The following is a 69,441-nucleotide window of genomic DNA, read 5'->3' as shown; positions in this document are numbered from 1 at the left end:
AAGCATGTGAATGATAAATGTAGAGACAATTTATGCTACAAAATGCTGCTAGCACTTTCTAACCTAGCACAGAGGGGAAGCTTGTTTTGTCCTTTTACAAATTATTACATTTGTTCCCACTTTTGGACCTCGCGTATTTAACGCATAACAAAACAGTTCAGCAACCATATGGCCAGTGTCTGGCTGCGCTTTCTGGATCAAAACCCGCGTGGCGTCGGTCCCCCTAAAGCGCGACACTTCGCTCCAGTAAAGACAGCTGAAGGGGGTAAGTAGGATTTACGCCGCTTATGTACCGTTTCCCCAAACGAGGTGCTATTTCCGGTTTTGGTTTGGCTGTGGTCACTGGAACGTGCCGCTACAGTCCTGGTCTCGGTTCGTTTAACGTGACGAAACGTGCGCTATGCGCAAAGCCAGTACGCACACCAAATGGACACAGACCATAAGTCAGTCCCGCGGTTAGATACAACGCGAATTGTACCTAAAACGCTGCTAAACAAATGCAAAATAACCGAAACAGCTTCTCCTGTGATAACCGGAATTAGAAACAACAGACAGGCGGCGCACATGCACCTGTCAATCAGGGCGCATAGCGCGCGTTCCCGAGGCAGTCCAGCTGTCTGGGGGAGTCTTTACATTTTATCAGCACATTTATTAACACGCGGAGCATTCCAGTCATGTGATTCTGAATAACGTCTGAATATTAACTTTTAGCCTATTTATTACATAATAAATCAACAGAAACAACTTGACAGTTCAGAATCTGTCACAGTAGCAAATTGAGTTTGGATACATTGAGCTTACATGACACACGTATTGAGAGGAGAGTCAATATGTAAGTTAAAAAGACCATAAGTAAGAAACACTTTGTGACTGTTTTAAGTTATATTCATGTAGGCTAAGATTTAATTTGCCATGAATAAGGGAACAGTTACTCACCACATATAACCAGAAATATGCCAGCAAGTTGAGACACTGCCGCGTAGTTCATCTTCTGGTTGTGGTGATGAACTAATTAAGAGCTAATGAAGAGTTTGTCCGACACTGTGTTTTGTGTGTCGTTGAACCCGTTTAACGTGTAGATCGCAGCGTTCTTCCAGCAGACCAGAGTTGCGAGTGACTGCTGCGTTTGGAGGCACGGAGACAAACTCCACGCCTGCACGCTTGGGGAGTGGATAACTTTTCTTCTTTTCATTTTTTTTAATGGTTTGAAATCTGATACACTATGGAAGTCCATTTCCGCCACCTTAAATTAAAAAAATATTTTTTCTCATCATTAAATAAATAGCTATATCCTTATTTTTGAGATATTAAATGAATATTTTGAGGTACTGCCTACTACTATTATGAGATACCAACGAGTCACATCTGAATTGGGTCGGCATTTGCATGGGCCTATGAACTGAATTTCCCACCCGTGGCATCAATAAAAGTTATTCAATATCAATATACTATGGAAGCATATACATAATACACATGAGTTCAGTGAAGTATGTGGCACTTTTAATACGGTATTTGTGCTGGGTAGAAGAGAACGATTAACACGCGTATAACGTGTTAGCATTATTGTCTTACAGTTCCCAATGATTTTTGGCTCATCTTTGTGTCGTAGCTTGTCCTCCATAAAGCATCACCTTGTACGTGAAGCTCATTACACGTCTGACAGAAGGTAAACCAACAGGTGACGTGTCTCCCCTCGCGTGCGTAAAGACGCTTCAGATCATTCGCGATTTCCACTGATTCAAGGGTGTTAAGTGTTTTAAATTAAACGTAATGTACCAAAGATTTGTCACCGTACCACTAAGGGGGATCGAATGCATTTCATGCTAAGAATTATGAAAACACTTTACCTATATTTTTAATTCTCTGGCCTGGAGCAAAAACAGATTTGCTAAGGTCACCTCTGACCGGGACTTAGCAGTATTAGTTTCTTCCACTCATTACTGACAACCTTACATCTTACGGACAAACGGACTTATTTTGGACGAAAATTCCTTAATTATGTCTAATTATCTAGTTAGAACAAATTTAAAGTTATAATCACATGCAGTACCGAAATTATACTTCCCTCATGAGCTCAGGATTGCAATTTCTGGTTAACGTCTCATTTATTTTGGCGACTTATCAGGATGTGTAAGTTATACCACATGAAGCATATGTCTGAGCAAAACAGGGGGCATCTTAATGAGGGTAGCGTAATTTTAGCAACTCCCCTCATTAAACCCCCCCCCTCCGCTGGACTTAGAGTATCTCAAAATAATGTAGTGGCATCTTAAAATAATAACATACTTAATAATGAGAAAAAAATAGTTTTTTAGGTTGCAGGAATAGGCTTTCACACGTTACACTATGAATGTTATATACATTTTCTATATGGAAATGCGGTCTAATGAAAAGAAAGAAGTAGTAAAAATGAGAAAAAAAAATCCACATGATACTTTTCACGAATAAATTACAATTTCCATATAAACGTAAAATATTAGCTGTCTTTTTGGTTTATTTAGCCCATCCATTCCATTTAACATTAAAATTCATCAGGTAAATGTTCCTTCCCCTGTTTTTGAGGGGTGTTACTTTATACTACCAGGGGCGCAGATGGCACTGGGGACGGGGGGACATGTCCCCTCCAGATTTATATTGACCCCATCTGAAATCTAGCATCTACAAGCATAAACGTATATATTGTACAGCTTGGTCCCCCTCACTTCAGAATTTCCATCTGCGCCGATGTATACTACCACATATCGTTTCGGACAACCCTGCAAAGAATGTGATGCATCAAGTATGAACGCCTCCGCCGTTCACGGAGGTTCGCGCGAGGTGCGGAGTCGTGCGCTACGGTCACTCGCCAAAGTATAAACCTAGCTTATCCAGACTTAACTGATACACGGCTGAACAGTTCATGTTTCAGTTTAGTTCACGGCCTCAGGGACCAGGAGACAAGAGTGTTGTAAAAAAATTATAAATAAAAAATATACAACTAAATGTTGGGTTTATTATAGGAAATATAAATCACAATACAAATACAGTATACACTAAGGCTTTATAAACCCTCCCCACACCTTTACATAAACCTTTCCCATTCCCTTAATAACCACTCCCACACTGTTCTGTGCTTGTGTGCTTGTCCAGTGAGCAACCAGTCGTGTTGTATACAATCTCATGTAGGCGAGTAGCGTCTCAGGCAAGCGATGCTGGTTCTCATTTCCGAGAGTCATTCGTACTATTTTATTATTTATAACATTACTTTATTGTTAGAATTAATACTTATAATATATTTTTATACATTTTTTTAATTTTGTCATGTAAAAAAATCATATAATATATATTTTTTTCCGCAGACAACCGGCGAAAAAGCGAAGACCCGCAAATTATCTTATAAAAACCCGCGAAAGAGTAAATTCGCGAAGTGGCGCGGGATCACTGTAACATAATACAAAAAATAAGTATGAACTAACCTACAACTGAGTGCAAAATAAATATTAAATTAAGAGCAACATTAAGATAAAAACTGTACATTCAGAAGAAAATATCAACTTAAATGTGCAATCAAAAAGAAAATGTGAGTGGCAGTGCAAACGTGAATCAGGTCCCAACAGTTCTCTGGGTGGCAGCACGAATGTGAATCACAGTGGCAGCACGTTCAGTGAACGAATCGGTGAGTGAACGAGAGCCCTGAGTTTAGTGAACGAATTGGTGAGTGAACGAGAGCCCTGAGTTCAGTGAACGAATCACTGAGCATGCGCAGTTCCCTCGCGTTTGTCCAGATTTGCGGGTGATTCGGTGATTCACAGACCACACAGCAATTCCCCTGCCGGCCTGCACGGTCGCTGCTGAGCTCAACTACTGAACTGAAAAAGGAACGAATCAGCTGAGGAAGTGATTCGATTCAGTTTGTTCACTCAAATGATTCGTTCATTTGAACGAATCGTTCGCGAACGACACAACACTAATGTGTACAACAAACTACAACTCTTAGCTGGGTATTTATACCTTGCACCTATTTGTGGTGGTGAGTTTTTGTCTAAGAACTTCAATAGCTTTTAAATGGTCCATCATAAGTCCACAAAATAATTTGTTTAAACAACAATGTACAAAGCTTTGGTGTGTATTTATACCTTATTTATAAATTTCAGTAGCTTTTGAATGTTTGCATTTTTATTAACCATGTGGTAGCGATGTTGAGCTCATCCTTAGATAGAATCTGGCAACAATCTGTGTTGGGCAGTTGTATCAATGGCAATAGAAAAATTTTTTTTTTTTTTACCAACCACCACCAACAGATAAGATGGATAAATACCAAGAGCTGTAGATTGTTGTTTAGGATGCACTTTATTTAATACGTGTTCGGTGTTCTTATGATGGACGAGTTAAAAGAAATTGAAATTATTGCAAAAAAAAAAAAAAAAACGGTGCATAGTGCTCTGGGGCTTTTACCATCATGTTCATCCATGTTAAGGTTTATGCATAGTGTAGCTGACAGACGAGTTGTTTACTTTTGTGCGGTTGTGTTTAGTGTTGCTATAGAGACGAACGGTTTTTCTTGGGGTCCGGGTTGCTTGTAGACAACTGCTGATTTTACACTCCACTTCGCTGTTTTTCTTTCTTTCTTTTTTGATTTGAAAAGCACATGTGTTTACTTTAAGTTGTCGTCGTGTTGGTGTTATTCTTTATATTCTCAAGTTCATTGTCTAAGATAAAGTAACTACTACTGAAGAGAAGTTCATCTGACTTTCGTCAGACTACGAGATGTTATATTTCCTCTCCTTTAGCGAAAGCAGTTAACGAGGTTTGTTTAATATTTGTTTCTACGTGAATGTTAGTCTGCTAATGCAGGTATATGTAGCGCATTTCTTAAAGACGTGAATTGTATCGAACATGTTACATTTGCTTTAGTTACATTAATGAAGTTAAAGGATAAATGTCATGATCTTTGTCATTTATAGCAAATATCTTTGCAATCCTGTATTTGTAGTTCTCACGATGGGAAATGAGTTTGTTACACCATAAACCATCCGTCTTCACAAAGAACTGTTGCTGCTTGTGGTCATTAAGGGGAGGCACAGTGAGAACTCGACTGCGCGGTGCAGGCAGTGAACACCCAGCGAAAGTCGTATCCTCCGTATGCCATCTCTAGGCTTCATCCACGTCATGCAAGAGCGGCGCGTACTACGGAGTACAAGAAATTAAGTGCTATAAGTTTGTCAAACTGCTGTTAAAAGACGTTAATATTGTGAATAAGGACTTCATTCATTTTATCGTTAAAATCGAATGCTGGTGTACATTCATGCTCGTCTGTTAGAGTGATTGTAAAAATTAAGATAACTAATTGTCACAGTTAAGTGTTGTTTGTTGTTCGGTCGTAAGCATTTCGATTTATCATATTTTATTCAGGAAACTGTTCGTTGCAGTGTTTTATTCAGATTATTCTGTGTTCAAGGTAGTATATTCTACAGTAGCAGTATAATTAAGACAAAGGATTAAATTTAGACTAATGGCAGAATCCCTCAGAAGTGACGGTCAGAATGAGATGGTGGTAGCTGCTCTCAAACCTTCATCTCAGCAGACAGCGCAACAAGAAAATCCCCAAGTAGAGGCAGAAATGCACCCAAAGACCGATGATGCGTCGCATATTGACGAGCAAAGTGAGCCTCGTAGAAGTCAAAGAATCCGAACCTTAACTGCAAAAGGGCAAGAACTGCATCATAAAAGATTCATGGAACTTGAACGTCGTTTTAAGGTACAGTACGAGAAGTGGGGAGTTCTTGTAAAGGATGCCATGCAAACGGTGAGCGGTCCTTGCACAGACAATGTGCTGCAAGACTTAATTTCCCAGGTAAGCAATGCTGCAACAGAGTTGAACCATGTGTATGAAGATCTGCGCAGAATTAAGGTTCCAAATAATGACATGCGCCGTAGAATGGATAAATGTGAAACTGTTACAAGAAAGGTTGCATCAAAAATATTGGATTGGATGGAAAGAAAAGAAGAGGCAGAAGGGGAGCCACTGGATTTGAATGACATTAAGTCAGTCATCTCATCCATTTCTTCAATTGGGTCAAGTTCTATTTCCAGACGGTCAAATTCTACTTGTTCTCAGAGCAGTTCAAATGTTACTTCCATATCTTCATTTTTAAAGCGGCAAGAGGCAGCTGCTGAGGTTGCTGCTAATCAGGCCACCTTACAAGTCTTGCAAGATCAAGAACGCCAATTAGGAGAAATTCAAACCCTTGAAGCTGAAAATAAAAGGATAATAGCTCAACAAACAGCAGATAGTTTAAGACGACGCTTAGAGAGAGAACAGGAAGAAACTAAACTACAAGCCCAGTTAGAGATTGAAAATGCAGCAAGACAGAAAATGTTAGATGAAAAGCGTAAAGAGCTGGAGCGTCTAGAAACAGTCAAACAGTTAAATGCTGCTAAGGCACGAATGCAAGTATACTCACAGAATTATGCTTGTGAAAGGGAATTTGAAGATGTACGATGTAAATGTGAATCAAAGGATTGGAAAGAGGTACCTGGACACGGTAACCACCCTTTCCAATATCATCCTCCACAACAAGTCGTAGTAAGCCCACAGCATGACAGCATTACATCCCTCGCAAGGATGCTGGCCGAATCGATCAGCATGAGTCGTCTGCCAATTCCAGAGCCAGCCATTTTTACTGGTGACCCACTCTGTTACAATGACTGGAAAGTATCCTTTCAGACACTAATAGATCGAAAAAATATTCCCGCCACTGAGAAACTTTATTATCTTCGTAAGTATGTGAGTGGAGCAGCAAAAAGGGCTATTGAGTGTTATTTCCTAGTAGGGACCGAAGCTGCCTATAGTGCTGCCTGGTCTGTCCTAGAAGAGAGGTTCGGAAATCCATTCATCATAGCCAAATCCTTCAGAGACATTCTCAAAGCATGGCCCAAGATAGGCCTAACGGACAGTGTGGCACTCAGGGATTTTGCAGACTTCCTTCGTGGTTGTGAAGCTGCCATGCAGGACATCAAGAGTCTTGAAATTCTCAATGATTGCAGTGAAAACCAGAACATGCTTTCTAAGCTTCCTGATTGGTTAGCATCAATGTGGAATAGGAAAGTGATAGAAATTGAAGAAGAAACAAACATGTTTCCTAGTTTTAGTCAATTTGTTAAATTCCTCACGAGAGAAGCCAACATCTCCTGCAACCCAGTTACTTCCCTTAACGCATTGAAGCACACTTCAAATTTCAGTGAGACTGAGATGTTTAGAGCGTCGAGACCACGGAGCCAAGGGATAAGAGCATTAGCTGCTCACACTGTTGAGAGTTCAGCTGTCACATGCACATTCTGTGAGATGTTAGGTCACAGTATCCATAAGTGTCGTAATTTCAGTGCAAGACCTGTAGCAGAGCGGCATAAATTTGTCTTGGAGAACAAATTGTGTTTTGGGTGTTTAAGGTTAGGTCATCGTTCCAAGAACTGCAATCATAGGAGCATCTGTGAGGTATGCCAGAAGGGACACCCAACTTGCTTGCACAAAGACCGTGCTAGAGATGATAGGAAGTACACAAGGCCAAGCAATGGAGAACTTGAAGGAGCACAACTATCACAAGAGAGGACACCAAGCACATCTCCACATGCTTTGTCCAATAGAGTCATAGTAGACAACGGCCTTACAAATACTTCCACAATAATTCCTGTATGGGTATCAGCCACAAGTGAACCACATCAAGAAATTCTAGTGTACGCACTTTTGGACACTCAGAGCGATTCAACATTCATTCTGGAAGAGACAGCAGAAGCTCTCAGTGTTAGGAAAGAACCAGTCCAGTTAAGGCTCTCCACGATGACTTCAAAGAGTATGGTTGTAGCTTGCCACAAGTTGATGGGTCTACAAGTTAGAGGTTTCTATTCAGATAAAAGTATTCTGCTGCCAGTGACTTACTCACGAGAATTCATCCCTGCGAGTAGAGAGCATATTCCGACACCAGAGACTGCACGAGCATGGCCTCATCTTGAGCATATTGCCGGAGAAATTGCTCCACAACAGAGCTGTGAGATCGGGCTCTTGATTGGTTACAATTGTTCTCAAGCTCTCCTCCCGCGTGAAGTTGTGTATGGTGAAGAGAACCAACCCTTTGCGCAGAGAACAGACTTGGGATGGAGCATCATTGGATGTAGCAACCTTCACATTGACTATGGAGACGCAATTGGAGTAAGTCATCAAGTTATGGTGATGCCAGTGATCCCAAGCCTTCAGTCCTCTTCAGAGTTGAAGGGCGAGATTCACTTTGTCTGCAGAACACAGGTTAGAGAGATGGTTGCTCCACCAGACATAATTAAGGCACTTGAGTCTGACTTTTGTGAAACAGTTGCAGAAGATAAACAGATCTCCCAAGAAGACCTACAGTTTCTAACACAACTGAAAGAAGAGATATGTATTAAGGATGATGGACACTATGAGATGCCTCTACCGTTTAAGGAAGCAAGGCCCAGTCTACCTAACAATAGGATATGCGCTGTACACCGTTTAAAATGCTTGGAGAAGAAACTTAGAAGAAGCAAGCAATACTACCTGGACTATACAAATTTTATGAATGACATCATAGCCAATGGTGATGCAGAACAGGTTCCAGAAGACGACATTAATAAGCAACCAGTGTGGTACATCCCACATCACGGGGTTTACCACCCAAGAAAACCTGGGAAGATACGCGTCGTCTTTGACTGTTCTGCGAAGTTTCAGGGTACGTGTCTGAACGAGCATCTCCTGACTGGTCCTGAGCTAACGAACACCTTGGTGGGCGTACTCTGCCGTTTTAGAAAGGGTCAGATAGCAGTGATATGTGACATAGAGCGCATGCTCCACCAATTCCATGTGAAGGCAAAGGATAAGGATTACCTGCGATTTCTATGGTGGGAGAATGGAGAGTTAGATTCTCAACCTTTAGTTTACAGGATGAGAGTTCATTTATTTGGTGCTGCCTCTTCACCCGGCTGTGCCAACTACGGTCTCAAGCATATTGCTGCTGTGGGACGAGGATGTTTCAGTGATCTCTCAGTCAGATTCATTGAAAGGAACTTCTATGTAGATGATGGATTATTGAGTGTGTCATCCTCAGAAGCCGCCATTCAAATTGTGAAAGAAGTCAGAGAAATTTGTAAGACAGGCGGACTTCGACTGCACAAGTTCATCTCTAATAGCAATGAAGTCTTGGCAACGATTCCCAAGGAAGAGCATGCTGAAAGGGTTGAGGATCCATATATGATGTTAGATAAAACACATGTAGAAGGAGTGCTTGGTGTGTCATGGTGTGTTACATCGGATGAATTTCAGTTTAGAGTGACACTGAAGCAGAACCCACTGACAAGAAGGGGAGTCTTGTCAACAGTAGCTTCAATATATGATCCACTTGGGTTTATAGCACCTTTAATCCTGACAGGAAAGCAAGTCTTACAGCATATGTGTGTTGGAAAAGTTAGTTGGGATGATCCACTCCCTGTTGATCTCCAGCCTAAATTGGAGGCCTGGCTCCACGATCTTCAAAATCTGTCAGAGGTGAAAATCCAAAGATGTTACATGCCATCAGACTTCAAGGATGTTCAGCGCTATGAGCTACATCATTTTGCTGACGCCAGTCTTTCTGGCTATGGAGCATGTTCATATCTGAGAGGAATCAATGCAACAGGGGAGATTTACTGCTCCCTAGTTATGGGGAAGTCTAGAGTTGCCCCCATGAAATTTATGACCATCCCAAGACTTGAACTTTCAGCTGCGGTTGTCGCTGTGCGAATAAGCGATATGCTTAAGAAGGAGTTGGAGATAAATGCACTACAAGAATATTTCTGGACAGATTCGAAGGTTGTACTTGGTTACATAAACAATGATGCCAAGAGATTCCATCTTTTTGTGGCAAATCGAATCCAACGCATCAGACAAAGCACAAAGCCTGAACAGTGGAGGTATGTGTCCTCAGAACAGAATCCGGCAGATCATGCCTCCAGGGGGCTTACAGGAGAACAGCTTCTAAATTCCAACTGGTTCACAGGACCGGAATTTCTTTGGAACAGAGAACTTCCTAGAGAAGAAGTTATGGTGGGAGAGTCTGTGGACAGTGACCCAGAACTACGGAAGGTAACTATTCACGACACTCAAGCGACAGAAGAAAGATCCTTACAAGATCGGCTCTGTAAATTCTCTGACTGGACAAGAGCAGTGAAAGCAGTTGCCAGGCTTAAGCGATGGATCAAGGAAATTAAACACTTACAATCTAGGTCTGGAGAAGCCACCAGCTTGGCTGAGAGAAGTGAAGCAGAGCTCACTATTATTAAGATGTCTCAAGAGAAGGCCCTTTTCAAGGAAATTCAGCATATCAAGAATCAGAGCATGCCGAATGTTCGGGATATGACTAAGTTGCACAGACTGAACCCATTTCTTGATGAGCAAGGCATTCTCAGAGTGGGAGGTCGCTTATCACATGCTACTCTTCATCCACATGTACGACATCCAGCAATCCTTCCAAAGGATAGCCATACTTCAATGTTGCTCATCAAGCATTATCACGAGAAAGTACATCACCAAGGACGGGGAATGACCATGAATGAGCTGAGGTCTAATGGCGTGTGGATCCTGGCATGCAGTGGTGCAGTTTCTTCTTACATCTACAAGTGTACTAAATGCAGGAAATTTAGAAGATGTGCTGAGGAACAAAGAATGGCTGACCTTCCAGAAGAGCGTACAGAGGCAACTCCTCCCTTTGTATATTGTGGGATGGACTGCTTTGGACCATTTCATGTGAAAGATGGGAGAAGAGAGTTAAAGCGCTATGGCCTGCTGTTTACCTGCATGTGTTCTAGAGCAGTACACATTGAGATGCTCGAGGATCTATCCACCGATTCTTTCATTAATGCCTTACGCTCATTCATTGCTATAAGAGGTGCTGTTCGTCAAATTCGGTGTGATCAAGGTACCAATTTTATGGGTGCAAGAAATGAGTTCATTGAAGCTGCAAGGGGAATGAACCAAGAGCAAGTGAAAGCACTAGGTTGTGAGTTTCTCATGAACACACCATCTTCAAGCCATATGGGAGGTATTTGGGAAAGGCAAATACGCACAGTAAGAAGTATACTGATGTCTGTTCTCGATCATTCAGCAGGGCGACTTGATAGTGCCTCTTTACGCACCTTCCTATATGAAGTAATGGCTATCATAAACAGTAGACCACTCACTACTGAACATCTGAACAACCCACACGGTCCAGAGCCTCTCACACCGAACCATATCTTGACAATGAAGTCCAAGATCATTTTACCCCCACCGGGAAGGTTCATTAAAGAAGATCTTTACCTTCACAAGAGGTGGCGCAGGGTGCAATACTTGGCCAATGACTTCTGGTTTCGTTGGAAGAAGGAATACCTTCTTAATCTTCAAGCTAGGCAGAAATGGAACAAGGATCGGAGGAATGCAGAGGTCAACGACATCGTTATTCTGCAAGATGACTCTGCTCCACGGAATCAGTGGAAGTTAGCAAGAGTACTGGAAGTATACCTAGGACGTGACGGGAAAGTGAGGAAGGTGAAACCAGTGGCGGCCCCTGACAAATATCTCAGGGGGGGCAATTGTTGTGATGACATCCAAGGTGACCATTTCAGTGGGTAAATAAAAAACTGACTTAACCAATTAAAATATAATCATAAATATATATTTCTCTTTACATTATAGACTGTACAGTATTTTTGCACCGATATATCTTGTAAATATCATCTTGGTTAAAGCTGTACAATGAACAATTAACTGTAGTCAACAAAAATTGTCATCTCTCAGTTTGCCCTCACAAACAATTTTAAACATGGAGAGGCCAGATTTACCATTAATTAAATAAACTGAATCTTTCCCACTCAATTTCTGTATTCTCAGACAGCATTTTATTTTGGGTGTTGCATTTTAAAATTTAAATGGGCAAAAACATTAAGGCTGATGTGCAGTTAAGCACTAAATATTAAACAATCAGTTCAATCACTAATTACATTACTCACTTGTACTGAAGTACAAGTACACAGCCCGCTAACCATGTTTTCCGTTCATACCAGTTAAGGGAAAAACCCCGGTTATATGTTTTTCCTCCCTTTGTAGACACTTGCTTTATGCTTAAATTTGGCCTCGGTGGCCCTAATTCCTTAGTTGCTAATTTGTTGTCATTGTTACGACGAGAGAATGGCACTTCTTTTAATGACACGATCGAGTTTTTCTGTGTTGAAGGAACGCTGTCCATGTTGAGCAGATTGCGAGCTGCCGTAATTTCCCTACGTTACGTCTGACGTAAGCACGTAGGGGCAAGCCCTCCCGGAACCCATAGACATTGCATTGCAGCACCTACACTTTGAAAAAAAAACTTTTAACATGAGAGTCTATGAGAGCAGTCGGGGCGATTTTCAGTTAGTCTCAAATCGCCCCAAAAAAGGCGGGACTACAGGGAATGCACCTCATCGCTGATTGGACAATGGCATTCAGAGGCAAGAGACGCTGTCCAGTACAGACATAGCTAGTGAAATGCCGTGATAGAATGAGAGAAAAAAAAACCTCCTTTTCATCCTGGTGGTGCGTCGCCCAATCGCCCTAATGAACAAACCGCCCCTGGGTGAAACTACTTGTTGGTGACTCAAATCTGGATAAATATGGCAAACGCACTGCCAAGCCTATCTTCTTAGAGAGACCCATTCATAAAACAGTGATCTTGCTAGAAGCTACTGATAGGATTTAGATAGTGGTTATTCTCTACCACATCTAGTTTGTTAGTAGAGAACATTTGTCAGCTCTTGATTGAAAATCATAAGTGATTTGGTGGGAGTGTAGCTGACAGACGAGTTGTTTACTTTTGTGCGGTTGTGTTTAGTGTTGCTATAGAGACGAACGGTTTTTCTTGGGGTCCGGGTTGCTTGTAGACAACTGCTGATTTTACACTCCACTTCGCTGTTTTTCTTTCTTTCTTTTTTGATTTGAAAAGCACATGTGTTTACTTTAAGTTGTCGTCGTGTTGGTGTTATTCTTTATATTCTCAAGTTCATTGTCTAAGATAAAGTAACTACTACTGAAGAGAAGTTCATCTGACTTTCGTCAGACTACGAGATGTTATATTTCCTCTCCTTTAGCGAAAGCAGTTAACGAGGTTTGTTTAATATTTGTTTCTACGTGAATGTTAGTCTGCTAATGCAGGTATATGTAGCGCATTTCTTAAAGACGTGAATTGTATCGAACATGTTACATTTGCTTTAGTTACATTAATGAAGTTAAAGGATAAATGTCATGATCTTTGTCATTTATAGCAAATATCTTTGCAATCCTGTATTTGTAGTTCTCACGATGGGAAATGAGTTTGTTACACCATAAACCATCCGTCTTCACAAAGAACTGTTGCTGCTTGTGGTCATTAAGGGGAGGCACACATAGAAACAGTGTAAATTGCGAATATCATCTGTAGCGTCTTTATGCGAGTTTGTGTGTGTGTGTGTGTGTGTGTGGGGGGGGGGGTCAGACTCTGCACAACACCAGCATCATCTAACAGGTCTTGAGATCTCAAGCACCAGTATCATTTAATAGGGTCCTGAGGGCCACAACAGGAAAACAATATGATGACTCACTTGCTACTGGCACCTATGACTTTTCAGTAGCATAAACATCTGTGTGCTAGCTGAACGTAGCACCTTAACGTCAGTCAGACGCAGCTGCTGTATGCTCTCCAAGCTCCTACAAATTGGACTCCATGCATTTTGTCAAATACATCAAGACCTAGTGACATTACCATGGGTGATGTGTGTTGACACAGCTGGACCCAGTTATATTTTGGAGGTACACACACCTATGGCATTTTTACATTTACATTTGTACGTGGTGTTAGTGTACATTACAGTCACACTCACCACCACTTCCAACTACATGAACACAAAACACAGGACAGAACATTTATAGTCAGGCTCAGGTAATGTAATCAGTCCTGACACTTTCATTTACAAGCAAACCTAAAGAAATAAGCACTAAACACCAACCACCCAGTTCATTGGTACAAAAGTTAATTGTGCCAGTAATGGATGTTCCCAAAACGCAATCATATCTGAAGGCAGATGGGTTTGTTTCGTTGGATGAGGATTCGGTAGGATCAGGTCAAAGGTCTACAAACGACCCGTTCACCCATCAGGTTCTTCTACTGCTGTCGAACTTCAAGTCCACAGGAACTCGGCTGAGCTTCAAAAATACTCAAAACACTTAGTAGTGAAAGGTGTTTTAATTCTGTAATTGGATTCATTTTACATGGTCTTCCGTTTAGTCCATCAGCCATACACACACACACAAAAAAAAAACCACGCAAACACTTGGAAAATGTACAACTGTCATGACACCAATACAGAACTCTTGGCATAGCCAACATGGGTGGTCGTGCCATCTCGGAGGATGGAGATACAGTGTTGCCTTCACATGGCGAACAGGATGAGGAAGGCAACCATCAGGCAGAAGAGCCCCATAGCCTCGGACAGGGCGAAGCCCAGGATGGCGTAGGAGAACAGCTGCTGCTTCAGCGATGGGTTCCTACAGGACGAGGAAGCACAGGGTCATGTGACAAGGGCTCAGGACGCTCTGAAGACCCGTCTCGCCTTCTCCACCAACCACACAAAACTGGACAACCCAGAATCACGAGAACGGCAGCAATGATGCAGTGATGAGACAGCAACAACAATACTGCTACAGCTGATGGATCATAGCTAGATTTGATCTTATTACCACCTAGTGATGCCTCACAAAGATCAAACATCGCTTGGAATGCATTTGATTCGCGTTTTTGAAGTGATGGAACAAAGCTAGTACTGACAGTCACAGGTCTTTAGCCGCTAATGCTAACCCAGAGCACAGTACTTTGAGAAGTCCTGCTGAGTCTCATTTAATAAGGCTGTACGACACCTTATTGGGACAGAGTTGCAATTTGGCGTTTTCAAACCCATAGCTTAAAACTAAAATTACTATATTACTAAGGCTGTAAATTATTCCAGGTTAAACTTACCATTTAGCTCAAAGGTGAGGTACATCTAACAGTTTGGTCAGATCACCACAAACTGCTTCAGAGTTTGTTTAGACCAAGATCACCTACTCACCAAGGATTTGGTGTGGTCAATCACCAAACCATATTGGACTGGCACTTAGGGTCTGACTACAGTGCTAAATTAGTTAACACCCGAGTCAACCCATCAATCGATCAACTACGAGGTTTAGTGTCTGAGTGGAGCAAACGCTACTTTGTGTGACCATCCTCCAGAACTGCACCACTGCTCTAGTCTAAAGGATATGAAAGACTTGTGAATCACAAGTTTAAGTAAAAGAGGGTTATTAGCACCTCCCCAAAAGCAAGCTGACCAGTCAAGCCATGGTTGGTGCACAAGACGTAGTTTTGCAGTAGAACGTTTGGTCCCAACCCAGGAAACAAGTACAGGAATCTACTTAACCTCAGACCTATTGCATGTGTTGTGCCCAAACCTGCTCTAAACAGCAGCCAATAAAACAGCTAGCTACATTAGCACTGCAGCTCTAGTGCAAACAATGAAACAAGCGCCGCATACATCCAGGATGATCTCAGGTCCCATAATGCTTCACTGCCATGAGCTAATGAAGGCCCCCCCCCCAATCTCAGAATCAGGCTTCATAGCCCAAACTCTGCTTCGAAGCCAAGCAGTGATATCGGTTACAGATGATTAACTCACCAACAAAGCTTCTTTCATCAGCCACTGCAGCCACATTTAAGACACTTTAAAAGTTAAATTAAGGTGTTAATATTGAGCAACTGAACCACTGCTTTCATAAAAGCCAGTACTAGGTGGGTTTGTGGGTGAAAACATGCACAAATAAGTCATTTGTTTGGCTCAGACAGCCATGTTCAAGTGGAGAAAACCTCTCCAAGTACCAAACTCAACTGCAAGAAACCAAGATGAGTGCATGTACCATCAGCTGATGAAGTTATAACTGATCCCAAAGGTTTCATTTGACCTGCCTTAAAAATAAACAAAAACAAAAAACAGGCGAAAGGCAAATGTCAGCAGAAACAGCAAGTTATGCTTCAGGTGGGTTATAGTCATTGTATGGTGCCTTGCCCTGCTGTGGGGTTACTGGGCCTCGGTTCACCGTACCTTGCGTATCCAATGATCAGACTCCCGAACACCGTTCCGATTCCGGCCCCTGATCCGGCCACGCCCACGGTGGCAGCTCCGGCGCCGATGAACTTGGCAGCCGTGTCGATGTCACAGCTCACTGCGCTCGTCTGGAACCCTCTCAGTGCAACCTGGGATACGGCGCTCTGTGGCCGGAGGACTGGGCTAGCCTGCAGCAAGAGATTTGTGCAAATTAACAAGCAACATCCACTACGCCCAAAACTTCGACTGCAATTCTGCAGTTCACGTGAGGCTTTTGGTCATAAAACAATATAAAAATAAAAATCAATGCCAGTGATGCAAGTGAAATTTAACCTTGCCTGTATGGTTAGTCGACAACGAGGTGTGTTGGGTATAAAAATTAGAGTCTGCTATTGGAAGGTACAGTATACAAAAGTTTGACCGCAATGAAGCCTATATATATATATATATATATAAAATCAAGTCTGTAATCACCTCTGATTTGACGTCTAGCCTGGACATCACGGAGGAAGAGAGGGGTCTGTAAAGCGCCCTGGTCCCAGAGCGAACCTAACCAGAGGGCAAAAGGGTAGTTAGTACAAGAAAACATGTATTAACGGACAACCTTGAGTTGTGGGACAGTTTGTGGGACATAGGTGGGTTGTCTTACTGCAAACTCTTACTGCAGGCGGTTAACTGGGTGGGTGGTACAGAGTTGTAGAGCTGGCAGTTAGCTAACGTACATGTTTATGGTTTAAAACAACCCGTTTGTACGTGCAGGGCTTGTTCACGTGATGAATTAAATCAAGTGAACCGTCTTTACAGACATCCAGCCTGGAGCACCGAGCAGCTACGGGTCTGACCGAGCCTGCGAGACACGTAGGCGAAGGGCGAGTCCTAACGGGACTGCCGGGGCCTGGACGGGCCTCCGCACAAACGCCCCCCCCGCGTCTCGCGCCGGTTACGTTGGAGGTTAAACGGTCTCGTGCAGCAGACTCGTGCACCATAACGGCGTCCACGCGCGTTACCGGCCCGGTAAAATGACCTTGAGTCGGGAACGGCAGTTCAACACGTTAGCATTAGCAACCCAGCTAGCGTCATGCAAGATATGTCCCCAACCCTGCAATACACACACACACACGCGCGCATACATACATACACACTTATGCACAACACACACACACACACCAGTGCGGGCGCAGACACGATCTTGGCGCAGACGAACATCTCGGACCAGCGGACAGATTTAAACTTCAACTCGGACCGTCTGCGGAGAGAGACAACGGTTAAGGTCAGGGGGGAATTTCTCATATAAACCCTCAGTCTCTTGCAGAGAGATGCCCGCCACACATGCAGTAAAGTCGCCAGAACTTTAAAAGGCCGAACGGATGAGTCTCAGCGCGCTTAAAGGATGAAGATGACACTAGATTCGTACATTTCAGCGCCGCCAAATCCGCTCGGCTCTCCTTCACTCACCCGGCTGCAGAGGTCGTACCGCTGAGGGGCTACTGCGCTTGCTCGCCGCGCAATTTAACGAAGATCCCGGATGCTGGTGTTGCGTCACCGAAGGTCATTCCATCGAAACTTTATTGAAATGATGCCTCGGACAACAGTAAAACCTGCATCAGTAATTTCTGTTATTCACAGCATGACAGATGCATGACGTGTAAGACTAAAGGAGCATCGTAGCCCAAGATTAAACGACTTTTGTTTGTGCATTGTGACAATAATTATATAATTGTGGATATTCTAACAATTATATTAACCCTCATCCTAGATCTTACTTAGATTCTAAACATTCTTCTACCAAGTGTCTTATTTATAAGGGCAATACACGATTAACGCCTCCATTTGGGAGACCCAGTCTAAGGAGTATATACGGGATTGTTTGAAAACAACAAAGCAGTGTGAGTCATCCCATGTGAGATCCATGTAAAGTTCAACTAAAAACATATTTTGATTTTATTCAGTACAGCTCATCACAAATCTGTTCCGTTATGACTCCCAAAGGTCTGTTGCCCTTACAAATACATTCTACAATGCTAGTGGCTAACGGTGAGCTAGTTCTATATATATATATATATATATATATATATATATATATATATATATATATATATATATATATATATATATATACACTACAATGAGTATAACCCATGAGCCACTGTTATATACTACTTAAATGGTGTTATGTTCTAAAATCTGCTTCTAGTCTTCTTATACTGCCTGTGAATCATTATTAGTTGCTGAATTTTACCTGTTGTTGTACAGTACATGCAAATCAATGTTGAAAAAATTGAGCTAATTACAGATACAAGCTTGCAAGGCCAACGCGCTGACCTCTTGTCCCGCCCAGTTAGAATTACATGACAGGGTATTGGTCAACACTGCAATCGCTTCCACAGCTGCACCAATCAAAGCCGACCTACTGCACTGGAACGGCAAGCACGTGCCCCACTCCCTTGAACACCAAATTTAAAGCGATCACACCGTCTAAACGTATCACAAGAGGAACACCATAATTAACCAACCATTAGCACCTCCCCACCACCATTAATCATGTTTCTTTATATGAAAACATACCTAGAAACGAGCACACATGGTTTACAAAATAATTTTTATTAGATGTGCCATGCAGATACACACGTCTCCTAGTGTAAACACAGCTATCATGCACAGACACCTAACAGGTCTGATGTGCACCTGAATGGGACTACACCATCGCACCGCAGTAAATAAACAGAGTCGTACCAACTGACTGAACACTGAACCAGGGAGTGAACACTTCTCATAGGAACTGACCACACGATTTACGATTACCAGTATCATTTACTCTCATCAGATATCATGGTCAGTTTGACAGAATAACTCCTCTAAGATTACCTGCTAGAAGCATCATAACAAATTTTCAATAAAACATAATAAAAAGTAATAATGTGTTCATGCAGCATAGACATCTCCATGTGAACTATGAAGCCAAGCGGCCCCTCAGTTAGAAACTGTGCAAACTTCCCCTGGTTTACTGCCCGGGAATGGGCCTCAACTCAACTCAAGTCCAACTCATCAGAAAGGCACCAGAAAGCTGACTCAAATGACATGAATGGGCTGCAGGCCAAAAAACTCAACAACACAATCAACAGGAATAAAACGCTTTGATAAAATAGTGCAACTGACCAAGCCTTAAGCTGCTAGTGAACAACATGTCATACTTTACAAAAACAGTGTTGCCATGAGACAAATAAAATCAAATACACATCATATGCTTAAAATGCACTGGACAGTAAACATGACGACATCGGGTTGTGGAAGCGGCAGTACGCTCCTGCCGTTAGTGTAGGCTGGGACACACAGTTCATACCGACTAGCATTGAACATCCATTTCCACTCTACCTTAACCTGAGCCTTCCAGAGTCTGGACCAGGACCCAGGGTGGCCTGTATAAAAACGGCCACCCCCACTTACATATTTGTAACACTGTGACTTGGACTGCACTCCTGACTATTATAACACATACAGTATAACTGCGATCAGCTGGCTGAACTTCAGTGTAATGAACAACCCTGTCCAGTAGATGGCAGAGCTAAAATCAAGGCGTGTAATTGTTCTATTTTCAACTCCAAAAATAAAACTTGGCAAAAACAACCTAGTGCAAATAAAATCCAGCATAACACACATTAGGCAGTAAGTTACCAGCTGCTTAGAAATTGCTAAAGACTTGAAATAAAGCAGACTGAGCAGCAAGGAAACTAAAACTTAGTTTGAATCCTCTCTTTCCTGCTGTTCCTGCTCATCGACCCCTTCTTGACTCTCTGGCTTAGACTCCTGTGAGGGGGAGGGGCTACATGGGGGGCAGGGCACGTCTGCGTCGTCCTCGTGTGTGGGCGGGGCTTCATCTGAGGCCGACTCCTGCACATCTGCGGATGCTGTGCATTCCAAATCATCTGTAATGACAAATCACTGAAGTCACTAAAGAGATCCATTAATTACAAAAACAAACACACATAACTAACACGCTAAATTACATGTCAGTGCAAATAAAGAGTTCATTGGTCAAAGGGTTCATGCACCACTCCATCAGAAACCACAATTCACACCCTATGTAATGATGAAGGAAAGAAAATACATGATCGAATGTCATGGCAACAAACACCCAATACAACAGCTACTATATGTTTGGTAAATTATATTTATAAGAGCAGAATTATATATAACATTAGCATCAGACTGTACATGGAAAACCCATGTGCTATATGTGCAATCATATGTATGCAGCAGTTACACAGAGACACACATGCGCACACATGCGCGCGCGCACACACAAACACTCACACTCAGGTGGATACACACACACTCAGGTGGGCACACACACACAGGCTTATATCAACAGTGCCGTCTGAGGCTTCACGTGCGTCAGCTGAATGATGACTAATACCCTTATAGCAGTCAGCATGGTTGTGGCAAGAGTGGCCTTTGTAAAGAGTGTGTGTGTGTGTGTGTGTGTGTGTGTGTGTGTGTGTGTGTGTGAGAGTGAGAGAGAGAGAGAGAGCGTGCAAGCAAGTAAAAGTGTGGCAGATATGTGCGAGTCAATCAGAGGCCATAACATGCAGGTTTAAGAGGGACAGGATGTAGGCTAGAGGACCTGTGGACTTTGTCCTGAAACCATGGACTTTGCTCCAGGGTGCAACACCCAGAGATGAACGGCTCGGATGGTTCGACACTAAACCCTCTAGAACACATACATATACACAAACAAAATGGTCAACTTCAAATACATTCTCTCTCAAGCACACGGTGAACTTGAAATGAACTCAGTTGAGCGGTCTCGGCCGGACACCTGATGGTCGCGATGTTGGTGATGTAAGAACGTGAAGTGTGACGTGGTTACCATTGTGGGTGTCGCTCTGCCCTGGAGGATCCACGGCCGCAGAAGATTGTGGGTCAGGAGAGTCTGAGCGGAGTCTGCGCTCAAAGCTGAACTCAGGGAGTCGTGGTGCCTGGGGCCTTGTTCTCCGTGCAGGGTTCATGAAGTAGCAATACACACAGCGGAAGGCTGAAGAGAGAGAGAGAGAGAGAGAGAGACACACACAGACACTCAATAGACTATATCTATATACACCTTTCAGACTATGAACTGTTCAGCTGTATGAACTGTGCATTAATATCTTACCCAAATACTCAAACTCCTCCTTCAAGGCCATGCCATTATGAGAACAACACTGCTGACAAATCAGAGCGTATCTGAGACAGAGAGAGAGTGAGTGTTAAAAGCTGTAATACTGGTAAGACTACTCATTCTATCTACTACTCATTCTACAGAAGGACTGCGTGTTATGAACGGTTACGGCGTGTTATGTCTAGACGGATGTGTGTAAAAACATCCCTCTGTGTCAGCACCTGTTTTGAGGTCCATCTCCCACTAGGTACTCGATGACCCGGTCCAGCGCACCACGCTCTCGTGGCAGTACGGGCCGGGCCAAAGGCGGGCCCGGGGGGTACATACCTGCAGGGCGGAATTGTAATCATCATCATCACTTCATAATGCATCGTCACACATTAAAGTCTCATCTGCTGAACGTCATCGTTGGGCTCAGGGTCATGGGGTACTGGAGATGCTGAATCTCTGAACACATTTTGCCCACTCGAGACCCAGGCAAACGCACGGCTGTGGGCACGACTGTGGGCACGGCTGTGGGCACGGCTGTGGGCACGACTGCTTTACGCTGCGGTGGCACACGCATTATAGAACAGTGCTAAGCTCTGACCCCCCCCAGACTATTAAAGCTCTGGCTGCATGTGTGTGCTGGAGAGAATCCATATAGCAATGGAGCCGTCCCACAGAGAGAGATTACAGGAAACAGAAGTAAGATCTACATGTATATGACACACGCACACGCGTCTCACCTGGTCCTAGTACTGGCGAATAAGGACTCAGGCTCCTCCTCACGGAGGGCGGGGTTTCCATGCTGATGGTTCCTGCCGGGCTGGAGGCAGAAGCAGCGAGACCTTTCTCTGGAGGGCCCCCGGGAGCTGCGCGGAGGGGCGTGGCTCCAGGGGTCATGGGGCGGGGCATGGGCCCTGGAGTAGCCATGGCAACGTGACGCTGTCTAACATCTTTGGATAACACAGATGAGACATTTAGAATCTTTGCTCAATCACGTACACAGATTAACGTGCGTAGTAATACACACCTTGACCAGGTCTGGGAGTCATTTGAGGTCGGACTGGAGTAGCTTCTGGTTCCTATTAAAATAAACGTTGCATTATTTTTTATGCATTATTCATGACCATCAGCTAATTAGACACAATGCATTTATTGCAGTTAAGGGATCTGGTAATATTAGCCAGTGCCCTCATACAAAACAGTGACACACCGCTTTCTTCTTTGATTCAGGGTCAAATCTCTCCAGAATCAACTTGGCATTTTTGTACGTCTCTGTTTCCATCACTTCTTCAAGCTGTAAAGACAAAATCACATTAAATTTAATAAAAACTATTTATTTAGTGAGAACACACATCACAGGTATTGCATTTTCATTCTGACTAGTGTCTTGTTATTATACTGAACTGTAGGTATGAAACTCACCATGCAATATGCTACGTTGGGACGCACAATAAGACTCATTATATTTCATTATGTCATTATACTCAAGCACACACACTAAATATATGCACACAAAAACACACACTTACTATTTTTCTTTTTTCTGCTTTCAAGTCCTCTAATTTTTCATCTGAAAAAAAGAGTAAACATGCATTGGCAAATAATCTGTTCAAATGTGCAAACAAATGAATTCGACATTTCAGGTCAGCTTCACCCAACAGATCATTCAGCCAATGACTCGGTGTAACCAAATGAGCACCTGGAGTGCCAGAAAGCTTTTCAGGCATAAGTGACAATCACACTGCCCCCTGGAGGCCGTGTGATCCCACCACGCAGTGGGAACAAGGCGCAGGTCAAATCTGACCTCTGGTGATAAAGGTGTATCACTTTTTAAAGGAGAAAAAAGCCATTTCAACCATTAAAAAAGTAGCACACTATATGACAATGATATTGCTTTCAATATAAAGTGCTCAAATGAAGAGCTAAATGGTTTGACACTGTGTGTCACGTGGGGGTAGCTATGCTTAAAATAGATTTAGCACAGCATCTCTGAAACATTCAGGGCACATCCAGTTACATAACGTAAAGAAGAATCATTGAGAAATGTTAACTTCACTTCATACAGTAAAGGAACGCTCGTTTACTGTAAACAGACCATTTAAAATAAATAGATATATAAATTAAAATGTTTCTGCTTTGGTCATTTATCTAATAGTGCTTCTGTAGCTCAGGAAGCCCCGTAGTTTCTCGGCCCTGTGGGCACTCTGTGGGCTGGGGGAGGAGCCACTGATTTCACATCCTCAATCAGCTGCTGATCAAGGCCCATCAGAAACACACGCCTCCTCTGTGGCAGTCTCCTAGACACAGCAGGGAAGCCCCACCCACCAGAATCCCCCACATCGAGCCTCACACACTCACTGTTTCTCTCCGTGCGCTTGGAGAAGAGGAAGATTAGCAGCTTGCGTGCAAACCACACTCTGTGAAGACAGAGAGAGAACATAAAACACACCATGACCAAACCAGGAACAGGTGACGTGTCTAACACACATACTTGTAGACTTGTAATATGAAATAAGAGTTCAGGCTGTGAAAGTCTGAAAACTATTGTAAATGTGTCCGATGAGCTAAGCAGACTGTAAACGGTGCCGTTCTGAGGCCATTCAGGCCAGGACGCAGAGGCGTGTGGTGCGTGGGAGGCTCACAGCGCGGGGAAGAGGAGCAGGGGCAGGGCGGTGACCAGACGGGCGGCCCACTGCTCGGGCAGGTACAGGTAGTACACAAACACGCAGGTGAACAGGTAGAGGGCGCCGGAGTAGAAGAGCAGCCGTCCAACCCATAACTTCTGCAGGCGCTGGTTCTTCGCACGGAACTCTTCAAGGTCCTTTATATCCTACAAAAACACCACCACACGCAAGCCATAACGTTAGCTGACAGGCATCGTAACAGGGTGGCTCTGACCCAGAACACGCTCGTGACTCAACTCTCTGAAACAATAAAGTTTGTCTAGCGAAAACCTCAACCTGCCAATCAACCGGTCAGCAGAGGGGGGAAGATGACAGAGAAAGTGTGGAAAAGAGAGACACACACACACACACACACTGGGATTGCTGCTAGAAGCCTTTACTACACAAGACACGCAAAAGCAGAGCTGTAAACATTGGTGTTCTAGATCTTACCTTATCCAGATCCTCCAGCAGCTCCACTGTGGTAGGCTTTGCCTGTAAGTGCAAGATTTGTTTAAAAAAATGTGAACTGAAAGCAATTTACCACCCAGGAAGATTTAGGCACAGATCTAAATCTTCTAAATGTTGACATCTGTTATTAATAGAAAGGTTCGGTAATAAATACACACCTTCCACCGGGAGATAACAGCTCCCATTGTTTCTGCGAGCCCCCTCTTCTACACCTGCACAACAGTAAACGGTGGAGGTGGTCTGTGACTGCTTCTGCGTCTAGACACCACCAGCGTGTCTGAATCAGACCAGAGACCGTGTGTGTATATATATACTACATACTATATATACGGTCTCTGAGATCAGACCCCGTCAACCCTCCACAGCGCCATCTTACAGAAGACACATTAGACTACAGGAGTGTTCATCAGACCACCAACAACATCGCTTAAGTCGCACAGTGAACGACTATCCTAATACCGACCTGATACAAAATGTACAAAATACACACACACAAACGTTATATGAGAGTGGGAAGGCGTTTCTTCAGGTCCCAGCAGCTCGCTGGATAAACCCGCTTGATGAAGATGACACACTACCTACTATCTTTATAGTCACTAGCTAGCGTGCTAACAAGTAACCTAGATATCACCTAACGCAAGAATACTCCTGTACCCTTCACTACAGTACAGTGAACAGATCTGGGATTATGGCTGCACAACTGTGTCAAAAGTACATGCAAGCGAAAAGAAAAGAACAACATTAACTTATTACCTAGTACGACCACCGCAATTGTAGCTAAGTAGTGTCACTGTGAAGTATGCAAGTATGCATCCGGGTTCTACTTACAGTACAGTACGGTCGTCAAAATAAAAGTCTGACCTAAACCCTATCTGCGAAAGCTCTATGTTACACTACCACAGAAGCTCTTAAATATTCTGACGAATACAGTAAACGACGTCAATCCGATCCCCTATTAGTTGTCTCTTTTTGTGTTGGTGGGCCCGAAAATGAACATTAATTCATGTTAATTTAGTTAATGCAAATTGTTGTGCTGTTGATGATGATGTCGATAATTATTATATTGATAATGATTATTATTGTTGTTGTTATTGTAGTAAAAGTAGGAATATTATTATTATTATTATTATTATTAGTAGTAGTAGTAGTAGTAATAGTAATAGTAGTAGTAGTGGTAGTGGAAGTAATCGTAATAATGGTAGTAGTACAGGACCTGGACATGTTCATGTTTCATTTATTTCTTAATTGGTTAGTCGCTGGAAGAGGGTAAAGATGTTTAATCTAATGGTAAATATAGTAAATAATAAACTAGGTATAAAAATGTACATTTATTATTTTAAATAAACACAGTCATCAAAATATCCAAATGAACTGAACAAGCAGTCGTCTGAAATAAAATACAGTTAATAAATATTGATGTATTTTGTTATTTATTTCTATTTCTTACTTGGAGAAACGATAAAAAACGAATTTGTTAAAGGTTTTTTTTATCCTTGAGCTTCAGTGTGCGAGAAACTGATATTCTTCTTATATAAATGGAATTCTATACAGTGCCAAAAATCATACATTATATGCCTTGCAATTCAACGCTTTCAATGAGCATTTCGTGCTTTGTAACGTATCTTTTTGTCTCCTTATAGTCCCTCTCGTTGGGTGTGAATTTTGGTGGTCGGTTGGCCTCACCATTGTGCAACAGAAAATCTGCGCTGTTTCTAAGGTATCCAAGCTCCCGCCTGATTTACAGCCAAGGTAGTAAAATTGTTTTACGAGGCTCGCGCGTCCGTCATTGGATGCCACAGATCAGACGCGAGGGGCTCGTGGCAATTTTGGCCCCCTTTTCTCTCTTTCCCACGCGCTTATGCGTTGGATACTTGGGTATTCGAGGCGTTCTTATGGTTTTGCAGCAAAACTGATCCTTTTAAAAAATAGATTTTTTTAAATAACTGTTTTAAAAGGCCAAGAATCTCACCCGTCACATGGTAAGTATAATATTTTGTCCACTATTCTCAAGACATTCGATTAAAAAACATAATCTATTATATTTTATCTTAATGTTTTAAAAAATAAAATATTTTTTTTCTCAGTTGAAAAGTTGCTTACTTTTATATAACTGATAAAACTTAAACGTGTAAAATGTCCCTTTCAGGTGAAAATAGCTGGATTTGCATCCTTTGTGACAATTTCATTCGCAGACAGCATTCTTTTCCGACTAATCTATCATCCACGAAAATGTCTGCTAATGGTGTTATAATTATTTCGAATCTATGTTTAGGGTTATAGGATCACTTTAATAGTTGTATTCGTGTACTTGCTAGAGGCGAGTATGTGCTTGAACAGAAAACGTGAACGTGAGCGTCTTCTCGAAATTTATTACTTTACTGCATTGCGGTGAGGAAAAGAGAAGAAGACAACGAGAGGAGGAGAAAGAGAATTATTTTATAACACATTTTAGTCGTGTATTTTTACAGTAGTTGGATTTAACGTCAAATTAACATTTACAGTATGACATGGCAAAACTATATGATACCTATATAGCAATATAATCTTAATTACAGCATTTCTGATAGCTCACGTGAGATGCTTACATTATTTTACCTCTCAGATCAGCTTTTTGAAATAGCCTAGCAATTTGCAATATAGGGACGCATTATTTTCATCGGGATTTTTAGCATTATATACATTTTTTCTATTATATATATTTTCTTTTAAAACAATAATTGATATTTTACATCTTAAAATTAATATAATGATCCATGGAAAACACAACGAATTCTGAAGTCACTATCGAACCTGTAGACTGCATTACACATATTTTTTTTAATCCTTCGGGTTTTTATAAGGTTAAAGTTCCATCTAAGCTCGGTTCCGTCGTCTATATATACCCTGTAGAACCGAATGTGTGTTTGGACGTCATAGTCACAGATTCGGTTTTAGGGGGGTATATGGGCGATGCAAAAGCAACGCCTCTGAGCTTTTAACATGTCTGATATTTGATCATTAAAATAAAATTACAAGCAATTTCTTCCATATATTTTTCAATTTGATCACCACTTCAAATAAAATACAGGTAAGTTGTAGAATAGAATAGAATAGAATAGAATAGAATAGAATAGAATAGAATAGCTAAAATAAAGAAGTCCATATTGACATAATTGACATTTTAATCAGGCAGTTTAATTTAATTTCTCCCCTATTAATTTAGATTGTGTTTTGTATGAATTCCATGCGAATTGTTTTTTTTTTTTCTTCTTGTCTTTCAGGTTGAGCTCCGTATAAATGTTTTTCCTCCTTTATACAGATTAGACACGCTTGGGTGAGACGATCAGATTGCAGCTCATTATAGCCTCAAGACTGTCGTCAAAATTGAGAGTGTCATTTTTTAATGGAAAATGTTCGTTTAATTATGGTCAGTAGCTTGCTGAAATTAATAATTATCTTTAAGATAATTGTAATTCACTATATTTGTTCATTTAACTTCTGTTGTATCTCGTCAAGTTACAATAAATAAAGATGCGAATACCAAACGAGCAATTTGTAATCCGTCAATACATTTTCAGCATATAAAAACAGTTCTTAGACCCTATATCATACTGACATCATACAAACATCAAGTGATAATCTATTGCATACTTTTTGCCTTTGGCTTTAATCAACTGAACCAATCATTAAACCCTACAGAAATGATTTATATAATTATATCTGATTCAGGGTTTCGTCGTAGCTTAGCCTATGTAGGAAAAAAATATTAGCAACAAGGAAAATTATTGCAACGTCGAACGTGGACGAATAGCCCATAGTCCACTAAAAAGACAGTTTAAAATGAACGATTTTAAAACGGAACAAAGTGAACGACGGTATATAAAATATCTCTCAGGATAAAATGAAGAATGCTGTTTCGCATTTTTTAAAAATTGGTACAGAGACGTTAAATAAGAATTCCAGACCGATTGCACAAGCATATAGTTCAATATAGTATTGCAATATCTCCTTTACAGTCACATTTTCATCAAACGCTCGTATAAAACGCATTAACGTATGCATCTGCATGAATGTAAAAACAATGCTGCGTCCAAAACAAAACTGAATGTCATCAGTATTGTATAGGATTGTCATCATTCAACTATTATTACCACAGGCAAAGGTTTAATATATAAAAAAATATTTAACATATTTTACTATATGGAGCACGACATATGGTACTTCGGACCTTTGACGTTACGACGGAAGGAAGTGGCTGCGTGTGATTGGACAACAGGCAGGAAACGTAAATACGTCACGCCACCTAGCTCTTAGCTACCTTGTCCTTGTGTAACAAACTGATGCGTTTTCCTACCAAAGGTCTCCGTTCGTGATAACCTCGTTGACGCGTGTCGCTGCGCCTCGGTGAACGCCGGCATGTCCCTCGCTGCGGAGGCGTTTGTATCTCAGATTGCAGGTCGGTGTCTTCGTCTAGATTTGCGTTCGCCGCGGCAGCGACGTTAAAGACAAACAGAAGAACGCGGATCAACGCTAGCCGCGCTAGTTTAGCCGCGCTAGCTTAGCCGCGCTAGTTTAGCCGCGCTAGCTTAGCCGCGCTAGCCTAGCCGCGGTAGCTTAGCCGCGCTATTTTAGCCTTGCTAGCCTAGCCGCGTTAGCCTAGCCGCGCATTTGAGTGTAGTGTAGAATGTTTCTCTGCTGTTTTGTTTAGCACACGACTAAAGTGTTAACCGGCACGATTGAATTTGCGCCGAGGGTGTGGCTGAATGTTGAATGAAAATACAACCGCACAGAACTAATTTTGCATAATATACAGTGTGTGACCTGACCTCTGTCCCACAGCTGCGGAGCCATGGCCCGAGAACGCTGTGCTGTATCAGCCTTTGCGAGGTAGGACGTGCAACAACATTAGCCCCAGATCCAGAGTCTCGCCTGTAACAGGTTATTAAAGCCCAACGTTTTGTCTCCCACCCCGCAGAGGATCAAATCCTGCTGTCCGACTGTGCATCCTCCTTGGCAGTTCAGGTAAATGGAAAACATGGACCCCCTCTCACATTTTAAGCCCCCATGCACCAGTTCTCTTTCTCCCACTGTGGTCGTTCCCAGTGGGTCCAGTACTGGTGTGTTCCTCTGTTCCTCAGGCGTACCTAAGGATGTGTGGCCTCCCGGTGCGAGTGTGTTGTCGTGCCAACGCTGAGTACATGTCACCATCCGGTAATGCTGTGTTCACTATTTTGTGTGCTCATATTTTAGAGGCTGACCGCTTCCATTAGAATACTCTGATGAAATAGAATATCTATTGATCTATTTATCTATTGATCTTCTAATGAGTCTGTACTCAGGATCGATTAACTGATGTCAGAAAACAGACGTTTCACTTTCTTCTGTTCCACTTGCAGGAAAGGTTCCGTTCATCCATGTTGGTAACCAGGTTGTTTCAGAACTAGGTCCTATTGTGCAGTTCACGAAAGCAAAGGCAAGCCCAAGCCATAGACCCTTCTGTCTTTCTCTGCACGTTTCTCATGCCTGATGCCAACACGCTTTGAGGTAATGAATGTCTCTCCCCTCCACTGTAGGGACACTCTTTGAGTGATGGCCTGGACGATGTCCAGAGAGCAGAGATGAAAGCTTACATGGAGCTGGTCAACAACATGCTGCTCACGGCAGAGGTAGAGTTCACAGTACACGCCTCCTCACATATGCCCCACCCCCACGATGCAGGCTGTGGCAGACACAGGTTTGTGGGTGCTGATTATCACTCCTGTAGAAACACCTTACCCTTACTACACTTCATATTATCCACTGTAAGCTGTTTGTGTGTCTTTCTTTCTAGTTGTATATTCAGTGGTGTGATGATACCACATCTTCAGAGGTCGGTCAAACACACAGTCATGCTCTGATAACATGATCTTATTACATATAACATGGCCTCCATTACACAAACCATCCAAAGCAGAATTGTGTTCACGTTTGATTAGATCACAAGGCAGCGTTACAGTAGTCCGTATTCTTGGCCCCTCAATCACATTCTGGCCTATCAGAAGCAGTGGGAGGTTCGACGTAAAATGAACGCCATTGGCTGGGCAGGAAAAAGTCTTGAACAGGTTGGTCTGTGTGTTAGACCGGAAGTCTTTTTATCTTAAATAAATGTGGCTTATATGCGTGTTATGCAGCTCAGAGCTGGCTGTGTGTGTGTGACGTGTGTGTGTGTGTGTGTGTTCTCAGGTGTACGAGGATGTTAGTCAGTGTTGTCAGGCTCTTTCACAGCGTCTTGGAACACAGCCATACTTCTTCAATAAGCAGTAAGCAATGTACACATTCACAGCTACTCTTATGTGTATTATAATGCTTTATGAATTCTAAAGCATGCCTTGTTGAAACGAATGCAGGCCGACCGAGCTGGATGCGCTAGTCTTTGGTCACCTGTTCACGATCCTGACCACACGCCTGACCACTGACCAGCTTAGCGAGAGGATAAAGTCCTTCAGCAACCTGCTCTCCTTCTGTCGACGAATCGAACAGGCGTATTTTGAGGAGCAGGACAGAGACAGCCAATCAGCAGCCTCACCATACTCAAAAGGCCCGTCCCTTTTTTGAAGCCACACCTAACTTCCCTTTCTCTGCTGTTCTGAAGTGAAGCGATTGTGAATTGATCCTGTGGCATCAAATACACGTTGGTACCCACAGAGGAAGACAATAGGTGGACAAGTCACTCTGTGATGAACCTTCATCAACACTGAGTATTCCATCCGCTCCCAATCAGTTTGCCAGAAGCAATGTCATGTATACCTGCTGGAAGAATACATTATACAGACAGACTGAACTGTAGGTATAATAGGTGTAATATTTCATGATTTTTTTTTTTGCCATTGTAGCTTGTTGATTTGTGGTTTATTGTGTACACAGAAAAAACTGAGTTATTCTACAGGGAATAATAAAATCAGAATTACAAACTGCTTACACATGGTGTGTCTATTGCGTCTGAGTATGCTTGTGCATTACTTCAAATGTAAATGCTAGGGGGTGGGGGGTTGAATTGTTTTCTAGAAATTACCATCACAGTCTGCATTTCAGCCTTCGCTGAACCAAATTATTGATTTTATAATGATTCTACATTTGTTGTCAACAAATGAAATGAACCTCAATGTATTAACTTTCAAGAGTACTACCTTTAAGACACCTGTCAATACCTGATGCTTTATTTATGGTTAATTAACAGATTAGGTGCTGTTCTGGACTTTAATAAACTTTCATATTAAATTACAGACAATTGCAAATCTACATCCTATGATTAGCTTTAATTTGCCTAGAAAAGGGGCCTATTTGAAATGGTTTTAGTAATTGCAGTGATACTGAGGAAATAGTGATTAAGGTATTGAATGTCCACTAGAGGGCTTACTTACGTTCAGTGTTAAGTGACGTGTGAAACCTGCTTTTATGTCTACAGATTACTTTCCCCTTTTTAGATGTGAAACACCTCAAGGTATTGGCTTTTGCTCATTTACTCACGCCTAGAGTGAAAATAATATTCTCCACAAGACCACACCGTTAGTGCTGAAAACAACAACCAATGATACCATGACCTTGTTTGAATTTTATTTGGAAGGGTGCTATGGTTTGGTGATGTATAAACCATCTGGCATAAGAGTTATGAGAAGCAGTAATATGTTGATATTATGGCATATATTCCTATGGACATGTGACACGTCAGTGTCAAGCCACAAAGTCTTTTTAATGACAATGAAGTTAAAGATAAAGACCTTCGTCAGACCACCTGCCTGACGTAAAGAAAAGCCACATAGACATCAGTCACAGCTCAAACATTCTCAGTCTTTATTTTGATAAGAGGAGATGCAAGATTATCAGGCCATACAGCCAGAATGAAGCTCAGATTAAGGTTGTTGCATGATGAATCCTGCAAACACATGTTCCTAAATGTCCTGTCCAGTAAAGAGGAAAACATATCACCTTTGCTTCATGCATAGTTACACAACGTTCATACGAGCTTCAGGGAGGCACGTGTTGATGTAATACACATTCTTTCTGTGTGTATTTAACTGGGCGTGTACGTGTCATTCTGTGTTCTATCCACCCGTGCACACACACAGCAGGATGGTTGATCCAGCCTGTTCACAAGGCGTGAAATTGAGACACAGGCACTAAGTGGACTGGGTTTTTTTTTTTTGAGCCGATAACATGTGCGTTCAGTGTGACACAGGTGACCATCATGTCTGTGGTGAGTTTGTGGCTACAGCAGCAGACTCCAGCATCTTTGTTGTACTGTGATCTGTAAGTCTGGCTGTTATCTTGAACGATTATGTGGGTGTGTTTATGCTTGTTTGCCTATGTGTAAGATTACTCTCCCATTACTGTTATGCTGTTATTGATCTTCATATAGAAATGTTTGGGCTGTCAAAGGTTCTCGCATTACCGTAATGCTGTTGCATACATTTTGGTAAGTTTATATTCAGTGTTCCTGACCATAAACTGGTTCTCCCTTTTGTGAAGTGTGCCAGTGTCTCTACGTACATTTGTTCCTATGTTGGGTGTGTAGAATCGAAGTGTTGTGCCATGGCAGGTTTTCATGTTAAGGGCGTGTGGCAGCCTGTGTTTTCCTCTGATGGTTCACGTGTGGCAGCCTGTGTTTTCCTCTGGTGGTTCACGTGTGGGAGCCTGTGTTTTCCTCTGGTGGTTCACGTGTGGGAGCCTGTGTTCTCCTCTGGTGGTTCACGTGTGGGAGCCTGTGTTCTCCTCTGGTGGTTCACGTGTGGGAGCCTGTGTTCTCCTCTGGTGGTTCACGTGTGGGAGCCTGTGTTCTCCTCTGGTGGTTCACGTGTGGGAGCCTGTGTTCTCCTCTGGTGGTTCACGTGTGGGAGCCTGTGTTCTCCTCTGGTGGTTCACGTGTGGGAGCCTGTGTTCTCCTCTGGTGGTTCACGTGTGGGAGCCTGTGTTCTCCTCTGGTGGTTCACGTGTGGGAGCCTGTGTTTTCCTCTGGTGGTTCACGTGTGGGAGCCTGTGTTTTCCTCTGGTGGTTCACGTGTGGGAGCCTGTGTTCTCCTCTGGTGGTTCATGTGTGGGAGCCTGTGTTTTCCTCTGGTGGTTCATGTGTGGGAGCCTGTGTTCTCCTCTGGTGGTTCACGTGTGGGAGCCTGTGTTCTCCTCTGGTGGTTCACATGTGGGAGTCTGTGTTTTCCTCTGGTAGTTCACGTTTGTTTTGCGTGGCAACAAGTAGACATATCCATCACTGCTGTGCTGTAGTGTGTACTCCTTGGGGCTATAAGGATTCCCACACTCATCCCTCAGCTGGGAGAACACCTCACAGTATAGCTTCCTGAGCTTCTGCTTGGTGTCACGCAGAGCTTTGACGTGGTTCTCTCTTTCTCTCTTCCTCGATTTGCTCTGCTCTCTGAGAGCCTCCACCTCGGCCTCTAGATCCACCATTTTATCTTGCTTTCTTTTTCGACAGCTCTGGGCGGCCATTTTGTTTTTGCCCCGTCTGCGAATGTCCCTTATAAGGCTGAGCTGAGCCTGACTGAGCTCGTTAGCGCCAACAGCCTCGTTAAAGGCGTCCACCGACAGGCCAACAATGTCGTCCATGCTGAGCGGGAGTTGCAGGGCTTGGGCGTTCTGCTCATCTTGAAAGGTGCGTCGGTTACGGTGACCACGGCGAGCTGGCAGGCATGTCTGGGCGTCCATTTTGGCTCTGGGCGATGGGTCGGTGCCGACCGGATGCTGAGAGGGGTCAGAGAATGGTGCCGGGTGTGAGGGGTTTGGAGTTAGTTGTTGTGGGATGGCCTCTGTTCCACATGGCTGAGAATGTGACTGCACTTCCTCTGCATCTGAGAGGAGGGACCAATCAAACAGCTCTGTGTGATATGACTGGATGCACCTTCTGTCCTCCGATTGGCTGGTGTTAAATGTGTCATCTCCATTTAGGGAAGTGTCTAGGTTTACATGTTCTATAGAGTTTTTAAGGTGGAATGTGGTTGTGCCATCCACAAGACATGAAAGGTTGTGTGAGGAGTCTTTTTGTGTAAATTCATCTCGACAGGGCATGTGTGCAGGTGTTGCCGTCCTCGTACGGTCTGGGCAAACTTCTCTCTGTGTATGGAAGTTGAAGATCTCTTCACAAGCTGTTAAATTGATGTGATTTAGGTTATCCGGTGGACTGGAGCATATATTTGTGTCTAGAAAGGACTGTGCGAGTTCCTCTGAACCAGAAAACGTTTGCTTGAATTGAGACGTGTCAGGCAGTGACTGTGTTAATGGTGGGGCTAACTCATTAAGGTCGGCTATTAAGGTGTGTCTGTGCATCTGCATGATCTCAGCAGAGCCAGCGTGTGGGGGCTCGAGTGCCATGGCGCCAGAAACAGGACCTGTTTCGGTGTTCCTGTGTGGTTCAGGCGCCAAGTAGTTGTTATTCTCCCTAGGTTCCACTAGGGGTGCACATGGGCTTTCAGGAATGTGGGCCGCTAAGACATCCAGATAATACTGAACATGAAAGGAACAAAATGCTGTATTAATATAAAATTACAATCACAAATTCACCAAAACGAACTAAAAACGAATACCTAGTAGATATTATAACTATTATATACTGTTGAGCTTGCTTTGCAAACTGATGCTTAACCCTAACCCTAACCCTAACCCTATTACAATTATTATTGTAGTCTACTAAACTGCAGAATATTTTCTAAAACTAAATAAAGGGCTTCTTTCCAACAGTATAAAAATGCACACAAAACAACAGCAACATCTTTATAATCAAAAACAACATCCAATCCAACACTGTTTTGATTAGAGCTTTACTAACAAGTGTGCGGGTATACCTGTAAATCAGGCAGGGGCTGGCTGGACGCCTTCTCTTTCATAGCAGCTGGCTTCTTGGCAAAAAGCAATGCAGACAGCAGAGGGTTCTGGGTAAGGGGAGATCCCTGTGAACACGGTGTAGAAAGACAACTGAAGGAAGTGTGTGTGTAGAGGAACACTGCCCACTCAAATCTTTGTTTTCTGTGTGTGTGTGTGTGTGTGTGTGTGTGTGTGTGTTCATGTGTCAATATTGTGCACCTTGCCACAGAATGAGGATTCAGCCATGAATCCCATATATGTGTTGGAGTTTTCAGCTCTCTGAAATGTAAAAAGGTGATTAAGCTCTGTGTGCGTGTGTGGTGTGTGTGTGTATGCGTGTGTGCGTGTGGTGTGTTTGTGCGTGTGGTGTGTGGTGTGTGTGTGGTTGATGGCGTGTGAGCAGAGCTTGGAAAGCATTTCAGAAAATGTAAGGTATCATATCACTTTATCCAGAATTCTTTTTGGCAAACATTTTATAAATCATTTTGTGAACAACTTCTTAATTTTTATTTGAAATGTCACGGACCTCTGTTCTTTACTCGTTTTTACAACAAGAATTACAACAAAACAAATATTAAAGTTTAGTCCCTTTTAGGACATTTTCAGCTTATTTGATCTTATCTTATTAATGTTCACAATGTCCAACTAAATCCACTCCAGAGAGTTACAGGGCTTCAAATCACTACAAATATATGCAATATAAAAAATAATAATGTAATTATAGTGAAGTATGTTTACTGCTAAGCTAAATTCAGGTGATACTCAACACAGTTAATGAGGTCTGTAAACCCCCAGATCCGAGTGGGTTCTGATCTTATGTTATTTTCCCTCCGAGAAAGACGTGACACAGAAGAGGAGTGAGAGCTGTATAGAGATGGGTATAGCAATGCGTGCACACACACACACACACACACACACACACACACACACACTAGGTGCATACGAAGTACCTGAGAGGTTTGCGATACACAGTCAGGCACGACCTCCCTGGTCTCCTGCTCCCATTTCCCGAGCGTTAGCAGGACTCCAAGCCCCTCCCCCTCTCTTCCAAGCCCCTCCCCCTCTCTTCTCCAGCTCTCCTCTTCCTGCTCCCTCATTTGCTGCGTCTCCCCAGCCCACTCGTGAAAGGAGACACGGATCTCCTCCCACTCTACGCCCTGGCCAATGTCCTGCTGCCTCAAGCTGTCAATCAAACGGATTTCCTAGAAGAGGAGAGAAAGAGAGCGAGGGATCTGTCATGCACTGCTTTTGTGTTTGAGGCTACATGACGACACATGCCACCCTACCGTTGGCATCAGGACTAAATCCTCCGCACACACCCTCACTCACCACAGGACGTACGGAGACGAGGGCACCGTGCTGTGGGTGTTTGCTCCAGCATATTCACTCATTCTCTTGTTTTTCACTCGGCTGAGACTCACAGTTAACTAAATGAAGTATGTGGCCTTCACTGCAGAAACCCCTCACGGGTTCTTATTCCATCAGGTTGTGTAATTAAGCAGCGACTGGCGCCCTGATGATTACTGTGCTCATGGCAGTGTGACGCTTCCCTTCTCTACCATGGTTTTATTGCCCAGGTCAATGTGGTCAAGAGTGATAATGGAAATAGGGGAAAAGCCACAAACTACAGAGCACCAAACTACATACATAAAGTATTAAATGAATAAACAGTTACAGTTTTGAGTTTATCAAAGCAAATTGTCTTTATGTTGGAAAAGAGAATAAGTATTAAGTGTACTGTTGTACAATCAAACCCACACCTGCAGTAATATTCAGTGTTGGAATATTCAAATGGACAATTTATGCTATAGAATGCAGACTTTTAGAACTATTTTTATATGCTGTAAATAAAAGACTAATGTGTACCTTTTATTTTAACGTGCATTTTGTTCATTTATTTTCATATATTGGTTGCAATACAGAACGTCTCCCAGCAGCTGTGGCTAAAAAACACGGATCGTGGTATATCACTACCTCACTACTTCTTCAGGTATAGCACTACCTCACTACTTCTTCAGGTATAGCACTACCTCACTACTTCTTCAGGTATAGCACTACCTCACTACTTCTTCAGGTATAGCACTACCTCACTACTTCTTCAGGTATAGCACTACCTCACTACTTCTTCAGGTATAGCACTACCTCACTACTTCTTCAGGTATAGCACTACCTCACTACTTCTTCAGGTATAGCACTACCTCACTACTTCTTCAGGTATAGCACTACCTCACTACTTCTTCAGGTATAGCACTACCTCACTACTTCTTCAGGTATAGCACTACCTCACTACTTCTTCAGGTATAGCACTACCTCACTACTTCTTCAGGTATAGCACTACCTCACTACTTCTTCAGGTATAGCACTACCTCACTACTTCTTCAGGTATAGCACTACCTCACTACTTCTTCAGGTATAGCACTACCTCACTACTTCTTCAGGTATAGCACTACCTCACTACTTCTTCAGGTATAGCACTACCTCACTACTTCTTCAGGTATAGCACTACCTCACTACTTCTTCAGGTATAGCACTACCTCACTACTTCTTCAGGTATAGCACTACCTCACTACTTCTTCAGGTATAGCACTACCTCACTACTTCTTCAGGTATAGCACTACCTCACTACTTCTTCAGGTATAGCACTACCTCACTACTTCTTCAGGTATAGCACTACCTCACTACTTCTTCAGGTATAGCACTACCTCACTACTTCTTCAGGTATAGCACTACCTCACTACTTCTTCAGGTATAGCACTACCTCACTACTTCTTCAGGTATAGCACTACCTCACTACTTCTTCAGGTATAGCACTACCTCACTACTTCTTCAGGTATAGCACTACCTCACTACTTCTTTAGGTATAGCACTACCTCACTACTTCTTTAGGTATAGCACTACCTCACTACTTCTTTAGGTATAGCACTACCTCACTACTTCTTTAGGTATAGCACTACCTCACTACTTCTTTAGGTATAGCACTACCTCACTACTTCTTTAGGTATAGCACTACCTCACTACTTCTTTAGGTATAGCACTACCTCACTACTTCTTTAGGTATAGCACTACCTCACTACTTCTTCAGGTATAGCACTACCTCACTACTTCTTCAGGCATAGCACTACCTCACTACTTCTTTAGGTATAGCACTACCTCACTACTTCTTTAGGTATAGCACTACCTCACTACTTCTTTAGGTATAGCACTACCTCACTACTTCTTTAGGTATAGCACTACCTCACTACTTCTTTAGGTATAGCACTACCTCACTACTACTTTAGGTATAGCACTACCTCACTACTACTTCAGGTATAGCACTACCTCACTACTACTTCAGGTATAGCACTACCTCACTACTACTTCAGGTATAGCACTACCTCACTACTACTTCAGGTATAGCACTACCTCACTACTACTTCAGGTATAGCACTACCTCACTACTACTTCAGGTATAGCACTACCTCACTACTTCTTCAGGTATAGCACTACCTCACTACTACTTCAGGTATAGCACTACCTCACTACTACTTCAGGTATAGCACTACCTCACTACTTCTTCAGGTATAGCACTACCTCACTACTTCTTCAGGTATAGCACTACCTCACTACTACTTCAGGTATAGCACTACCTCACTACTACTTCAGGTATAGCACTACCTCACTACTACTTCAGGTATAGCACTACCTCACTACTTCTTCAGGTATAGCACTACCTCACTACTTCAGGTATATCACTACCTCACTACTTCAGGTATAGCACTACCTCACTACTTCAGGTATCACTACTTCAGGAAATGAACAGGACAAAACTGTAGGCAACACTAGGTCGACAGGGCCCCAAACAATGGACGACATATTATTAAAAACATTTTTCAGTTTAGGTCATTGTGGAAAACTGAAAGGTACTGATACGTAACTAAGAAGTAGGTTAGAATTGGTTGTTAATGGAGCCAATTACTTGCAACTCTATACATATTACATAAACACACAAACAAACAATCACGTATTTATTTTCACTTTATAAGTAGCAAATGTAAGCTTGACTATTTCTAAAGCACTAAGCTTGTGTCCACTGCTATTACACAAATACGAGTGCATATCACTTCCAAATGCACTAGCTACGATAATCGGCTGCATTCACAAGACCCTCAGCGGTCACTCGCAGACCAACATGTCACCTGTAGCCGGTGTGGTGTTAGTGTCTCACCTGTTCACGTGGCAGTAGTGCCCACGCACCTTCGCTCGCTTTCATTGCGTAATTGTGAAACATCAACTGTTGGTGTTAATACTCCGGCGGGGTCCCGGCGTGCGCCCTCAGGTTCAACACCAAACCATCCAACACCAAGCCAGTCCACGAGCCGCACTGGGAGGTTCTGAAGGTGAAATACACGCAATGCGCTTTAGCCCCGCCCCGTTAGGAAGAACCAATGAAATGTTGTTACAAGGCGAGGAGCGCCACCCGTCGCAATGTGGCATCATCCATTAGTGTCTTTCCCCTTGCCCCGTTTGTATTTACTTATTTGGCTCATCAGGTTAAGGGAAAATTGGGAAACGCTGAAAATAAACATTCACAGTACATTATTATTTATTAATAACGTGTTTGAAACTGTGTTACATACGGTATCCTGTAAGGAAGACGCCTTAATTTCAAGTACAAACAAACATTTGCTTTAATGACGACTTATACACCGGTGTGTGAAGAACGTACCTCATTCTGCTTTGTAGAAAATGCTACCGCAAGGCAAACAACTGTGAAAGGTTTCTGAGCGCGTTCACGAGAAGCCTACACGTTCACGTTTGGCAGCTCCACGTCGACATTCCTTTAGTTTCGGCCCCGTACCGGGGGTCCTGCGGTACTGCAAACCCAAAACGGGGTACAGACGAGGAAGTAAGAGGACGTGTGCGATAATCTACCATGAGACTCGATATCACTTCAGATTCGCTCTAAATTTACAGTCGTGTGTGGCTGTCCTGTTTACGTTTGTGGGGGAGATGCACTAAACTAAGTTTGAAGCTTCTAAGAAGTGGAGACTCCGCTATGTCTACATGTGTGTTCTATCAGGTTGGTGCTGGGCTGATTTAATGCAAACGAAATGTTTCTTAAATATACAAGCTCTTAAAATAAAAAAACGACTTTGTGGTAGGCTTGGAACAAAGCCTGGATAATGTAGTTTCTCTCTGCACGTTCACCTGGTGGACTACATTATTTTACCTTTTTTAAGATGAACAACTTCTCACAGTGTTGTAGACATACGGTGAACATATCGTTAAAAATATTTTAAGGCTTAACTTTAGAAGGCCTATACATGCACATGTTTCTCAAGAAAGTTATCTGATACGAAACATAGATTATGTCCAATTGTACAAAACACTTTCAAAGTGTAATTTATAGAGTTATTTAAAGAATAATTTATCTAGTCGACCTTATTGATGGTAATGTGGAACATGTCTGAAACATTCAAGCTAGAAGACTAAACATTGTGTTATTTCCTAGGGACTAGATGAACCAGTTGTGAGCGTGTTTCAACCAATCAAATTACAAATTACTGATTGAACTCTACCTGCCATATACATATGCAACATTAAAATATAATGTGACATACACATGCACACACACGAAAGGCTCTGCAGGCAAAGTTCTGTGGTCCACTCTGACCGTGTGAGTGTGTGGTCAGTGCATTACAGAACTTTGCTTTTAGGGTTGCAGCCATCAGAGAGCACACACCCATAAAGTCGGCGCCAGTGCTGGTTTTGCACACTTTGCTGTGTTGCTCCAGCTAACTTTGCTGACTACTGGTAATGACAGCTTATTTGCTGACATACAAATACCATGGAGATCGCCTGGACGATATTACAAAACTGGAAAACCTGCAGCAGAAATGAAGGTGCAGTTTTTCATCACATTTGACTACATTTGGACAAGTTAATGGTGTTATAATGAATAAATTAACAAAAAAGTGACCCATTGGTTATACATAGTGCTTGTGTATTTGAGAGTACACTAAAATACTACCAATATGTGGCACTAATAGAATTAATGAGGCATAATATATTAATGTGTGATATCAATATGACAGTATGATTGTTACGTTGGCATTAATCTGTTAAGTGGAGAGGAGAGGAATTTATATAGGATTGTTAGTATTAAAACAACTGAAGGGTTGTTAGTGAGGAGTATTAAACTAACTGAAGGGTCTTTGGGGACTAGTGTTAAACCAACTGAAGGGTGTTAGTGAGGAGTATTAAAACAACGGTTCCCACATTTATACAAAGCAGTCCTATCTGTCGCTACATATGGGCACTGAGATCAGTTTTTGTGAAACAAGTGCCCCCTAGTGGCCACAGTGTTACATAACATTATTAGAAATATATCGATGGCATGTTACAACTAAAGGAATGCTAAGGCATACAGATATAGATATCACACCTTTGGTGTAGTTTCGACTTTTCAGTGAACACGTCTCTTGTTTGCCCAGTTTCTGAAAGATCTTCTGTTGTAGTTAATTATGATTGTTGTGACAGTAGTATTCAAAAACATGCTAGAACATATGTACATCACACTTGACTAAACTGCAATGGATTTCCATCTGATTTGTATTTTGGACTGTAACGATGTTTTTATAACATAACATCCCGGGTTCTTTTTTGTGACTTTAAATAAAAGTTTTAAAAAACATTCCAAAATTTATGATTTCACCATCAAACTCTTTCACAAACGGATGTTAAAAGTAATTGGATTTAATATCCTGCTGGCTTTGGTCATATTGATCTTTTTGGTGTTTTTTAAATAGTTAAGCTTAATACGAGAAACAGGGGACGAGATCCCGAACTAGTATGCGTACAACCACTTAGTTTAATACAAACCTAATGAATTCAGCAAGAACGTAGCAGGAAATCTCACGTCATGTGTGACGTCACTAGTGCAGGCTGCGCTCGTGTCTCCACACCGAAAGCGATAAAATCGCTCTCCGTCGCCGAGTCGCCAGCATCGCGTCGCGTGGGGGCGTGTCCAACATCAGCTTGCATGCAGCACGTGACAGATATGCAAATCACGTTTTTAAAGCAGGACGCAGTATTTATTTTAATCTATTGATTACAGGACACACGATTATAAATGAGTGCGTGTATAAAACATAGTGTGTGTATAAAACACATATAGTATATAAACCTAAAATGTTTATGTATTTTTTTTACTTTTTACCCCAGACCCGAAGATCAAACAGGAATTTAAAAAATCATAACCAATAATAGGGTATACGCTAATTTATTGCAAATGTTTTTTAACAAATCAACAGTATTCCCTCCAAAAATAAACATTTTGTACTGTAAATAAACAGGGACACATCGTAAAGTGCGGGACATCCAGAGACATTGGAGGAGAGACTCTCCTCCATTTTTGCAATCGGAACAAATAATCAGTAGGAACCAAAGTCAGAGGTGCGGTTTCGGAGGAGGGTGCAAACATATTTTCTGATTGGTAGTCGCCGCCGCGCGTCACTGCTCATTTGCATAAAGTTGAGCCAAGCTCAACTTGTTCGCGTCGCTCGAATCGCTCACTTCGCGTCGCGCCGCGTCGCGCCGCTGGGTGTCGCTCACTCTCATTGAAAATGAATGACTTCCGGTCGCCGTGTCGCTCTCGTCGCTAACAATTTACACTCGCCACATATATATGATGTACAAATGATGCAATACGTGCAATAAAGGAAAAAAAATCATTAAAGTGCCGTTCCAGAATAACAAGTGAGAAGTATTTTAAACTTTGATTTAAAAATGTCTAAAGTCATGGCTCTTCTAGTGTTTTTATTCAGCTACTTTTGTGCAAGAATGGCATATACTTCTGTTTAAAGAGCTTCTCCGTGCAGTTTACGCCTTCTTTTGGCAGATCTGTTAAGATGATTTGCTGCAGTAAAAATTGATTGACAGCTAACTCTGGCTGATAATTGGCTTAATAAAAATTGATTGACAACGAAAGTCTAGTATCTGATTGGCTGCAGTCGAAAATGATTGACACATGCTCCGTCCTTTACCCACGCCCACCGGGGCTCCGGCCTGCAGCATGAGCTACGTGTCCTGTAATGGGTCTGATAGCTCCCCCTTTTGGTGTAAAACGAGAAGTGTGTATATGTCCTGCCCTTCTCCGTGTAGCTGCACTTTGGAGTTTGTGTCCGGACACGAATAGTTCAGGTATATTCTGAAGCGTAACTTACAAGATCGTGGCTCTTAGGTATCCTCTCATCAATTATATAATCATAGTATTTAGTTTCGTCTAGTCCATATGTAATCAGTTTGTTACTAATAGCTAATGACACTGTCTATCCAAATCATGTTTGTCAGCGGCAAAGATCAACAACAGGCCCAGAATTTGTCTAATTAAAATCAGATGACACAACCACATGCGTCATGTGTAATGACGTGAGTGAACGTCTTACAGAAGAGACTGTCCAAAAAAAACCCTGTAGAAACGGTCACGAAACGCGATGTAGTCTTCTAAGATCCTCTGGGTGGCGACATAACCCCGCAGGCAAGCAGCCCGATGGTTCAGATGTTCTACAAGGGCTCAAACGTATAAGTACTGCCATAGCCGAAAGTGTTGGCACCACTGAATTTATTTCCTGAAAAGTATTCTTATTACTTGTTTCGTTATACACATACATTTCTCTTCTATCTGTTCTCCATGCTTAGTATGGCACACAATGCAGCCTGAGTCAACTTCGACCCCTTTCGTCTGGTTTCAGGTGTGATTATATTGTCCACACCATGTTACTTTCTACAGGTGAGTTGTAACGAGCATCACATGCTTCAAACAGTTATTTACCCACAATTTTGAAAAGGTGCCAATAATTATGTCTGGTCCATTTTTGGAGTCATGTGAAATTATGTAATATTTGCCTCATCCTCTGCTGTTTTCTGTTGCACCAATACACAGAAAGGAAATAAAAATGTATAACAAAGCACGTCATTGCAATGTTCTTGGAGAAATGCTTCATGGAAGGTTTTCAATAGTGCCAACACTTCTGGCCAATACTGTAGATATTAACCTCTCTAGATGATCAACTAGAAAAAACTATTCGGTTATTTTAAATCATGAATTCGACAAAGGCTTAACCGCTACTGGTCATATTACCCATTCTGATTCAATGTGACCTTCAGTTACTCAATAACACAAAATATGGTATAAATTTTCCTCCCTAAATTAGTGTATGCACTTATAATACACTTATTTAATATATTCATCTGAAACAAGAGTACCGATTAGAGTGCCTTTTGAGCATCTTAACAGATCGACTGTGATGTGTACTGAAAAAGGACTTGGGTTTGCAAAAGTCAATACATTACAATATTACTTTATCCTTAATTATTTATAATAGTGTGCATTCTATGATGACCAGTACAAACATCCCAGGACATTCTCAATACATGCTCCCTTGTGCATTCTGGATCTCCCAAAAGTAACACTAAAGTAAAAACTTCTGACAGGTCACTGAAGGCAAATGGGTTGGTACAGATTCACAAGTCTTTAGGGCATCTGTAACAGAAGCAGGGGATGAAATACAAAAAGAAAAACACTTCCGTTTTCCACTTTTTATTCACAGTTCAGTTTCCTCCACTACTGTAATGAGGTTAATATGCACAGACACTTTCAGCTCAATGTAGCCCACATATCTACAGACAGGTACAGTCAAATAACTTAACATTCAACTGCCGTGAAACCAGGGATTCGTGTCCACCCTTGCAATGGGAATATCTGGCACCACAGCAGAAACATTCAGTCTGACAGTGCTGACAGCTCAGTGGTAGAAAAACTGAAAGTCCTCCTGGCTAAAATAGGCAGGCATCAAAACAAGCCATGGCCCACGATTTGGGTTACTTATTGAACCGTGAAATAGTTTGAGTAGGTATTGTTAAAAGACAGAAAATGTGAAACTACCAACATTTAATTTAGATATCTTCCCATCCTCTACAGAGTATTATGACGTGGCCGACTTCAAATACGCAATAAGGTCTGCACGCTCAGCCTTCTTCTTAATACCAGCAAAGATCATTTTTGTGCCAGGAATGTATTTCTTGGGGTTCTCCAAGTACTCCATCAGGGTGTCCTCATTCCAAATGACACCTGTGCAGAGAACCATGTTTAGAAAGCTCAAACAATGCAATAGAGCCTGTTTAGTCATACAATTGTATCAAAATGTGGGATGTAAAAAAATGAATCAGATAAGGTAAACCAAGAGTTCCTTGGAATCCCTTCAGGAGAATTTTCATTGTTAAAGTTATCCAGTTTATGAGGAATTCCTGCTCGTAACCCGTGACCCCACAATGTGACCTCTGTGAATGCATTACCTTTGCTCTTGTTAGCGTCGGTGTAGGAGAAACCCTCCGCCTGCCCCGTCTTGCGCCCAAACAGACCCCAAAGATTGGGGCCAACTTTGTGCTTGCCGCCGTTCTCGACAGTATGACACTGGGCACATTTCTGGACAAAGACTTTCTTTCCCTTTTCGATGTCACCCATATTGCCTAAAATACACCATCTTGGGGTTAACTCTTGAAAAAGTCATCACAGAATATGTTGAAAACCGCCCTTTTGAGCGGCTACTACAGATGGTCACGCTGCCTAAACCATTTTAGGTGATTTTGTACTCAGGATAAACGAAGGTCATTTAGTATAATATTAGGGTGTATCATTCGTATCGCCACATCTATCTTAATTTGGTAAGTAGTCATCTATGGGTTCAACAGTACCCACCTAACTGGAAACTAAAACTAAATCGTAGCTAGGTTTGCGTGGCTACTAAAATGCCGGTAGTAAATGAATGCGAGACAGCTAAGAGCACCAGCTAGCGAGGAGAAGCTGTTAGTCTGCGACACCGGGTCCGTTGTCTGCCGAATATGGGACATGAATACAGCACAAAACCAGACCCACCGCTGAACGAAGTCGAGTACCGAACAGATCCTGATAACACTTCACCCGTTCGAGATCTCACAACCCCGCCTGCTATAGCACACTAGCCGGCTAGCCAGCAAGGTCGGGCTGTGATCTTCGACACGGAGACACGCAGCGAGCCCACTAACCGGAGACCGAGGAGACACCGACCCTTCACCGGGAGACGCGCGATTAAACTCTCGTTCAGGAAGTGTAAACTAAACTCCCGAGGGTCTCGGCAGTGAACCACTGCGTTCAATGCGGTGGCTAGCCGAACAGCTAGCCGGGTAGCTAGTAGCTGTGCTGCAGATCTAGACCAGCCATGTCCTCTCAATCATCAAAATCACATTTAGCCATAATGCGCTAGCTGGCTAGCTGCTAGCTGCCGTTAGCACAGAGTAACGCCGATGGGCGCGCGAGCTAGCTAGCCAGCTAGGTTAGCTAGCTGCTAACGGTTGAAACATTTCAGTATTAAGACACACATGAGTACAACAAATACTTAATATGTAACTGTACAGTACATTTCTTAACACAATATGGCATATTTGTGTTAAGATAACCGTGTTGAGGAGGCAGCGTACCTTTCCTATAAGAACACGCCGGCTAGTCTTGACAGGTCGTCCTCTCTACACCACAGACCGACTGTGCGCGAGCGCCGAGGAAGGTCACTACGTTTTAGAGGCGGTTGGAAATGACGTCATCGTCACGCGCTGATTTCACGCAACGCGACCGTACGAAGCACACGTGTAGTACAGACTGTTCTATGGGAAAAGCGAGGGCTGGCACGATCTTTGCACGTTTGAACGCTCATGATCCGTATATAGACGTACACGTCGAGATAACAATGTTACAATAAATATACACTAGTCGGCCAAAAAATATATACTATTTAATTAACGTACGCAAATTTACCTGTAGATCGTTCATAAATTGCACTTAAACCTCAAAAAAACTAAAATTATATTCAAACTACTCTCTGTGGTATGCGTACGACCTTTAGGACATTCACGACGAGTGAAATGAAACGCGTTCACTTGTCAGGATAAAGGCCTCGTATGGCGACCTCCCAGAATAGAGTCTTGATAGTGAATCCTCTCACCACAAACGGAAAACGTGGCGAACGTGAGATTTCACGTCCACGTACCGAAGGAAAGTAGTCAATTTAGTGGCTACATTGCACTACTCGTCAGGCAGGACATATACACACTTCTCGTTTTACACCACAAGGGGGAGCTATCAGACCCATTACAGGACACGTAGCTCATACCAGAGACCGTATATATATGGTCTCTGGTTCATACGTAACCCCTGTGCTATAAGTAGTCAGTGCCTCTTCATGAACTAGTCTATTTATACATTTATACATGCAGGCATTTCATCCCTGCATAGCTTCAAGAAAAGTCTCAAAACCTTCCTGTTTAGATCTGCTTTTAGTTAAGAAATTCTAACTCTGTTCTAATTATTTTAATAGTTTTCCAGATTATTATCTTATTTACTTTACTTTTTTACATTCTTTTATTTAGTTACATTTTATGTTATTTACATTTTTTGCTTAGATTATTATTATTGTTTTATAATTTGCCATAATTTTATGTTTGTTTCCTTTTTATCTTTAATTTCTTTTAACATTTTCTTTTTGTCTTATCTTTGCTTCCTTTTAATGTTTATTTTTATTTATTCTGTAAAGCACTTTGAGTTGGATGTATGTATGAAAGGTGCTATACAAATAAAGATTATTATTATTATTATTATTATATTTATACTAATGCACTGTCTCTGATAATGTGGTTGTTTTTTGCACATGAGACATAATAATTACAGAGACCTAACATATTTGTAAAGGCCCTATCTGTGTACCTATCTGTGTTCAAGTTCAAGTCTTATTAAGGTAATTACATTATTAATTACATTAAGGTAATAACAGTGTGTTAATCCCTAAATCTGTGTAAACATCTGTGTGTGAAAGAACACCAGTAAAGCACATTAAGCTTTCCTAGTAGCACTAAAATAATCAGTTTGACAAAATAACTCCCATTTTATGTTTCCCATTTTATGTTCGGTTTAATAATACATTTTATTTTATTATTTCTCTTTGTAAAACATTCTGTGAATATTGTATTGAAAGTGCTAAATAAATAAATTGTATAAATAAAGTTTGTTATTATTATTATTTTGTGTGCGTGTGTGTGTGTTCATTAGTGCCTCATTATTTGAATAGAAACAGAACAGCGTCGTTCGGCTACTTTGGGTCATATGACCAGATAATTTTTCCTAGGCGTCTGGCAGCTTTCTGGATCATAAATATTATTTAAAGTTTTGCATTCCTTGCAATCAAATGGCTGTTGGTGTTATGGTCTGTGTTGGAGGGTAAGTAAACATTAGAGCTTCAGACAGTGTTGTAAAATATAAGACGCAAACATTTAATTCAATACATTCAGTACAGGAAGTCACCTAAAAGCGTGGTAGCTTTTAGTATTAGGAAGTGACATCCAGTCATGCTGTATGTTAGATCAGGTTACGTCCACACACAGCAACTGGATGTTTAGACCAGTATACCGTGTGCTGTAAGTGATTTATAATAAATCAAAAGCCCAGATAGATTTCCCAACTCATGAAATGCCTTTCATTCTCTCTCTCTCTCTCACTCACACACACACACACACACACACACACACACACACACACACACACACACACACACACACACACACACACACACACACACACACACACACACACACACACACACACACACACACACACACACTATATTAAAGAAAATGTAAGTAATTTACTCTACATATGGGGGTGAGAGATCACAAAAAGACTGTGAAGCTGTCTGTTCTCATTTGACCTCTGTGGTGGGCTATTTTATAAAGTCTTCCATCTTGTTTTCTGTTTCGCCGTGAATTTTCTGTGCATTGAACAGCGAAGGTCAACGTCTCTGTTATCAAAGTTGCAGACGCAATGTAGCGCTTAATAATGCATTGTGGGTAATGAAGTGTCAAAATAAAACAAAATGAACAAAATAAAAACTGATAGGATTTAGTGGCGATGATATGGAAATTAATTCAAAATAAAATAAATATACAGATCTCGAGGAAAGTGGCAGTGCATATCAGCAACAAACAAATGAAAGTGCCCTTTCTCTCACACTGTGATTTTATCTTACTCAATCTTCTCTATTGCATTGCCTGCTGTTTGAGGTCGTTTAGTTTCCTGTATGAGGTCGGAAATTATGTGACGGCAGACTGCGACACCTGCTGTCTACCTTTTGAATTACATTTCTAAACTCTTCGGTCAGTGGATAAGCTCTATTTATGCAAAAAAAAAAGCCCTCTACTGGCAAATTGCAAAACTCAAGGTTGGTATGAAGGGCCGTATTTTTTGTTTGTTTCTTTTTTTTTAATGCTTTTCACTTCAGTTTTATGGCATACTGTGCGCACAGAGTCCACTGAACTCCGAGAGACATCTGACTATGACAGGCTTACATCCAAAGTTTACTGCTACATCAGAGTTTACTTATACAATCCATGTCTACAAATGAAGATTTCGACAGTTATGAAAGCAAAGCCTCTGCATATTTGTATGCCAGTGGAGAACTAAGACAGAGACATTTATAGGATCCTGTTGGATGCTTACAGTAACTTACCTCACACATACCCCGGAACATTCACACACCCAACAGTGAGATATAAACCAACAAAGGCAAAAACAACAGTCTCACACAAAACCACATGCACGCACAAACAAGCTTTGTTCCCTTTGACAGACAACACTGAAAATCAGCATCACTTCTAACACTTGGTCTTGGGTTTCATAGTTTCTGCAACTACTAGCTTGTATAATTGGTGAAAATAAAACGTTTAACTCCTTAAAAGTGTACACAAGTTGAACTATTAACTAATAATTGCAGCATACTACACAAAGTTTCCACAGAAAAAGACAAGTGGAAGTGTGTGTGTGTGTGTGTGTGTGTGTGTGTGTTATCTGGTAAAGAGATAAGGATGATGCACTATGGCAGTGGTTCTCAAACTTTTTCTATCATTCCCCACCTCAGAAGAAGGGGAAATTTCATGCCCCACCTGTCCCATATCACCCAAACAAATTTGTTGACGGGGGGGGGGGGGGGGGGGGGGGGTGGCAGGCCAACGTAATTTATTGACCGAACGTAATTTTAAATTCATTAAAGGGCCGAATCTAACCCTGGTTCACGCTGTTCCGCAGACATTTTAAACATCCGGGGCTTATGCAAAACGAACAGGCATTAAAACGACAGGCTTAAAAAGGTTCATTTCTTTCAATTGTTTGGGCCCCACCTGCAATACCCATGCTCCCCACTAGTGGGGCGCGCCCCACACTTTGAGAAACGCTGCACTATGGGAAGAGGCAGAAGAGGCAGTGTGTTGCTCTGAGTGTTCTGCTGAGACACTGGCTCCTGGATCTTATGTGGATGCGACATGGACATGTATCACCTACCTACGTTGGTGAAAACCAGAACATCATGGCAAAGGAAAGATCAAGGTGTCCCTCCGGCTTGTAAATTCCCAGATTCTCGACCTAATCAAGCATCTGTGGAATGTCAGAGCCATGGAGCTTCTACAGGACTAAAAAGATCCACTGCTAGGAGACCTTCAGACACTCTGTGGAGTCCTCCACATGTCAGAGCTGCTTTGGTGCTGCACAATATTAGGCAGATAGTTTTAATGTTTGGCTGATTGGTATACAGATAGAAAGCTTGTGTACTTTACTCTAGAACAGGAGTGGCCAACCCGCGGCTCGCGAGCCGCATGCGGCTCTTTGCCTGGTTTCATGCGGCTCCCCAGCCGGTCCGCTCTCACCTGCACTAACGGGGCGACACACTGCTACATTTTCGTGGTGCGCGGTTTGTTTACAAGCCTAGCGAGCCGCTAATACTTTTAAAACCGGCGTAGTGGAAAACACGCATTTGACTGTCTTCACAGCTAATAATTTACACTCGCCAACCCCCGCTCAACAATCCATGTATGATGTGGCTCTTTGCCGTAACACAGTAAGAAAAGTGGCTCTTGGTCTATGACGGGTTGGCCACCCCTGCTCTAGAATATCGCCACATATTTTATGAAAGTGCATATATATAATTAATATGACCTCTCTCACCTCTCTCATCGCCTCTCACTCTCTCTTTTCATATTTATTATTTTTCCATTATTTCTATATTGAGGGAACAGCAAACACATCTTGAAGAATACTAAGCTATCAAACTACTGAGCTATTTTTTTGTTTTTTATTTTAAAATGTTTGCCTTTTTCATTTTGATCTTTCTCTCCACCATGATCTTCTATCATACCAGCATCTGTTTGTTTCCATCAGTGGTGCTGTGCAGTGCAGTGGAGCGTTTGATGTCGGCCACCGATGGCAGGGCAGAGTGGCTACACGTGCTGCTTTATTCTCACTCTGTGTGGTTCTGTTTGTCTCTCTTAGCATTCAAATTGCTTCCTTTCCTGTTGCATGCAAGACTCCATATTGGTTCAGAAGAAAAATAAATTCTATGTCAGTAGAAAAAATGCATCTCATAAGGTGGATTTAGTGTGCAAGATTTTAAGTTAATATTGGGATGATTAGATATAAAGTAGATATCAACAATAGCTAGTTCCTGGGGCCCTTAAGTAATACAGATAGACTGCAAAAGTCCAGTAACCTGTAATGAAGCCTCGTACAGGTTTATCCACTCTGTGCTCCAGTTACTGCCCTGTCTGCCTTCGTGCAGGTGTGATGTCGCTACATATCAGGTTCAGCTGAGCTCAAAGCTGGGGGTGTGAATTTCAGGTACTGAATTTTATTAAATATCGTAAAACGTACAAACAGGATGTCAGTTATTGTCATTAGATCTAAGTCCTACATCACATAGCTAGGCAGAGTAATATAGAGTCCATCGCAGCAGTTCTAATGCATAATTACATATAAACCACCCCGGCAGAGTGCCTCCCACAACAGCAGAGCAGAAGCAGCAGTTGCCCCTTTCGTGACGTCTGCCCCGGGAGAGGGGCACCATGGCGCGGGTTCAGGGGGAGAACGAGGTGGTGTCGGTGTCCAGGCCGGCGGAGGACTTCCGCTTGCCACGCATGTAGATGATGTGTTTTTGGCTTATGCATCCCAGGTCCTTCATCAGTTTCAGCAGGTCGTGGCGAAACTTGACGCCCACGAAGGCGTACAGGAAGGGGTTGACACAGCAGCGTAAGAAGGCCACGCTGCGGCTCATGTCCATGGCGTACAGGAGGCCGTTGTCGTAATCGCAGTTGGTGCTGGCCGACGTGCTGAGGCCCATCACCACGTTGTACGGCAGCTGGCTGGCCACGAACACCACCACCACGGCGAAGATGACCTTGAGGGCCTTGTTCCTCTCGAAGCTCCTGGCCTGCACAAGTGTCTTGATGATGCAGCTGTAGCAGAAGACCATGACGATCGCGGGCAGCATGAACCCCAGCACCATCTGGCTCACCTGCACGGAGACGCGGAGATGCTCCTGCCCGCTGCCGTACGGCACGCACGTCTGGTTGCTGTTGACGTTGGAGTAGATGATCTCGGGCAGCGAGAACAACATGGCCATCACCCAGGCGACCAGGGAGGACGCCCGTCCGTAGTGGACGGCGTTGGAGCGGCAGCGGTGAGCCGACACGGCTTTCGTGATGGAGAAGTACCTGTCCACGCTGATGCAGGTGAGCAGCAGCATCCCGCTGAAGAAGCTGATCTTGTAGATGGCGTGCATGGCCTTGCACAGGGGCAGACCCAGCTGCCAGGTGGAGATGAAACTGGACACCCAGAAGGGCAGCGAGAGGGCAAAGAGCAGGTCGGCCACGGCCAGGTTCAGGAGGAAGATGTCCGTCATCGTCTTAATCCGGTTGAAATACATGTAGGTGAGGATGACGAGGAAGTTCCCCACCAGGGCCAGGAAGCAGATGACGCTGTAGGCCACAGGTAGGAACCAGGAGCGGAAGTTTCGGTTGGAGAGTTTGTCACATCGGACAGCAAACATATCGTAATCGACCGACGAGGCCGAGGAGTAGTCAGATGACTCGTACTCTGACGTCACATTGGACCAGCTTGTCTGCAAAAAAGGTAAACAACAAATTTGCTCAAAAACCAACAGACAAAACAAACAAAAAACCAGCCAAAACATTTTAAATGCTATTAAATTGGCCATCTCTAAAATACAGTCCACAGTGCAGAGCTATTTATGGATGACCTTTACAAGAGGAGATGGGAGGAGGTGTGAGACCTCTGACCTCTGACCTCCTCCCCCAGAACCACTGCTGACCATTAAGCTCTATTTGTCTGTCCTTTACTCTGGTGATGTCAAGTGGAAAATGTAAGTCAAAAACACCCCCGGCGATACTTAATAGATCACACCAAGAGTAATTTCACTACGAGAAATGTAGGCATTGCGGAGCCTTTAAAAAGTAATATTTTCATTTTTTGGATTCACTGTGAGGCACAATCTTCTGTGCCTACTTACTTGAGGTCACTCAGGATTTCCATTGGTTGGTCAAACACAAAAATGACAGTATGAAGGGGTTAGAAAGTTCCTTTGAACTTGGGTTGATATGCAATAAATGGAAAACGCAGATGTGGAAAAATGGTCATTATATCCACGTGTTTGAGGCTAAGCTAGATTTAGCGTGGTTAAGTATCAACCTAATTTTCACTTTAAAGCTTAAATTTGAGAAGAAGTGAGATTTGAATGTGTCGAGACATGTCATGACATCATGCGTTAGCGAGTGAGAGTGGCTTCTGCATGCTGGTGTGGACTACCTTACCTTAAAGTGGAAGGATATCAACAGCACAGGACCAAAGACTATCAACGACAGAAAACTTGATTTAGAAAATGGATTAATAACTAAGGTCAGCTCTGGAAGATCAAATGTTTAGCATACAAGAAAAGAAAAAAAAAACAGACATAGACTCATACACCTTATTGCACAAATTATGTATTACAGTGTCTCACCCAACACACCAGCTGAGACAGGTTTGTCACTTCAATTGGCTCGTTTAGCTTTTAAGTGTTACTTACAAGTGTTACTCACCTATGAATGAGCTCATGTTTTTGAATGAGTCCGCATGCGATGTTTGCCACTCGACTGGTTAGAACGTAGTGATCACAAATGCTTTCTGCTTCTCCCTTTGCTCAGCTTGGAACCACATCTCCTGTCTTTGAAGCCACGCACAGAGGAAAGGGTTTTCACCTCAGCTTGTCCTGTTTCGAGAAAAACAACGCATCTAAATCTTTCTGTACAGGGTTTAAGTGGCTGTTTTTCATCTTTTGTTCGGCTTTTTCCACATACTCTGGACATCTCTTTTACCGCTTGATTTACTACTGAATTGAACCAATGATTTATAATGATCAAAATAATATGAATAGGATGTTGTTCTTTAAAAATATAAGTTGCTATGATTACAGAAAGAAAGAATGCCTTGCTATATGTCTGTCATAGTCAGACAAGAGATCAGACAAGAGATCAGATAGCTCATCAGCAACATATCTGATGCTTGTGTTCACGGTAATAGCATGTCAGACTGAACAAGACGATGTCCAATCAGCAGAACTCTGCCCCAGATTCTGGGTTTTAGGAGCAACACTGAGGGTCTCATTCTCCAGTCCAGCAGGGCTGAATTTGGATATTCTTGTCACTCAACAACGATTCTGCTTCCTGTAAAAAAAACAAACAACCCCCACCTTTAACAACCTCAAACCAGAACAAACAACACAAAAAGAATTGTATTTTCAGGATTTCTCAGAATCAAGGGTTTTTTTTGTTCTAGTGTAAACATTGTCATTATGTAAAGTGCAACCAAGCGAAGCCACTCACACGACCTCCAGTCTCTGAGCAGGGACATTCCTGAGGCCAAATATCATCAATAATCATATGTCGTACATTTTGGAAGTATGTTTGTTCACACTGTAAGTGTAATAACAGATTTATTAATGAATAACTTTAATAATGAACAAACTAATAAACTAGTATAATAAACAATCAATGTACAATTTACCAAAAATGCTAAGCTTTTGGATATTCAGAGTGTAATGCACTATAAGGTCTATCTGGGTTAATTTGAGAAGCAAAAAAAAAGTTTGCTTACTGCCTCACTAGTAAAGCATCACACCTACCTCAATATCTCACAAGACAGAAAAGCTGTCACACAGTTCATACACCAATTCCCGTGGTTGCCCCCCCCCCCCAACTATCAAAGGCCGATGACTTATAATCAGCTTTTGAGGAATGTTTATGTGTTAGCCTTGGGTGACAAAACTGCACTTTGTAACACAGCTGCTATTCGTGTGCTCCTGACATCAAAGCCCAGGGTGTTGGAAAGCAAGCAACCCCTGACCATAGTGCACTGGCTCACGCTGGCCCTCCCCCACGCCCCCTCTCCTCTCTCTACCTCAGATCAGGTCGTGCGCAGGTATACAGCAACCCCGCTGCATTTGTGGTTTGTGTGTAGGTTCCGCTGCTACCAGGAAAGGGGCCGTGGCAGGAAGAAGCAGCCTGACCGCGATCCAGGTGAGTCATGTGACCAGAGAGCCAGCGTAGAGCGCACTTTTTAGCAACAGTGAAATCTCTCCATCCTGCGAGCATGGGCTTACAGATTTTTTCAGATCCCCCCCCCTCCCCTCCCCAAAAGAGAAGATACAGCACAGTGTCAAGCAGGTCTCTGGTATTAAATAATCTCACTGTTTTTGAGACAGTAATGACTGTGCTGGTTAAGGCATTTAACCAGAGAGATCAAAAGACAGGAGTATACTGAAACAAGCTTCCTCTGTAATCTGTTAACTGAACACACACACATTCACACACACACACACACACACACACGCACACACGCACACACACACACACACACACACACACACACACACACACGCTCGCACACACGCATGCACACACGCACGCGAGCGCAACAAAAAATTATTTTCTTTCTGAATGCATAATTCCATTATTCAGTTGTACTTGGTCGTAGTAACAGCAACAATGGAGCCTCTGTCATTTTTAGTTCTACCAGCACAACGAGGAACCGAAGACAGGGTTTTTCAAAAATATGTACATTTAAATATACAAACAAATGAGGAACTGAATATAACTGTGGCTTTGCCTCACCTATAGTTGCAATGGCAAAAAAAAAAAAACATTTGTCGAAAGAAGCCTTTAAGGTAAGATGAAGAAGCAGAGAAGCAGCTTCAGTCATTGTGCAGGGTGAGAGGACAGTACCGATGTATTCTGATTCTGAGGTCAATGAGCTGAAGTCAAGTGTGTAAGGGCTGAAGCTGTTTAGTTCTACCTCAGCTACCCCAGCTACCTCAGCTACATCAGCTAACTCAGTCACTTCAGTCACCTCAGCTACCTCAGCCACCACAGCCACCTCAGCTACCTCAGCTACCTCAGCCACTTCAGTTACCTCAGTTACCTCAGCCACTTCAGCTACTTCAGCCACCTCAGCTACCTCAGCCACCTCTACTACCTCAGCCACCTCAGCTACCTCAGCTACTTCAGCTACTTCAGCCACCTCCAATACCTCAGCTACCTCAGCTACCTCCAATACCATAGCCACCTCAGCTACCTCTGCTACCTCAGCCACCTCAACTACCTTAGCCACTTCAGCTACCTCAGCTACTTCAGCTACTTCAGCCACCTCCAATACCTCAGCTACCTCAGCTACCTCCAATACCTTAGCCACCTCAGCTACCTCTGCTACCTCAGCCACCTCAACTACCTTAGCCACCTCAGCTACCTCAGCCACCTCACCTACCTCAGCTACCTCTACAACCTCAGCCACCTCAGCTACCTCAGCCACCTCACCTACCTCAGCTACCTCAGCCACCTCAGCTACCTCAGCCACCTCACCTACCTCAGCTACCTCAGCTACCTCAGCCACCTCAGCTACTTCAGCCACCTCTACTACCTGAGCCACCTCAGCTACCTCAGCTACCTCTACAACCTCAGCTACCTCAGCCACCTCAGCTACTTCAGCCACCTCTACCTCAGCTACCTCAGCCACCTCAGCTACCTCAGCCACCTCAGCTACCTCAGCTACCTCTACAACCTCAGCTACCTCTACAACCTCAGCTACCTCAGCCACTTCAGCTACTTCAGCCACCTCTATTTCCTCAACTACTTCAGCCACCTCAGCTACCTCATCCACCTCAGCTCCTCTACTCCCTCAGCCACCTCAGCCACCTCAGCTACTTCAGCCACCTCTACTACCTCAGCTACCTCAGCCACCTCAGCTACCTCTACAACCTCAGCTACCTCAGCCACTTCAGCTACTTCAGCCACCTCTATTTCCTCAACTACTTCAGCCACCTCAGCTACCTCATCCACCTCAGCTCCTCTACTCCCTCAGCCACCTCAGCTACTTCAGCCACCTCTACTACCTCAGCTACCTCAGCCACCTCAGCTACAGCAGGCTCCTGGAGAGTCTCCTTCTCCTTCCTGTCTCCTTCTGTTTCTGCTTGTGATGTAAAGTTTTCAGTACAGCATTTTGCTGCAGTGTACGGTAGTGTGATGTAAAGTTTTATGTGACTGTAGTGTGATGTAAAGTTTTTTATGTCAGCGTAGTGTCAGGTAAAGTGCTTCAGCTATGCAAGTGTGGTCCCACATTACAAAATGCACGAATATATACAGAATATGCTCAGTTTGCATATAAAATAGGTTGTGGCACAGAAGATGCTGTTGCCACATTGGTTCATATAATCACTAAGCATTTAGATAAACCTCGTAACTATGCAAGAGCACTCTTTCTAGATTATTCATCAGCCTTCAATACAATACATCCCAGTATTTTACTTTCCAAAATGTCCCATCTGGGTGTGAACCCTTATTTGATCCACTGGTATGCCTCGTTCCTTACAAACAGAGTCCAGCTAGTCAAAGTGAACAAGACACTTTCTTCGGCTATTTCAACTAATGTTGGTGCACCTCAGGGCTGTGTGAGTTCTGCTGTTCTTTTTACCCACAGATGACTGTCGCTCGTCTTCAAATAATCAGTATGTGCTAAAATACTCAGATGACACTGTTTTGTTAACATTATTACATGACTCGGACAACCATGATCTACACCAACAAGGTGTTAACAAAGTAGTGACATGGAGCAAATATAATACTCTGGAAATAAACACAAAGAAAACAAAAGAAATAGTATTCAGCCAGAAACCAATATCTGTTAACTCCACTGTTATCAATAATGAGGTAATCGAACAGGTGGAGTCCTATAAATATCTTGGTGTGATGATTGATGCTAGCTTATCATGGAAACACCACATCGACTACATCTGTAAAAAAACCAGACAGAGACTTTATTTTCTCCGTCGCCTCCGATCTTTTGGAGCTACTCGACAGATACTCCTGTTGTTCTATACTGCTGTTATTTTGAGTGTTCTGCAGTATTGCAATGCTGTGTGGTATAATTGCTTGTCCATATCTGTAAAGTCAGGATTGAAATATTTGATTAAGATATGTTCAAAAATTGTGGGTCAGCCTCTAGAAAGATCATATGAGACCACTTATCATAGCAACACAATGCGGCTGGCTAAAAACATAATTTTTGGTACTAATCATGTTTTGAAGAGTGAATATGTACTTCTCCCATCGGGGCGGCGTTATAGTGTTCCAAGGTTCAATAAGGTTAGACTGAAGAATTCTTTTGTACATCAGTCAATCCTTAATTTAAACAAAGAACTTAATCTATAACTTTAAAAGGTGTTAAAATATGAGTAAATGGTATACGTACTGTACAATGTTTGTGTCCTATGTGTTGCTTATGTGTTAATGGAGCTACTGTTTGTATGCAAGACAAATTTCAGATCTGATCTGATAATAAAGTATTATCATCATCATCATCATCATCATCAACACATTCTCAACTTTATATTTCGCTAGAACCTAAAGCCCTAAAATCAATTTGCTCACTGTTTGACTGCATAGATGATATACAGACATGGATGTCTGACAATTTTCTGCTGTTAAATAAACAGAAGACAGAGGTTCTTGTTCTTGGCAGTGATTCACAAAGGAATGATGTCCAGACTTATTTAAATCAAATGAATCTGAATGCCAGACAATGTGTTAAGAACCTGGGCGTCACCTTTGATAATGAGCTCAGCTTCAAATCACACATCATGACTACATGCAAGACAGCTTACTTTCATCTTCGAAACATCGCTAAGGTCCGAGATATGCTCTCTCCTGCTGACAGTGAAAAACTTGTCCATGCATTTATCACATCAAGGCTAGATTATTGTAACGCTGTTCTATCTGCTCTTCCAAAGAGCTCTATTTCGCACCTACAGCGAGTTCAGAACACGGCTGCAAGGGTTCTGACCCGCAGGAGAAAGAGAGATCATATTACACCTGCACTCCACTCACTGCACTGGTTACCTGTCAGCTTTAGAATAGATTTTAAGGTTCTAGTCATGGTTTTTAAATGTCTTCATGGTCTTGCCCCTCTTTACCTAAGTGAAATGATTGTTAGATATGTTCCAGTCAGGTCTCTCAGGTCTTCAAACAGTAATCTACTGGTGATTCCTAAAAGCCGTTTAAAGATTGGCGAGGGTGCTTTTAGCCACTATGGCCCAAAGCTCTGGAATTCTCTTCCTGAAGAGCTCAAAGGCATTTCATCCCTGCATAGTTTTAAGAGCAGTCTCAAAACATTCCTGTTTAGATCCGCTTTTAGTTAAGAAACTCTTAATAGTTTTATCTTATTTACTTTACTTTTTATTATCTTACTTCACTTTTACTTTTTATGTTATTTTAATATTTTTATCTTTAATTTCTTTTAACATTTTCATTTGTCTTTTTGTCTTTGTCTTATCTCCTTTTAATGTTTCTTTTATTTATACTGTAAAGCACTTTGAGTTACATGTACAGTATGTATGAAAGGTGCTATACAAATAAAGATTATTATTATTATTATTATTATTATTATTATCATCATCATCATCAATATGGATAAAGTTATGCAGTGTTGACTGGGCATAATCTCAACACCTTTCTCTGCCTCTTAGTAAACAAAATGTTACGCATGCACACGCACGCACACACACACACACACACACACACCCACACACACACACACACACACACACACACACACACACACACACACACACACACACACACACACACACACACATCTAAGGTGTTCAAATATTATGTACATAAGAACTTCTATTACTCATTTATTAATGTTCAGGTTATAACTGTCACAGGCAGTTGGTTGATATTCAAGATACAATACAAGAAAATGTGTAAGGTATATGTAATGCATATGGAGTCTGATAAAACGGATATGTAATCTGTAATTGGTGTATTAATACATTAGTACATACAGTAATGATTCATAATGGAAAAAGATATTTGTCTTTGAAAAACATTCAAAGGTAGTCCCACTCTTATAATAAGATAATAAATAGCTAGTAAATCGTCTGTGCTGTTATGACCCAATGACCCAATAGTAGGATCAGCTACTAACCTCTTATCTGCAGAGCCAAAGATCTAGACCTTGGGTTGTCTGTAGTGTATCTGAAATGTACAGTGACTGAGGTGTAGTGTCATTCTAACATGTCTGCAGAGAAGATATGGACTGACGTGCAGGTATTATTATTATTTATACCGAATATATTGTACCGTCACCTGAAGCTGTGGAAAGACAGTAATAAACTTGTGTTTGAATTTCTTGATCTAGCTCGATACATCATTCAATCATTTCATCTAAAATTACCCAACTATCTGCCTGTGTTGGTAAAGACATCGTCTACAAAGACAAAACAAGTTTTGATGTGTTTTCTTTTTTCCTGTTGCTCTGGAGTTGTTCTAGATTGACTAGTGGACATGGAGAGTTCACTGCGATTAACTACACATACTGATGTCTCTGTTGCTCTCGGCCCAACGGCCGGGACACGCAGGGCTGAGAGAACACATCTCAATTCCCTATGGAACATGACACAATGCCGAGTGGCATCTCTACAGTATGGATATGATTAACTTTTTATTTTTTTCAGATTTTCATTTTTTTTTACTCCGCTAGGGGCTCCTTAGCCACCGCTGCTGGCGGGGGCGGTATGAGAGGGGGCGGAGTCGCGGCGTGCGTCCGGGTCGAGTCTCCGCACGTCCACGCCCATGCTGGCCAGCACCTGCAGCAGGGTGAGCTCCTGCCGCGTGGTGACGTCCAGGAGCGGCGGGCAGCTCGGGTTGCACTGGGGCCACTGGCAGCCGTCCACCAGGTGGAAGGGACAACCTTTCAGGGCCGTCTTGCTGTTCTTGTTGGTGTCCTGAAGGCTCCTGTCCCAGCACTGAAGGGCCCGGGACAGGGACGTCCCCTTCACCTGGAAGTCCATCCAGTTACTGGAATACACGAGACAAGGCAGACGAGAAAGAGCAAAGTCACCGTGCGCAAAGCAGAGAGTGAGTGTCATTTCAGGATTTATATTTTTGGCTGTCAATGAAACTGCAGCGAAACTCACTAAAGAGAAAGAAAATCAGATCATGCGCTTGCAATCGCTTGGTTTCAGCAGCAAAAACAAACATCTGGACGACAGATTATAACTTGTTTCAACACGTTTCACTTTCACGCTGTAGCAGTCCGTCTAGAGTCTCACCACTTCTGAGGTTTGTGTGAGTTTGTGCTCGTAACACTGATGCAGAGCTGAACCAGAGCCATCTAAAGCAGCATGACCTGCCCGCCAGCCTCCCACAGCTGGGGCCCAGCGAGGGGGGGGCAGCCTCCCACAGCCGGGGCCCAGTGGAGGGGGGGACCGGCAAGCCGTGTGAAAGTGTGAGGTGGCATTCTGGTGACAGGCAGAATTCGGCATGACGGACGAGCGTTCCAAATGGGCGGCGTGAGCTCACCCCGTGGGGCGCTGGGGTGTCCTCACCCCGTGGGGCGCTGGGGTGTCCTTACCTTTTGGTGATCAATGTGTGGGACAAGCAGGAGGGGGCGAACACAGCCCTGTAACAAAAAAAAGAGAAAAAGATCTGCACCACACTGAAGCTTTCAGCACGTGTGGAAGACGTGAGCTTCGTCTCACGTGCTCACCAGAACCCAGCAGGTCCTGCACGGAGCTTTACACCTGTAGAGGCTTCACTCAAAAGATCTGATGTGCCAATTGGAACATTCTAACATCAGGACAACTCCCCGCCGAGATTACACGGCAAAGCTTTAGTAATTCTAAGCTGCCGCTTGGTGCTTGAGAGGACGCTGCCCTGTGGGTTTCGAGGGCAGGACACTCACGTCACGTCCTTGAGGGAGTTCTTCAGCTCCTTCCCCAGATTCTGCATGTAGGTCCACTGCTGCTCCGACAGGGACTGGCCTCCCACGTAAATGTTCTCCACACGCAGCTGTTCCTCATCGAACAGCCACTGGACCACAAACAGCGGAGCTGCAAGAACACACAGGCAGTGTGGACGTGTCCGTCTCCCAGGTCAAGACTAGGACTAGTCCAAAAACTAGTGTCCAATGATAATTTCCCCACTGGCACTGCATTTAATACACAGACTTGGCGATGTCCATGTGCACCAAGCTGGATTTGAAGTCTAGTCTGCAACGTTCGTGCTAATCATAGTGTCCTCAAAATGTGATTGCTCGCTACAAGAAGGCATGCAACCTACATCGATGATCGTTATGTTTTCAACCTGTGTGTTTTCCAGAACGCTGCTAACGCCCATATTTAACCCTTTGGGCGTCACAGTGAGTGTGGGACTGTGGAGGGTCTCACTGGTCAAGAAGGAGTACAGCTTGTGTCCAAAGAAACACTGCCACTCCTCCCCTCTCTTGTAGTGCTGCTTACATTTCTCTGGAATAACTCCGTTCCATAATCTGAAAAAAATGAGAGCTGGTCTGTCGTTTACAGCAGGTCGGGTGCTGAGGCCTGGGAAACGCGCTGACATTAGTACTAATCAAGTCACTTTACGCTTCGTGCTGACATTAGTACTCATCATGTCACCTTACGCTCCGTGCTGACATTAGTACTAATCACGTCACCTTACGCTCCGTGCTGACATTAGTACTAATCACATCACTTTACGCTCTGTGCTGACATTAGTACTGATCACGTCACCTTACCGAATCCCTTTCTTGATGGCGTCCACAGGAGAGCAGGAGACGCTGTCCAGACAGTCGTGGGACTTCTGCTGCTTGCTCTCCAGGAACCATCCAGAGTCGACCAGACCTCGGACCTGGGCGTCGGCCCCGAGCTGCTGCAGCTGGCTGGCCACCTTCTCGATGTTCAGGAGGACACCTGTACCACCAGCACTGTGGGCAGGAGAGACCAGTCACAAGGCTGAGACACGCGGCGGGGACACGCGGCGGGGACACGCGGCTAATCCCGTGTCTTTGCTGATAGTACGCACACGTGCTCTGCATAACTGAGTGCATGACTTGTGTGTTCTGTTTTTGGCGTTTGCGATGGTGGACCAAACATGCCGCTAAACTGGGAAGAATCTTGAGAACTCAGTCTCTCTTCACGGGAGGACATACATAGACATTATGTCATTGTCCATAGCATCACAGGGTGCAGATACATCTTTATGGTAGACAACAGGATGGGCTGAGAATAGCCAACGTTATGTATGGAGCTGTGATCAAAGCTGAGGGTCTGAACACACGCCGACGGTTTCGGCTCCGGCCGCCTGTCTGCTGTTTCTCACACAGCTTCTTCTTCGTCTTTGTCAAAGAGTCACAAACCTTCAAACGCGTCACGTGGGCGTCGCACGTCTCACCTGGTTCCTGCCAGCATCACCACCTTGGCCTGCTTCAGGCCCTTAAGGGCGAGAGCTCTGAGCATCTCCCGAATGATCACCGATCCCATGAAGGAAAACTCTGACATGGAACGCACGCACGCACACACACACACACACACACACAGACACACCATGCAACATACAGCATAATGACCTTTGACTGTGAAGATTGTAATAACACGCAACTCCACTTCATAAGTATGAAAATAACAACAGAAAATAAAATGCAATAGATGAAAGAGAAAGGAAAGGGGTTTGGGTGGACATGTGGACATCCACCTGTCTCCTTGCCCTGCTTCGCCCTCGTGGACGCCTTGTTCCCACTCCACACATCGCTGGAGCAATAGGGGACAAACCTGGACACACGCCCCCCCCAGGAAGCAGTCAGACAGGCGGACAAACGAACGTGAAGACACACGGCGTGAGTCACATGACTCGCCGTCCTACCATCTCTATGGGGAAACTTACACCATGTTAGCATTGTGCCAGTGTGGGTTTTCCTCCGCTTGTGAGGACAGGATCCCACTGCCTGGAAGAAGGAAAAAAAAACCACATTACTTCAACGGAACAGAATCGATCCTGAAATGGATCCTGGAACAGAGAGTGGGGGTGTGGCCTGTGGGGGAGTGGCCTGTGCAAGCGTAGCAGGGAGTGGCGTTTTGACTGACGGCGTCTTACCTGTGCGTGTCTGTGGCCACTCGGATGAGCTCATGAGGCGGGGGATATTTTTATATCTGGCATCGCAGGTCTCTTTGTTGTAACAGCACCAACCACCTAAAAATAATTCACTAATATTAGCATCCGGTTTCACTAGGACACTTCTCACAGGTTAGTGCTCAAGCGTGTGAAGTATGAAGCCCAGAGCTGTCAGGCAGTAAAAGAAGTGGTGCTGTGCACAGCTGAGGTGTGAGTGTGTAAAAATGTTAACTCTTCAAACGCTAACGCTAACTCTCACATCAGAACATCTGGTCCAGATATCCCACAGAATCAAACGGAAAGCACTGAATACACACATAGTTCATACTTCACGCACACACACACACACACACACACACACACACACACACACACACACACACACACACACACACACACACACACACACACACACACAATCTCAACAAAGTTCACATGCACACACACACAATCTTAACGAAGATCACATGCGAACACACACACACACACACACACACACAATCTCAATGAAGTTCACACGCACACACACACACAATCTCAATGAATTTCACACGCACACACACAATCTCAACAAAGTTCACATGCACACACACACACACACAATCTCAACGAAGTTCACACGCACACACACACACACACACTCTCAACGAAGTTCACACGCACGCACACACACACACAATCTCAATGAAGTTCACAGGCACACACACACACACACACACACACACACACACACACACACAATCTCAATGAGTTTCACACGCACACACAATCTTAACAAAGTTCACACATGCACATTCACAAAATCTCAACGAAGTTGACCACACACACACATACACACACACACACACACACACACACACACCCTTCCTCTCTCTCTCTGTCTTACAGAAGCTCATCTCAGCAGGGTTTCTCCTTCTGTGTCAGAACTAACCCAGCTGCATACAAGCTGCCTCGTTTTGAGTGGCGGTGACATCATAATTCTCACATGTAATTACTACACGAGGTCGATCATATCAAACTATCAAACCAAGAAACAAAAGCACCCACCATGCACACAAAAACATGATGACTGTCAGTCGAGATAAAGCTGAGTGCAGAATTTAAGTGCACTGAATTCCCTTGACAAAATTAACTTCATTTTAAATACTCACCCTCCAGAAATATCAGCCACCTCTTACTTCCTTTGGACTCTTTTAGGTAAAACCTGTGGACCGCACATAAATACAGGACTTATGAATGGATGTCAAAGAGGGAACATTACCATAGCAGGACTTTTAACTCCAGGCAGGTCATCAAATAAATAAATAACGTTTTTATGCATAGTTACGTCCGGTCATTTGAGTTGAAAATTCTCATCCTCATAAATCACAGCTAGAATATCTCATACTATATGTGTATTAAACACGCATGAACTAAGTCGATCTGTACTAAACTGGTCCAAACCAACAGTCCAGTTAGTACTGGTTCCTTTGAGCTGTAAGTTTAATTTGTAATCTACTGGTCTCACCCAGCTACTGTGCCGTCGTTACATATGGCCGCCGTGTTCTTAAGGAAGTGTAGCTTCATGTCATCAGCCGTGCCCTGCTGAGGTGTCCCGCGCACTGCAGGACTAGAGCCCGTCGCGGGTCCTGGTCCCAGGGGCGAGACGTCGTCCACAGAGGGCGGGGATACCTCCGTGCTGGATTTTTTTGCAGGTTTGCCCCCTGGTTTGGCATTGCGATTGTTGTTGCATGACATGCCCTCGAACATAACCAGGAATAGCACATGGCACAGAACCCTCATATCAAGTCCAGCAGGAGCTCCTTGAAGAAGAACCCATAAAATACCTTTCAGTCCCGCCATCTGACACATTACTGACCGTCATGAGAGCAAAGTCACTCCTTACGATTCCTAAACTGCACATCATAACTCACAACAGTGAAGAGTTTCAAAAAACACTCCTAGCTTGTTTTGGTAGAACATGCTAGCAGCAACATACCCTTGGTAAGCAAGTGGTCCTGGTCACCTTGATGTTAGGAGAAGTCTTCTGTTTGGTGGACCACCGTGGCGGCTGTGGAAAAGACAGGTATTGAACTGATGGGTTTTGTGAAGCGTCCCAGGTTGATCTTGGGCTGTGGATGTGCTCTGTGCAAGGTTTTATAGTGCCACCATATGGACTACATTTCCCAGCATCCCCACCCAAGTGAGTCTCACACCAACTCCTCCCCTCCTCGAAGGCTTATTTCAGCTTTGATTTAAACACCTACGTTGTTGAGATGCCTGCACTGCTCCTCTGAACCCTGGCATGCACCAGGTCAGTGGGGCAAACATCTCCCACTCCCTCCAACGAGAAACAACACTGACTAGCAAACCACACACACACAAATACAAACACTGTCTAGCAAACCACTCGCTTGACCAGAAGTGTTTACAGATACACGCACACAAATACACACACACACACTTCTGCACCAGGACTAGCACCAGGACCTGCACCAGGTTCATCTTGATAAATGAACCACTTCAACACTGATGTGAAATGTGAAATAGCAACACAGCTGCAGTCCAGTGAAGAAAGGATGCTTTACAGGATGCTTGTGGATTATTATACCTGCTTGAAACTTCAGATTACCATGTAAGGCACAAAAATCCTTATGTGTTTCTTCAGAATCTCTAAGGTGCAACCCAACATCAAAGCCTGTTAACCTACAGGAACACACTAATGGATCTCCAAATGATTAGAACCAGGTGGAGTCTATTAAGCCAACTTCTAATGTGCCACAGACATGTCTGAGTGCAACCTGTTGTAGGAACCCAGAGAGGATCTTCCTGTCTTTCAACCCAGGCTCTTCCTGTACGAAACACTTGGGTCGTCCCGTCTTAGATCTGGACACATCAGCTTTGAGCAGCACGCTACCCTCTACATACAAGGAGACATGTCTGGTGAGTCCATGTTAGGACGGACACATCCCACAGTGACATGAACTGAGAACACACAGTGGGTCATTCATGGAAGTCAACACACGTGTAGATATTCTCTGCAAACAGACAGAAAGTGATACAATTTTTTTCTAAAATAACCAAAATTTAAATGTAGATGAAAGAAGTGTTCTATATCCTGTGGTCCATGCATTTCTTCATATAGCCAACACAACAGTCTACAATTCATATTTATAACCCAGTCTCGTAATCCACAAAGTTTACAAGTTACATGAAACATGAGAATCAATGTATGAGTTTGTTTTACCTTCATTTACATTTACGGCATTTAGCAGACGCTCTTATCCAGAGCGACTTACAAAGTGCTTTGCTTCTGATCACAGAATACATCCTAGGAAATAGTACAGATAGGCCAGAATTCAAGACACCATTGAGTCAGACTGCTACTAAACTAAACTACTAAACCTTCGCTTGAACGGCGGGACTTTTGTAACCTTGTGAGCAGACGGCGTTGATGGTGAGGAGGAGCGTGTGAACCTGATCTGGGCTTTACGCTGACGTAGTGATCAGCAGGAGATCACTCGCCTGGACTCCAAAACTCTCATCAATGAAACACCATGCTGACCTGTCAATCAAACCACCAATGACTGCTCACTCCTGAGCGGAGTTGGAGAGAGTGCACATGCATGCACACAGGGACAGGAAAGAGAGGCCAGCACACACCACACTCACACACACACACACCCAAATATATGCACATATACACACGTGTGCACACACACTCACCAAAATACATGCACATATACATACATGTGCACACACACACTCACCCAAATACATGCACATATACACACGTGTGCACACACACTCACCAAAATACATGCACATATACATACGTGTGCACACACACACACACACACTCACCCAAATACATGCACATATACACAAGCACGTGTGCGCGCACACACACACACTTCTGCACAAGCCCAAAGGTTTGTTATAAAGACCACAGAATTTTTTATACATCGAAACTTGTTTTCACTCTAGGTGGCAAACCACACAATTGCAAAATTTGATTGGAGCCATTTAGACAATACTGAAGAGAAAGGTAATCCCAAACAGACCTGCCCCAGGTTAATCTTGATAAACGAACCACTATAAGTTAATGATGCAAGATAACCCCTGATAAGGAAGTGGGAACTTGGGTTTCCCCAACGAAGAAGGTGAACTGAGGTGAATTTAAGTGTCAAATCCCCTTTTCCTGTTTGCACCCTTGAGCTCACACTCGAACTCTTCAGATCAGGGTAGAGGGCCTGATAATGAAAGTCTGTGTGTCTTGAACTCTTCAGATCTGTGTAAAGGACCAGTAATGAAGGGCCAGTATTTTTAAGGTCTGTGTGTCTCATACTGTATACAACATTATAGTTTCCCCTGTTAAACATAGCATACAATATTATTTCTGAGCACAGATAGACACAAGGTGTTTTCAAGTTTCATTTTTGTTGTGTTATTTTGATCTTTTATTGTGTTAAGATATCCGTGTGCTTTACTGTGCTGCCAGAAGATATTTCACATAGGTGAAAGTATTTCAGTAAAGGTATGTCTAAACCAGTCATCCAATGACATTGCTTTTTGATGTGATCTACTGAGCTTAAAAAGGTTTTTCATTCTTTTGCTATTTAAAAGCGCGCAAGGCTCCTTCTGTTTTCCCAGAAATCATCGCAACAATCTGTTAAGCAGACCTCAGAGCACTTAAACACGTAGAACAAATGGTGTAAATCCTTCACGCTTCTTTCCCAAAACAAGCCAGAATGTTTAGGGAAAAAACGTGTTTAGATGGCATTGCTGGTCTTTTATGTCTTTGATATGAGCTTCAGTGGATTTCTTGCAGAAGCGGGTAGG

The 69,441-nt window shown here is 43.0% G+C and overlaps 8 protein-coding genes across 15 annotated transcripts in view; 1 reads left to right on the top strand and 7 right to left on the bottom strand.

Annotated features, from left to right (window-relative positions):
• The window catches only part of chrna1 (cholinergic receptor, nicotinic, alpha 1 (muscle)), a 5,809-nt gene extending 4,681 nt beyond the window's left edge, over nt 1-1,128 (bottom strand). The window contains exon 1 of the mRNA XM_077015590.1: nt 937-1,128. Coding sequence (XP_076871705.1) covers nt 937-988 — 52 coding nt within the window. The 5' untranslated portion in view covers nt 989-1,128. The remainder of the gene's footprint in view (nt 1-936) is intronic.
• A 13,102-nt stretch (nt 1,129-14,230) lies between these two features.
• atp5mc3b (ATP synthase membrane subunit c locus 3b) lies at nt 14,231-17,672 on the bottom strand. Of its 2 annotated transcripts, none has more exons than XM_077015586.1 (5): nt 17,596-17,672; nt 17,308-17,386; nt 16,615-16,689; nt 16,138-16,328; nt 14,231-14,551 (listed from the first exon to the last, which is right to left on the bottom strand). In XM_077015586.1, exons 2-5 carry the CDS (start codon nt 17,344-17,346, stop codon nt 14,437-14,439), a joined length of 420 nt encoding a protein of 139 aa, XP_076871701.1. In that variant the 5' UTR covers nt 17,347-17,386; nt 17,596-17,672; the 3' UTR covers nt 14,231-14,436. The 2 variants fall into 2 exon arrangements, with proteins under 2 accessions (XP_076871701.1, XP_076871700.1); XM_077015585.1 differs by having other exon boundaries at nt 17,555-17,654.
• A 1,048-nt stretch (nt 17,673-18,720) lies between these two features.
• lnpk (lunapark, ER junction formation factor) lies at nt 18,721-25,255 on the bottom strand. Of its 5 annotated transcripts, none has more exons than XM_077015579.1 (14): nt 25,171-25,255; nt 24,576-24,629; nt 24,400-24,441; nt 23,926-24,113; nt 23,642-23,700; nt 22,813-22,853; nt 22,494-22,577; nt 22,311-22,362; nt 22,024-22,233; nt 21,517-21,622; nt 21,290-21,360; nt 21,008-21,172; nt 20,762-20,848; nt 18,721-20,063 (listed from the first exon to the last, which is right to left on the bottom strand). In XM_077015579.1, exons 2-14 carry the CDS (start codon nt 24,600-24,602, stop codon nt 19,876-19,878), a joined length of 1,320 nt encoding a protein of 439 aa, XP_076871694.1. In that variant the 5' UTR covers nt 24,603-24,629; nt 25,171-25,255; the 3' UTR covers nt 18,721-19,875. The 5 variants fall into 5 exon arrangements, with proteins under 5 accessions (XP_076871694.1, XP_076871695.1, XP_076871696.1 ...); XM_077015580.1 differs by having other exon boundaries at nt 24,576-24,694; nt 25,171-25,235; XM_077015581.1 differs by lacking the exon at nt 25,171-25,255 and adding an exon at nt 24,910-25,158.
• Nucleotides 25,256-28,663: 3,408 nt separating this feature from the next.
• On the top strand, nt 28,664-31,353 carry mtx2 (metaxin 2). Its single transcript, XM_077015578.1, has 10 exons — nt 28,664-28,852; nt 29,236-29,283; nt 29,372-29,418; nt 29,535-29,607; nt 29,793-29,869; nt 29,970-30,062; nt 30,227-30,265; nt 30,372-30,497; nt 30,619-30,695; nt 30,783-31,353. Exons 1-10 carry the CDS (start codon nt 28,813-28,815, stop codon nt 30,988-30,990), a joined length of 828 nt encoding a protein of 275 aa, XP_076871693.1. The 5' UTR covers nt 28,664-28,812; the 3' UTR covers nt 30,991-31,353.
• Nucleotides 31,354-31,967: 614 nt separating this feature from the next.
• On the bottom strand, nt 31,968-40,261 carry nfe2l2b (nfe2 like bZIP transcription factor 2b). Of its 2 annotated transcripts, XM_077015576.1 has the most exons (6): nt 39,947-40,261; nt 39,446-39,611; nt 36,192-36,443; nt 35,461-35,520; nt 35,223-35,327; nt 31,968-34,884 (listed from the first exon to the last, which is right to left on the bottom strand). In XM_077015576.1, exons 2-6 carry the CDS (start codon nt 39,506-39,508, stop codon nt 33,529-33,531), a joined length of 1,836 nt encoding a protein of 611 aa, XP_076871691.1. In that variant the 5' UTR covers nt 39,509-39,611; nt 39,947-40,261; the 3' UTR covers nt 31,968-33,528. The 2 variants fall into 2 exon arrangements, with proteins under 2 accessions (XP_076871691.1, XP_076871692.1); XM_077015577.1 differs by lacking the exon at nt 35,461-35,520 and having other exon boundaries at nt 39,947-40,258.
• Nucleotides 40,262-44,805: 4,544 nt separating this feature from the next.
• On the bottom strand, nt 44,806-46,896 carry cycsb (cytochrome c, somatic b). The gene is made up of 3 exons (XM_077015575.1): nt 46,738-46,896; nt 45,577-45,750; nt 44,806-45,352 (listed from the first exon to the last, which is right to left on the bottom strand). Exons 2-3 carry the CDS (start codon nt 45,743-45,745, stop codon nt 45,207-45,209), a joined length of 315 nt encoding a protein of 104 aa, XP_076871690.1. The 5' UTR covers nt 45,746-45,750; nt 46,738-46,896; the 3' UTR covers nt 44,806-45,206.
• Nucleotides 46,897-51,944: 5,048 nt separating this feature from the next.
• Nucleotides 51,945-55,343, bottom strand: ccr7 (chemokine (C-C motif) receptor 7). The gene is made up of 5 exons (XM_077015574.1): nt 55,302-55,343; nt 55,003-55,092; nt 54,220-54,843; nt 53,953-53,990; nt 51,945-53,243 (listed from the first exon to the last, which is right to left on the bottom strand). Exons 3-5 carry the CDS (start codon nt 54,233-54,235, stop codon nt 52,200-52,202), a joined length of 1,098 nt encoding a protein of 365 aa, XP_076871689.1. The 5' UTR covers nt 54,236-54,843; nt 55,003-55,092; nt 55,302-55,343; the 3' UTR covers nt 51,945-52,199.
• Nucleotides 55,344-60,366: 5,023 nt separating this feature from the next.
• On the bottom strand, nt 60,367-67,515 carry notum2 (notum pectinacetylesterase 2). Of its 2 annotated transcripts, XM_077013659.1 has the most exons (13): nt 67,401-67,515; nt 66,599-66,670; nt 66,128-66,422; nt 65,772-65,824; nt 64,603-64,698; nt 64,393-64,453; nt 64,204-64,280; nt 63,904-64,003; nt 63,248-63,436; nt 62,901-63,001; nt 62,417-62,564; nt 62,087-62,134; nt 60,367-61,530 (listed from the first exon to the last, which is right to left on the bottom strand). In XM_077013659.1, the coding sequence occupies exons 3-13, from the start codon at nt 66,400-66,402 to the stop codon at nt 61,221-61,223; spliced, it is 1,458 nt and encodes a 485-aa protein (XP_076869774.1). In that variant the 5' UTR covers nt 66,403-66,422; nt 66,599-66,670; nt 67,401-67,515; the 3' UTR covers nt 60,367-61,220. The 2 variants fall into 2 exon arrangements, with proteins under 2 accessions (XP_076869774.1, XP_076869773.1); XM_077013658.1 differs by lacking the exon at nt 67,401-67,515 and having other exon boundaries at nt 66,599-67,008.
• Between the last annotated feature and the right edge of the window lie 1,926 nt (nt 67,516-69,441).

The sequence above is a fragment of the Brachyhypopomus gauderio genome, chromosome 8, assembly GCF_052324685.1.
Source record: "Brachyhypopomus gauderio isolate BG-103 chromosome 8, BGAUD_0.2, whole genome shotgun sequence".
NCBI lineage: Eukaryota > Metazoa > Chordata > Actinopteri > Gymnotiformes > Hypopomidae > Brachyhypopomus > Brachyhypopomus gauderio.
This window is presented reverse-complemented; position numbering and strand designations above follow the sequence as displayed.

What these genes read in the sequence shown, in the direction of transcription:
- cycsb (XM_077015575.1), bottom strand. Translation starts at nt 45,745, where the DNA reads ATGGGTGACATCGAAAAGGGAAAGAAAGTCTTTGTCCAGAAATGTGCC. An exon ending in CGACGCTAACAAGAGCAAAG is followed by an intron (nt 45,353 to 45,576) that starts GTAATGCATTCA and finishes TTCTCTGCACAG; the next exon opens with GTGTCATTTGGAATGAGGAC.
- ccr7 (XM_077015574.1), bottom strand. An exon ending in TGATATCCTTCCACTTTAAG is followed by an intron (nt 53,244 to 53,952) that starts GTAAGGTAGTCC and finishes CCTTTTTTGCAG; the next exon opens with ACAAGCTGGTCCAATGTGAC.
- notum2 (XM_077013659.1), bottom strand. Translation starts at nt 66,402, where the DNA reads ATGAGGGTTCTGTGCCATGTGCTATTCCTGGTTATGTTCGAGGGCATG. An exon ending in GTGGCCACAGACACGCACAG is followed by an intron (nt 64,454 to 64,602) that starts GTAAGACGCCGT and finishes TCCTTCTTCCAG; the next exon opens with GCAGTGGGATCCTGTCCTCA. An exon ending in GCTGTACTCCTTCTTGACCA is followed by an intron (nt 62,565 to 62,900) that starts GTGAGACCCTCC and finishes GTGTTCTTGCAG; the next exon opens with CTCCGCTGTTTGTGGTCCAG.
- mtx2 (XM_077015578.1), top strand. Translation starts at nt 28,813, where the DNA reads ATGTCCCTCGCTGCGGAGGCGTTTGTATCTCAGATTGCAG. An exon ending in GTTTGTATCTCAGATTGCAG is followed by an intron (nt 28,853 to 29,235) that starts GTCGGTGTCTTC and finishes TCTGTCCCACAG; the next exon opens with CTGCGGAGCCATGGCCCGAG. An exon ending in CAGGAAAAAGTCTTGAACAG is followed by an intron (nt 30,498 to 30,618) that starts GTTGGTCTGTGT and finishes GTGTGTTCTCAG; the next exon opens with GTGTACGAGGATGTTAGTCA.
- atp5mc3b (XM_077015586.1), bottom strand. Translation starts at nt 17,346, where the DNA reads ATGTTCGTCTGCGCCAAGATCGTGTCTGCGCCCGCACTG. An exon ending in TCGTGTCTGCGCCCGCACTG is followed by an intron (nt 16,690 to 17,307) that starts GTGTGTGTGTGT and finishes CCCTCTGGTTAG; the next exon opens with GTTCGCTCTGGGACCAGGGC. An exon ending in CTGATCATTGGATACGCAAG is followed by an intron (nt 14,552 to 16,137) that starts GTACGGTGAACC and finishes CTCGTCCTGTAG; the next exon opens with GAACCCATCGCTGAAGCAGC.
- lnpk (XM_077015579.1), bottom strand. Translation starts at nt 24,602, where the DNA reads ATGGGAGCTGTTATCTCCCGGTGGAAG. An exon ending in CAAGCGCACGGAGAGAAACA is followed by an intron (nt 22,854 to 23,641) that starts GTGAGTGTGTGA and finishes TCTTTTTTTCAG; the next exon opens with ATGAAAAATTAGAGGACTTG. An exon ending in AAGCAGAAAAAAGAAAAATA is followed by an intron (nt 22,578 to 22,812) that starts GTAAGTGTGTGT and finishes TTGTCTTTACAG; the next exon opens with CTTGAAGAAGTGATGGAAAC.
- nfe2l2b (XM_077015576.1), bottom strand. Translation starts at nt 39,508, where the DNA reads ATGTTTCACAATTACGCAATGAAAGCGAGCGAAGGTGCGTGGGCACTA. An exon ending in CACTACTGCCACGTGAACAG is followed by an intron (nt 36,444 to 39,445) that starts GTGAGACACTAA and finishes CTCCTCTTCTAG; the next exon opens with GAAATCCGTTTGATTGACAG. An exon ending in AGCCCCTGCCTGATTTACAG is followed by an intron (nt 34,885 to 35,222) that starts GTATACCCGCAC and finishes TTTCATGTTCAG; the next exon opens with TATTATCTGGATGTCTTAGC.